Genomic DNA, 72,089 nt, shown 5'->3' with positions numbered 1-72,089 from the left:
AGCCATATCTAACAATTTGCTCATGTCAAAAAACCTAATAGTAATCCTTGATTCATTTTTATTTCACACCCTAATTGAACTTAGTAGGACATCTTAGAGGTTCTGCCTTATAAACATCTTCAGAAGTCGGGGGGGAGGGCGGTGGGGGGGCTGGGGTTTGTGGCTCAGCGATAGAGCACTTGCCTAGCATGCGTGAGACCCTGGGTTCAATCCGCAGCACCACATAAAAATAAATAAATAAAATAAAGGTATTGTGTCTAACCAAAAAAAAAAAAAAAAACATCTTCAGAAGTCTTCCTCTTCTTATTACCATTACCTCCATCCTGGTCCAAGCCATCACCTCTCTTCTGAATATTAGTATATCCTCCTAATTAGTTTCTGGTTCCACCTTTGTCCATTTTCATTTTATCATCCACATTGCAGCCAGTGTGCTCCTTCCAAAGGAAAAGTATAATTGTGTCACATCCTTCTTCAAAGCTCTATAATCACATCCTATTTCCAGACTAAAATCCACGGTCCTTATATAATTCAAAAGGCCCTCTATGAATAGATTCCCTTATTTTCTCTCTGATCTCATCTTCTACCACTGTTCTCACATATTCTGTTCCAGTCACACTAGCTTCCTTGCTAAACTAAAATTACTAGGCATACTTGTACCCCAAGGGCCCTTATACCTCTCCAGATATCTTAAATAATTTTCTTCTTCACTTTCTTTGTGTCAAACATCACACATTTGAGAGACCTATTTCCATGTGAAATAATGCCTTCCTTCATTTGTTTCTCATCATTTACCTTGCTTTATTCTTCATAGTACTCATCACCTAAGATGTTATTTTTCTAAAAGTTTAACTCCTCTAAGGTTGGTTAATTCAGCAGTCCAGAATGGCTCAACAACAAGTCTATGACCCTTTAGCATGTTGATTTCTGTCCTCATGCTTTTCGCTCATGATTGACTGATTCTATTCTAAGGATCTCTTTTCCATATAACATGCAAGTACAAAAGTAATAGGAACTATTTTTATTTTGGACATCATATTTACATTTCAGGCATTTGAAGAAAGATTAAATGACTCTGAATTTTCCCTTTAGTCTCACACAATACTTCTGCTTATATCACATTGACCAGAACTTAGATAGCCATATCTAGCTACATAGAGGCTGGGACACACAGTCTTTGTTCTACACAATAATGTAACCATAATGGAATGTGACATAATCAGAGTTATATTAGAAGATAGGGAGAATGGACAATGGGGAGGCTAACAGAAGACTTCACTACAGTGCTAAAACAAGGTAGTGAAATTATATCACTTTCTCTCTCTCTCTCTCTCTCTCACACACACACACACACACACACACACACACACACACCACTATGGCTCCATTCTTTTCCTATTTCTAAGCCAGAAGTTTATTTTCTCAGCCTCCTTTTTGCATCTAAGACATAGTAGTGTGGCTCTAAGTCAGGTACAATATCCTAAAGACAGATAGGAATGTCTTGTGCCACTATGGGGAAGGGGTGAAACTGGCATCTAGTAGGCAGAGTCAGAGACGCTGCTTTGACCTGGAAGTAAGTAATGTAAAAAAAATGCATGTACCTGTGTGGACCCATTGTTGTGATGGTAGCAACAGGGATAGCAAGTTCCTGAGGCACCAATGGCAGAGATCCATGCTCAGAGTCAGCAGTACAATTTGTAAGGTCTATGTCCTATGCAGTGGTCATGGCATAGCCAGTGGACCATCATGTGGCTTGATTTGGGCAGTTTGCCTTGGGGAGTAGTCTTTTTATTTAATATTTATTTTTTAGTTTTCAGCAGACACAACATCTTTATTTGTATGTGGTGCTGAGGATTGAACCCAGGCCGCATGCATGCCAGGCAAGTGCGTTACCACTTGAGCCACATCCCCAGCCCCCTTGGGGAGTAGTCTTTAAGCCAGTTTTTCTGGCATTTGTATAGAATCAAAATCAATTCATATCTTTTTTTCTTTCTATCTCAACCATTCATTCATGGACAGTTTCTAATGTTTGTGCTTATATGGGTTGGCTAGAGCTACCACAACAAAGCACCACAAACTGGAAGCTTTAAAAAACACAAATTTATTGTCTCATAGTTTTGGAGCTAGAAGTCTAAAATCAAGTTGGCAGGCAGGGTTGGTTCCTCCTGAAGGCTGTGAGGGAAGGATCTGTACCAGACCTCTCTCCTTGGTATGTATGTAGATTAATGACTTCATGTTAATATCATATTCTCCCTCCAGCAGTCTGTGCCCAAATTTCCTCTTCTTATGAAGATATCAGTCTTATTGTGTTAGGGCCTACTCTAATAAACTTCATTTTAATTTGACTACCTCTGTAAAGACCCTATTTCCAAACAAGATCAGTCTGAGGCATTGATGGTTAGGACTTCAACATATAGATTTCTGGGGACATAATTCAATCCTTAACAGCATCTAAGAACACTTTGATGCAGGCATGTCTTGGAACATCAAGTCTGAAGCAAGGTATCCCTGAACTCATAGATAATGCAGAAGACTTCCCCATTCACCCTGCCTTCCAAACATAAGTACAAGACACAAAGATCAATGATAAATGCAGAAAAACTTTAGGATTAAAGAAATGAACAAATAAAATCAATTTATGCCATTTATGTCTGATACAAGTACAGACAGTAATCGGCCATTCCTATTACAACTAAAGAGTTTTGTGCAATGTTACAGAATTAGCAGTTTCTACTGTGAAAGCTTTAGACAACATGTGGAAGTGGTATGCTGTGAGTAGTCAGACATCTGTGTGGATTGTAGATTCTGTAACTCTTTTTGGCTCATTCTTTCTGGGCTCATCCCTGCTGTAGATTCCTAAAAGATCACAAAAGTAAAGAATCTTTTGTTGTATTTGATTGTTTTTGTTTTGTTTGAGACAGGTCTTGTTGTATAGCCCAAGCTGGTCTTGAACTCTTTCACCCTCAGCCTCCCAAGTTGCTAGGATTACAGAGTCACCTTGCCTGACAACCTGTTTTGTTTTACTCTCAGACTTCAGTGGAATATTGGCAACATATACACACACCTGCTGCCTTCCCCATATCTATTTCCCTCTATTGGCTGTTTTTTAAAAATTTTTATTTTTAAATGGCATTTTATTTTGGAGAAGTCTCAACACATACAAATGTACAGAAAATAGTATAATGAATCCTTATGTACTCATTACTCCAATTAGACAATTATCAACTTCTGGTCAACTATATTTCATGTACATTGGGGTACATATTGGGTGACTTTTTCCTCTAGGGACATTTAAGAATGTCTTGTATCACAATGGGGGAGGGAAGCAACTGGCATCTAGTAGACAGAGTCAGGGATACTGCTAAATATTAAAAAAAAAGACATAAGAGCACTTGCAACAAAGAATTATCAAGCCCAAGATGTTGATGTGCTGAGGTTTAAAATTTTAACCTGTACATGTACACACTGCTCTTCCACCTTAGAATTATTTGGAGCAAATCTCAGATATCACATTTCCTCTGTAAATATTTCAGCATGTTATCTCTGAGAAATAAGGATTTAAGCCAAGAATGTTGGAGCATGCTTGAAATCCCATGACTTGGAAGGCTGAGGCAGGAGGATTGCAAGTTTGAGGACAGCCTCAGAAACTTAACAAGACCCTGTTTCAAAATAAAAATTAGAAAGGGATGGAAATGTACCAAGGATCTAAAAAAATCATGCTACAATTACCCTTTTAAAATTAACAATAATTTCTAATATTATTAAATATCTAGTTAATGTTCTAGAGATATCAAGGAAGAATTATGATGGCCTAGTCTTGAGAATCATTCACTGTCATCAGTGTAATATTCCCTGTGCTACAAACAGATCATTAAATCACGTTCACACACAGGGTTCTACTTTTTGAGGTAACATTTGCTATAGAATCTGAGTACGCATTCAAAAACGATTGAAAGTTTTAAGACTCTCTAAATCCATTGGTTCTCTTTTCTTTTCCTTCCCCTACACTTTACAACATATTTGTTAAAAATAAAAACAGATCATTTGTCCAGTAGAGGATCCTATAATCTGTTTTTAAATTTTGTTTTGTTCTTACTGATTGAATCCATGGATTTTTGTACCAAGTATACATATGTCCTGTTAATTGTTGTCAGAACAATCAGGTTCAGGTTTGATTTTGTTCTGTATGTTTGCTTGCTTGTCTAGGCAAGATTGTTTCACAGGCAGTTGTGGTATACCCCTATTTGGAGGCATATAGTATGTAGTCATCTGACTTTTTTATGATGCTAGCCACCATCAATGATCATTGATTGGATCCATTACTTCACTAATATTTTTTTCAGAAAGATAATATTTGCATTCTCAAATTCTTTCATCAGTTCTGTTACCCTGCGATATGCCTGCATATATCTTGTGTGGCTGACCAAGTGGATCTGTTTCAGATGTCCTTCTCCATTCACTTTATCATGGATAATTCCCAGCCTAATAACATTACTTTATCACAGGACTCAGGAAATGGTATGCATATGTATCACATAAGAATATTAATCATGGCCTGGGGATGTGGCTCAAGCGGTAACGCGCTTGCCTGGCACGCGCGGGGCACTTGGTTCAATCCTCAGCACCACATAAAAATAAAAAAATAAAGATGTTGTATCCACCGAAAACTAAAAAAAAAAAAAATTAAAAAATTCTCTCTCTCTTTAAAAAAAGAATATTAATAATTAACTTCCTATATTCTAAGTGTCATAGTAAGCACATGTGAAGTAGGTCTTTTGATTTCTTACATTTTACAAATTAAGAAACTGAAGCAAAGAAAGGCTACTCTTGCTGAAGATAACATGGCAAATAAGTATAAAAAGCAGGATTTGAATTCAGGTAGCCTGAGTCTAGAGCCCACGCAACCATTAGGACATTCTGTGATAACATAATTATTCTCAAAGAGAAGAGAAAACTGTTATGTTGATTAAATGTGCTCAGATGTAAATGCACTGATCTTTAAACTCAAAAGGATGTGGGAGGGATTTTGTCTCAATTATTTACCATGTGACCCTGAGCAAGCTTTTTAACCTTTCTGAATTTTTATCACTGGTAAAAGATAGATAATAAAATCTACCTCATAGTATTTGTTTTATTCAGCTTTTTTTTTTTTTTACTGCTGTGACTAAAAGAACTGACCAGAACAATTGCAGAGGAGGAAAAGTTTATTTGAAGGCTCACAGTTTCAGAGGTCTTAGTCCATGGAAGGTCAGCTCCATTCCTCAGGGCTCCAGGTGAGGCTGAACATCATGGTGTGAAAGTGTTGGGTGGGGAGAGCAACTCACATCATGATTGGAAAGCAGAGAGAGGGACCACTCTTCAGATACAAAATATATAACTCATAGCCACACCCCCAATGAGCCACTTTGTACAGCCACACCCCACCTGCCTCCTGTCACCAGTTAATCACATCAGGGATTAATTAATTCACTGGGTAGACTAAGGCTATAACTTAATCATTTCTTCTCCAAACCTTCTTGCATTGTCTCACATGTGAGCTTTTGGGAGACACCTCACATCCAAACCATAACAGTGTGGTTTTATTATGATGGTTAAATGTAAGAACCTGTTTTGTGTTGGGCAATTGAAATACATATATAGATAGATAGATATATAGACATAGATAGAGCTGGCCATGCTGGCCCATGCCTATAATGCCAGCTTCTCAGGAAGGTGAGTTAGGAGGATTGCAAATTTGAGGCAAGCCTCAGAAACTTAGTGATACCCTGTCTCAAAAATACAATAAAAAGTCTGGGGATGTAGTTCAGTGGTAAAGATTGGGTTAGAAATGATGGTGGAAATGTGATGGATATCATTATCCAAAGTACATGTATCCAAAGACATGAATTGGTGTGAATATACTTTGTATACAACTGGAGATATGAAAAATTGTGCTTTATATATGTAATATGAATTGTAATGTATTCCACTGTCATATATAAATAAAAAAATAATAATAAATAATTCATGGTTAAATTTCCAGTACTGAAAAAAAAAACAGAATAAAATAAATAAATAAATAGCTATAAAAGATGTATTGCTCAGTAATTAAAAGACATGTCATGTCACCCACATTAAAACAAGCAAAAAAATTTGCTTGAGCATTAGTCATTTAATCATTAAGGAAATGCAAGTGAAAAATACAATGAGATAGCCCTTCATTCCTACTAGAATAGCTATAACAAAAAAGACATAATAAGAAGTTTTGGTTACGATGCTTAGAAACTGTAACCCTCAAACACTGTTGGTAGGAATATAAAGTGGTATAGCCACTTTGGAAAACAGTTTGACAGTTTTTCCAAAAATTAAACATAGAATTATAATATGGCTCAGCAATTCTACTCCTAGGTATCCATCCAAAAGAAATAAAAACACACAAAAATTCTTGGATACAAGTGATCAAAGCAGTAACATTCATAATAGCAAAGAAGTGGAAACAATCCAAAGGCCTATGAACAGATAAATGGATGAATAAAATGTGATATATCTACAAAAGGGGATATTATTTATTCACAAGAAGAATAATGTTCTAATGCATGTTACAACATGGATGAGCCCTCCTATAGATTGAATGTATCCCCTAAATTTTATGTATTAGAGACTTTGTCCCCAAAGTCACATGTTGGTAGCATTTGGAGATAGGGCCTTTGGAGGTAATTAGGATTAGATGAGGTCATGTGGGTAGGACTTCTGTGATACCATTAATGACTTTATTAAGAGCGAGGGGGGCACCCCCCAGGCTAGCAAACTTGTCTTACCCCCATGAGACAGTCCCCATGAGCAAGAAGGATCTCACCAGCCCCAATATTAATCTTCCCAAACTTCAGAATTGTAAGTCCTAATGGACATCTTTTCTTTATAAATCACCCACTCTCTGGTATTCTGTTACAGCAACATAAAAAGGACTAAGACAAATCCTGAGAAATTTAGGCTAAGTGATATTATCCAAGTCACAAGATATCACATATTGTATGATTCTATTTATATGGAAATGTCCAGAATAAGCAAATCTTTGGAGACAGAAAGTATACTGGTGATTGCCTAGTACTGGGGAAATTGGGGACAAATGGAGAATGATAGTTAATGGGTATGGGCTTTTTTTCTGAGAGGAAGTGTGAAAACACTCTTAAATAAATTATGGTAATGTTTTTACATCCCCGTGAATATACTTTTAAAAAATATTGAATTGTATACCTCAAATGTATGCCATGGGAATTTGTATCTCAACAAAGTAATTTTAAAAAGAAAAAAAGTTTAAATGTGCATTAAAAAGTTTCATGTCAGGATTATGTATGTGTTTGAAAGGTTATCTGAATATGAGTCACTACTTTAAAATGAAGGATATATAAAATTTCAACATGATTTTGGGAAGTTAAATATGGGCACAAATAACATGAGCATGAATAACATGAGTGATAGTGTTGCATCAGACAAACAGATACTTAGCAGTGACACTAAGGTCAGGTGCACACCTGTAATCCCAGTGGTCTGGGAGGCTGAGACAGGAGGATCTTGAGTTCAAAGCCAGCCTCAGCAAAAGGTAGGTACTAAGCAACTCAGGAAACCCTGTCTCTAAATAAAATACAAAATAGAGCTGGGGATGTGGCTCAGTGCCAAGTGCCCCTGAGTTCAATTCCCCTGTGCCCCTCCCCACAAAAAAGAGATTTTTAGCTTTGGACCTGAATTTGATTCTTAGTTGTGGAAGGAAACCCCCTGTCTCTCAAACACAAATGTACAAGTTTTTTTATTTTATTATTTATTATTTTTAATTACAAGGTGGAGAGAAAGAGAGAGAAAATGTTCCACTCATAAATCACCACTAAGATCTCTCTTGTCCTTTTGTCACATAGTCATCCTCCTTTCCCAGAATTTGTGATTGGAGAACACAGCTTTTCCACCACAGCTAAAGCAGGAATTGGGGATTCTGGATTCTGTGGTCAATAGGGATCCCCAAGTGAGTTTGGGAGCCTGACCCTGAGCAGGAATTTATTATAGAAGTTACTAGATATTATCCCTTTCCCAAATCTTCACGTCACCTTCCTTTTCCTCTTTTCCCCTTGCCCTTATGCATGTTAATTAAAAAAAAAATCTCACAAATAAATTTTGATTGGAAATATATTCTTAGCATACCAAATCCAAAATGATACCAAAAAGGATATAAGAAGTCTCCCTCCTACTCTCTGCTCAGACACCCAGAGTCTCCCATTTGTCCAAAGAATTCATGTTTTTATTTCATTTAAACAAACTAGAAAACCAATGAGGAAATTTTGGAAGTATCTGCTCTCTCCTACTTTCTTTCATTCAGTGTTCACCTGTTCTTTCTGGCTTTTAAGCTCCTCAGGAGCTTAAAAAAAAAAAAAAAAGGCTGTCACTGATATCTGCTTAGACAACTGTTTCAGCCTTAGTTTCATGTTAATTTTTCAACCTTTAAAAAGAGAATGTGTCACTTCAGCCCAGAGACCCAGTTCTGGGTGGAGATTTACAGGCACACTATATATCTACATGCCCAACCTGAATGTCTATAAATACTTATCATTATGATTGTGTTCCACATAATGTGCATATCACACACATACACACATCAGGAAATATTTTCATTGATTTCCATTAGTGTAAAGTTATTTTTTAACATACAGCAGATAATAAACGTTTCTTATGCAACTTCCCTCCCCTATTTCAAGTAACAAGTTGTGTTATTATTTTAATAAAGGGTATATTCTTTGGGGGTGAGGGAGGGAGCAAAGAAATAAAGCCCAGATTTTCAAGGGAAAGGAAAAAGGAAAGGGGGGGGGGGAAGGTCTGGGAATCTCAAGAACATCTTTATTTCGCCTTTTAACTCCCCGCCTTTCTGATTAAAGAGTTCAGACCTGCTCCCCCGCCCGCGTTCAATTATCCCCAGCATCTTTTCTCAGAAGCTGTCACCTCCACTTGCTGAACCATAGCCCCATCGGGAGCCATTAGCCCGGTTCTTTCCGTTTCACTTTTCTTTCCTCAGTTTCTCCCTGCAATCTTTATAAATCTCTCTTGGAGGAGGAGTGTCCAAGCGGGTGGAAGTCTGAACACAATGCAACCTGAGAATTTCTGTCACTCTCTGCATATGCTCCTAAGTGCTTTAATCCCAATTAGGGGCGGCTGACACACGGTCCTATTCATTCCCATCAGCTCTTGAATACATTTGCCTAGAAATGAACTTCACAAATAGAGGCGCTCCTAAATGTGCCCAACAGCAAGGAAAATCGAATTGAGTGCGGGCTCATTCGGCAGAGGCCGGCAGAGAAGCGCTGAATGTGGAGGTGCCCCGAGACATTGCAATTCAGCAACATGCTCGCTGACTTTTCTTTGCACCATGTCAACCGAAAGAACCAAGAAATAAGTTGGGGAACTCCGGTTAAAAGGCAACTTGAGAGGGACTCTGAATACTTTTATTGAGCCGTTTCCAATGGAGGACTTTAAAAAAACAACAAAAAAGGCACCACAAAACCCACCAGTGGTGTCCCGGCTGCGTCCTTGGCTGCGAGTTTGGAGCCTCCCGACCGCCGCACATCCACCGGCCACGCAATTAAGGGGGAAAATAGCCCGGTCGCCGGCGTGTCATCTGGTGGCGTTCCCAGAGTCCGTCGCCACCGCCCTATTCAGACCCAGCCTTAATGTCCCACCCGCGCCTCGGGGGCCGCGCAGCTGGTCTGCACTGACCTGCGGCCCGGCCGCTGCTGACACCCTCGGGGGGCGCGTCCCAGGCCACCTCAACCCCCAACTCTGCTACTGAACTCCAGGTCTCCAAGCCCCTGTCTCCCCTTAGGCCTTGACTACAGTAGCTGATTCTGAGCCTCCTCCTCTATCCCGGATTCTGGACTTAAGGCCCCCGCGATGTGGGCGGAGTGTTGTTTGGTGACTCCCCAACAACCCCGTCCCCAAGGCCCAGAGCTCTAATGGGGGACAGCCACCTTCCCCTCCGGGAACCCGAAGCCCAAGGCCTTCGCGCTGCGGAGACCTGCAGCTCCCACAGAATGCTGTTCTGAAAGGAATGGCTCATCTCAGCCCCGAACTCCCTGGGAGGCTCTTTTCTCTAGGCGGAGCCCAGTCTGGTCACACGTGCTCGGCGCCTCAGCATTCTAACTCCGTCTTGGGATGCGACTACTCTCAGGCGGGGACTGCTCCCTAACACAGCAGGTTCTGAAAGCAGCTTGGTGGTTGGATTTAGCTCCCCGCAGTCTGCACCTCCAGCCAGCGACTGCTCCACAGCATCCACAGCTCATTAGGGGCAACCTGTTACTGGGGGCCCGAAGCCGTGCTCGCGCGGTTCTGCAGTGGGCTGAGCCAGCAGGACCGCCCCAAAACCAGACTCCCCCGCACCTCGGTGTAGGAGGGATTTCGCTTTAACAGGGCCTCTGGATGCCCATTTAAAAAGTCGATAAAAAAGCCGAGTGGAATGTTTTGATTGAGTCTCAACATTGTCTTTGAATAAGACTGAGACCATGTAATTAATGTGTCTTTTTAATAAGGGACAATACGGCCGTTCAAGCTATTTAATTTCATTTAATTTTCCATCCCATTTGCTGCACAGCCCGCTTTTACTTTTAACACCCAGCCTTTCACGGCCCATCTTGCTCCACTGGGCACATTAGATTGGTTTCACCCTTGCTTTTTAGGGGAGGAAAAATAAAAGAAAATGTGTTCCTTTCCTCCTTTGTGGACAATTTATTTCACTTGGGGAACTTCAACTCTGAGCCACAGGACAGAATAAAACTCGGCGAGCTGGTGTGAATGCCTCTGGCGCAGTCTCTTTCTTCTCGTGGAGCTGGGAACCAGTCACAATTGGCTATATTAATAAATAACTTTCCTCACAGTCGGCCTTTACATGGTCCTATTGATAAAATTGTTCGCGTGTCGTTCACGCTTTTTCACTCATTAAGGAGGGCTAGGGAGGCGCACCGAACCCAGGCTCCGCGCTCGCCCCTTCCCGCTCGCAGTGCTGGTAATTTAAACTGGGTGTCATCCCGGAGTCGCCAGGCCAGAGGTTAGAGGGACATGTTCATGGCTTAAATTTATTGCCCTCGACACTTGGAGAGGCTTCCTCTCCGCCTCCCCTCCCCCAGCTTTTGCCATTCATAGGCCGCCAGATCAAAGGCTCCCTCTTCTCTCTCCAGGGTATCCTTCTCCTGTAGAGGGGCCATTGGAGAGTTAAGAGGAAAACTTAGTGGCACTGAGCAAGGTGTGGTTGTGTGGTCAGAAGGGCAATAGCAGTGTGGCCACTCAGACCAGGGAAGCTGCTCTTCCCTCTCTCAGCAGCAATTCTACCTAGATCCTGGAGTTAACTCTGTGTCTCTCCGTGTGTTTGTCTGGAGATGCTTAAATTTGACCAGGTCTGGATTCTCTCATCAATGCAAACTATGACTTTTGGGTTTTTCAGTAACATAATTACTGGCTGCCACAAACGGAGGTGAACAGCATAGAAGAAGCCAAGGATCTGTTTGCATCCAACATTCCCATTTTACAGATCAGGAGAGTGAGGCTATAAAGCAATTCACTGCAGGTTTCCGGAAGTCTTGAGTGACAGAGGACAGAATGATTCTGAGTCTCCTCACCTTGCCAGTATGGAAACACAGGTTTCCAACCAGGAGAGCTGCATTGAACTTCCTCTGACAAACTGCATAGTTACAGGTGGCTTGCCACGCTGTGTCTTGCCCTCCTTGTTAACCAATTAGTCCTGCTTGCTCGCGGTCAGAGAATTGCACTTTCCTTGGTCAAATCCATGTGAAGACACTAGTGTGGGTGCTACTCAGTGTGGGTACTCCTCTGCCCCTTTATTCAGTAATTAGTCTTCCGATATCCTGCGGGAAATCCAGTATTACTCGCGGCTCTCCCGGAATTGCGTGGGGTCAACTGCTGCCTGCGTAGCATTTGGGGGAAGACTCCTGGGACTAGTAGTGAGCAGCAGATGCCAGGAGAATTGTCAAAAATATCTGATGAACAATGTACACGCACAAACAGATAGATATCTTCCCTAAAAGAAAAGGGGGAGCATTTGGGTTTAACTCGGAAGTACATGTCTTGTTAGTTGACAAACCGTGCATAAGCAGGTTTGGTCCATAAGCCCGAACCTCGGTCCTTTAAAAGGCTATGATGTTCTTTTTGTTTTCTCTTATTTTTAAAAAGTAATATCCAGTTTGTTGATTCTAGGGATGCTAGTCCAAGGACTTTGTTCCAGTTTTAAACTTAAAAGCAAAAACAGTGTTTGAATTTATAGGAGTTGGCATGTGGGGGTGATGTGTTTAATACTCTGGCCCGCATCTTCAATCCTGGAGCTCTGTCCACCGTAGGGGATCATAAGGCTTGACTCAAAAGGCTTGCCGTTCTGCAGAGAAAGTGCGGGCCCCAAGTACGCCCAAGAACAGTGCTGCACAGATGACCTGGCCTTCTCAAATTGGACTGGAGGTTTCATATTTCGGGGTGTAACGGGGCAGAGGGAACAATTAAAGCTGTTCTAAATAGATGACTGGCTTGAACCCAATCCCCTGAAATGGTAATATGGTCGTTATTTAAAAAGTGTAGGTATTTTCTGGTGTTTTCCCATCAAGTACCTGCCTAATTTCTGTATGGCACACGCCAGAAATCAATAGAAGTTAACAAGTCCTCCAAACAGTCCCCATCTCTTTGTTTAATCTCCTTTACAATAAAGCCAAAGGGAGAGAATTAAAAATCTTTGAAGTAGACCAAGGCTCAAAGGAATCAGCCAAGTAGACTTAAAGTAGTCACTTATTTCCCAAAACTGGTTTGTCGGTGAACAATAAAAGGAAGTAAAATTTATGGAGAAATTATACAGTGGATTTGTCACTTAAAATATCGTAACTGTCTCTGGGACAATACCCCATGCTGAGGATTAATGGTCCCGCCGGACCTTTGATTCACCAGCGCCTTTTCTTCGCCCTTGACAAATTGGATTTTTAGGAATGGGAAGGTCGCCTGGACCATTGTGTGCTAGCCATTCAGAGGCCTCGATTATGCAGGGGGCTGAGGGAACCACTCCATGTGACCCTCTCGGGTGGGACTCTGCAGCTGCTTCGCAGCGCAACTCTCTCACCAAACTCCGCGCCCTTGCGCTCACGGTGCCAAAAGGCGCCCGCCCGGATTGAAAAGGCGCAGTGCATGCCCGGCCGCGTCACTCCGCAGGCGGAGGACGCACGTCGGGGCGCGGCTCCCTGGCTAGCACGCGGCTCTGGCTCTGTCACTTGCGCCCTGAAGAGGACCCGGCGCGCCCCAGCGCCTGCCTGGCGGCGGTGGCAACAATGCATGGAACCGTTCGCGCCCCGGCCACCAGCGTGAGTGCAGACTGCTGCATCCCCGCCGGCTTGCGCCTCGGGCCGGTCCCCGGCACCTTCAAGCTGGGCAAGTACCTGTCAGATCGCAGGGAACCCGGGCCCAAGAAAAAGGTATTGGCCATTCCGACCTTTGCCCCCTGTCACTCGCCCTACCTTTGCCCTGACTCAGAAAAGGGGTAGGGAAGGGAAGTGGCCGAACGGGGATTGATTTTTTTACCTACTAATTTTGCCAAGTGGAAGGAGATTACGATTATTACTAGCAAGTCTCCCTGAGAGCTGGACGCGGGCCGGGCTGAGGGGAGAGGGCATGCCTGAGAGGGTGCAATCCCGGGTACGGTGCACCAGGATGTACGTGGTGGGATCACTAGGTTTGGGTTCCCCAAAGCTCTGGAGTGTCTTCAGTTAGGTTTTGGACCGCCACCACCATAACCCGACTCGGATCCTTCCCTCTTTCTGCTAATGTACACTTCCTCTGTCTAGGACTTTTCTTCCCTTCTGTATGATAATTTGAGACTTACATTTGTCTTAATTTAATTCCATTTCCTCTGAAAAAAATCACTGGGAGGCTCTCAATCCCTGGAAACTTCCCAGATTTTTCTTTTCTCCGATTTACTTGTGGGTTTGAGGAAATGGAGAGAGGGTGAGCCAGGTGGTGGTTCTGACGCAGGCTCTGAAAGATGGGGCTCCTACCCGCATCGGACTCCTTGTCTCCTTGCCTACTGCCCGGCTCTGAGAGTACAAGGTCCCAACCCAGAGGCGCCAGGGCCAAACCGCTAGCTCTGACTCCCAAACAGTGTCATGATCCCTGACCAGAGAGGAAATTTAAAGGCTCTCGCCTACCCTGGGGGGCTTCCTAGCGGCCAAAGGTTGGCAAAACAGCGTTCAGGAAATGAAAGCCTTAGTCTGGCGGAGAAGGAAGGACCTTGACTTTAGCCGCTGCCTAGAGTTTTCATATAAGAAGTATCTCCGGTGTCCAGCTAACCCGACCGCATCTTGCTCCTGGCACAATCAACCGTCTTGCCCTCAACTCAGTCTAAACCCGAGTTTGACGCATACCACACCTTCCTCTTTAAACGCAATTTAATTGCTTTTAAATGACCGGCTAGCTACAGGCAAGATTTTTCTGCTTGTGCTTTGTTCCTAGAATTTCACTGCAGTTCTTGCTTGCACCTAGGTTGCTGTCAGCGAAAACTGGGAGGCGTGAGAGATGGGGAAGAGAGTAGGGAATGCTCTGCATCCTGGGATAGTCTTATGAACGGTGCCACTCTAGTGTTAGGGATGCTCTCTGAACAGCAAGTGGGAGAGATGGAGCATGTCTTGGTGCAAGATGAACCCAGGCGCTCAGGAAGAATGTCCTTATCCCACCCTGTGTTGCCAAGATGTGTGTATGTGTGTGTGTGTGGGGGGGGGGGGTGGCGTTGGGGGTTTTTACTAGCCAGCCTTTCTCCATCCTTCAGTCTAGAACCCTTAGGAATTAACCTCCTCCCAGCAGCCCATGTCTCTTCTGACCAGAGAACACATCTTCCTGAATCGGGTGGGGTGGAGCATAAACTTTTCTTCTGGGTTGTGGGTCTGTCCGTGGCGCGTGGGAGAATGACCACTGCTTGTGTTGCAGGTGCGCATGGTGAGAGGGGAGCTGGTGGACGAGTCGGGGGGCTCCCCTCTGGAGTGGATAGGGTTAATCCGGGCAGCCAGGAATTCCCAGGAACAGACTCTGGAAGCTATTGCAGACTTACCCGGAGGACAGGTACTACTACGGGGGCTCCCCTCACCCCTGCCAAATTCTATTTATCTAATTGTTCCTATGATAGTCAACAATATAAAGAGCAAAGCACTGTAGCTGTAGGTCTTGTTAAGGTGGCCATCTCCATAAAGTCAATATTATCGTATTGTTTTTCCATTTGAAGGATGAAGGAAGTGAGGTTCAGAGAGATTCAGTAGCTTCTCCAGGGTTTCACAGCGTCAGAGTTAGGATTTGAACCTTTCTTCTCAGTTGCATTTTACCTTCTTATCCAGGAAATGACCGAACTTTCCTATTCCTTGCATCCCAGATCTTCTACCGAGCACTTCGAGATGTCCAGCCAGGGGAAGAGCTGACCGTGTGGTATTCCAACTCCTTGGCTCAGTGGTTCGACATCCCTACAACAGCGACTCCAACACACGACGAGAAAGGTATGACCTCTAAGAAGGCCTCCAGGGCCCATGGGGGTGGGCCAGACTCCAGCCCTCTTTAGTTCCCCATACTTGAAGGGCTTTTCTTTCTGTGTAAACTGAGTTTACACTCCCTGCCCTTGCTTAGGCAGAGAGGAGACCTCATCATTACCTTCTTAAAATCAACAGTAAAAGGTAACAACAAGGACATAATCTGGCTCATCATGGCAAGGAAAATACTCAGTGAACTTTATAGAGTCATCCTTTCCCACTACATATCCAAAGCCACAATTTATTTACTCAATTAAGATTCAATGAAGAGGTCTTAAAATATTGTTACAGTAATTATGTCATGAGTTCCAGAGAGCATAGCTCAAACCTGAAAACCTGGAGTGCTTTTTACAAGGTGGAAGGGCATCTTTTCACTGGTTTTCCAGGAGAGCAATATATTCTTACAGCAATTTAGAAGCTTTACGGTATTCACAACTGGTCAGTTGGCAGGTACTAAGGCCGTTCAGTTTAAATCGTTTTTATTCATTTCCCCCTCCCTTCTTAAACTGAATCTGGGATGTATCCCAGTTTCTTCTCAGATTTATTTGATCTCTTCCAAAGCCAAGAGCGGATTTATGCAAATTAAGGTGCAGTAACTAAAGAGAAAAACATTCTCAAACCTTCCGTAGAACCAACTGAAGAATACTTCCTGGGGAAAGAAGACTGGGAGGTGCTAAAACATTTGAGGTCTTGAGATTCCCTTTTCATACATAAATCTTCCAAGCTTGCTTCCCCCCCACCTCCTCCCTCTTGTCAGTTATTTTAGTCTATCTGTAATTTCTCCTAAAGATCTATTTTTTATTTAGGGTCAATATAATGACTGCTGTGAAATATTTTAACATAATCCCCTGAGATTCTGCTCAATCTCATTCCTTTAGAAGTACATGCAAATAAATTAATAAAAATGTGAGAAATACTTTATGAATAAGACAGAATGAAGTTTATTTCACTTCAAAGCATCTCTGTCCTCTGTAAATTAATTCCATTTATTTTGTGAATAGATTTACATGAAATATATTCATAAAAATTATCCTAATGTAATTTGTTCCTTGCACCACATTATCAAATTCTTTTGTCAACTTCTTTCAGCAAAAGAGAAACATAAGAGCCCTACAGTACAGAACTCTCAAATTTGCCACTATAGAACAATTAGGAGGGTTACTGGCTTTTATACACAGAACACTCTTCTTTAGGCTCTTCCAAATAGTACAAAAGCAACTTGTTTGAATAGTGGCCTTCATGTTTTATTTCAGCCAATGGAGTTTATAAACATCAGATAACATAAAAAACGACACAATTTTTCTTTTGGGGAAGGTGTGGTCATTATGAACTTAACATTCCCAGCTTGGAGCTTCACCTCTTTAGAGTTACTTATGAATTCTGTGTTTATTTATGAGGTGTGTTTGATACACTGGTCATGAGTTGGATGTTAGAGTCTGTATAAGATGTCAATTAGGATAAGCTGAAAAGGAGTATTGAATCAAAAAAGACATTTTCCTTAAAATTTGGAAAGAGGAAGAAATACTTAGGGATGACTTCTATTTTTCCAATGCTGGCCAATTTCAGCAGGTTTCAAGTTCATAGTAAGATTAAGAATATTATAGCCCCTTTGTTTTAAGAGCAAAGCTTACTTGGCTTTGCATTGGCCAAGTCATTCTGGGGTGAACTCTGAAAACTCTCTTTAAAAAGAGGCATGAGAAAGAGGTTTTGAACTTTGGAGATTGATATTAAATCAATATACTTGCCAAGAAAATCCAGGAGATTATCCACCTCGCAAGATTTATTTTACATAGATGCCTAATACAAGGTAAATGGAATATTGAAATGGTTTTATCTAAGTCTTCTAAAAACAATTAGGATAGGGTCTCATCTTCCTCACCCCTTTTTTTCTTCCTGCTTTCCCTTAGCCTATGTTAGAATAAACTACTTCTCATTTGAACTTCCATCTTATCTAGGGGGACTAATTTTTATTTTATGCAAAGATAAAAGTTAATATACATAAAGAAAAAGGAGATCTAGATTTTTTAAAAAATTTTAAGTTGTTGATAGACCTTTATTTTTTATTTATTTATATGTGGGGCTGAGAATAGAACCCAGTGCCTCACACATGCCAGGAAAGTGCGATACCGCTGAGCCATAACCCCAACCCCTAGAAATTTTTTATTGTTATTTCTGTAGTAATGTTTTAAAAGTTTGAGCTGCTTGTATATAAAGAGGGAGAATTTAATTTTTCTATTAGATTTCGAGAGACTGACGTATACTTTGGATACTTCCTTGTGACTCAACTTCTTTCTCACAGACAACCTACCCTTCAGTATTATCAATCAACAATACTTTAAACTTAATTGCAAATCACTTTTATGTGTACAGAAATAACATGACCTTCTTGAGTGGAAATTAACTTCTATCTGATAAGAATCTGTTTCATACATGTATCTCTTGATTGTGGTCACAGGCCCTGCCAAAATTAAAAAATAATACTAATAATATAAAATAAAAAAATTGACAGCAGGTATGTACACAGTGCCTGGCAGAGAATTTTGCACTCATTAAAAGCTGAGTAAAAGCACAATATGTGCATGAATAGAAATGTCACTGTGAAACCCATTAATTTGTATGGTTTATTAATTCAGTCAATTAATATGACTGAATAATTATAATAAAAAGCTAAATATAACTATTTCACTCGTATTTATGTAACAAAACATAAATATATTCTTCAGGGACTTTACTAAGCTTGTATTTGAATTTCAGTTACTTAGGAATTAATTACCAGGTGGGACAACTGACAATGCAACATCATCCTTCTTAGAATATGATCATCCTTTCTAGAATATCAGGACGTAGAATTTTTTTCTCCCATCAAATTAAATGGGGTTAAAGAAGAAATTAAGATACAAATAATTTTGAAGAATGGCAAATCATAGTCCCCATGTGGTCCTTCAGTTGGTCACGCTCCAGGAAAACCTCAGGCAAAGTGTTTAAGGCTGGGAGGGGGTAAAAAGGGTGGGTAGTGGACACAAAAGACATTGTTCTATGAAAAGGAATGATTACATATGGCCCATACATACAGGATATTGTCTCGCCTGGTAATGAGGCGCTCACGACTATTAGATTGGCCTTTGTTCAGTGTATCCAAACTCCTTGACATACGCCACCTATTCTGCAAACGCCAACAGATGGGCCCAGGCACAGCACAGCCTCTACACTTGATTTAAAGCAACAGCTGCTCTCTGCTCTTCCCCTGCCAGCCTGCCTGAGCACTGCCCTTCCAAGGAAGATTTGCTAGGAAGGCCTGGAGGAAATCTTCGTTGGAAAGGCTCAGGTCACCTCTGTTAGTTATCCTCTGAGGTGTTCTAGATGATGGAGAAGGTGACAAAGGTTGACCATTTGGGTTTTTTTTTTTTTTTTTTTTTTCCGGGGCCCTTGATATAATGTGGCTACCAACTCATTCACCAAACCCCAAGAATACTACTACTCCTCCCACACAGCTGGTCAAAACCTGGGCTTTGCCTGGAATGCCTTGGCGCTTTCCTTCTTTCTCTCTGGTTTGTTCCCCTCTCATAAGGTCGCTTTTCCCTTCTTTTTTGCCCAGGGGAGGAACGCTACATTTGCTGGTACTGCTGGAGGACGTTTAGATACCCTAACAGCCTTAAGGCACACCTGCGTTTCCACTGCGTGCTCAGTGGCGCTGGGGCCCGCGCCTTCCTCCACCAGGAGAACGCAGCTCGCCAAGGCGCTGCCCCGGCGGCGGATGGCCTCGACCTCTCCCCGAAACCCAGTGCGGCTGACTTCGCCGTGCCGGCTCAGGCAGGCACTTTGCGGTCCCAATCACAGGCCGCGCAGACTCCCCAGGCCTGTGGGGCGCGGGAAAGCATCAAGCGCGAGGCCTCCTCTGTGCTTTCAGCCACTTCGCCACCCCCGGGCAAGTGGGGACTTCCCAAGAAGGGCAAAGAGCAGTCGGACCGTGCCCTGGACATGAGCGCGACAGCCCGAGCACACGGTCACTTCCTAGGCATTGTGGGGGGTTCCCCACCTGGTAGCGGCGGCCTGGCTTTCTACCCAGGTGTGCGTTCGGCTTTCAAACCCGCTGGTTTGGCCAGGGCGGCCGCTGCCTCGCATGGCGACCCCTACCGGGAGGAGGGAGGCGGCAAGCAGGGGGCTGGCCTAGCTTTGGGGAGGCTCCTGGGAGGAGGCCGGGCAGGCGGGCGCCCGGGGAGTGGGGAGAACCCGGCAGCGGGAGGAGCGGGCCACCACCATCACCACCACGCACACCACCACCATCCCAAGTGCCTGCTCGCAGGAGACCCGCCTCCGCCGCCTCCTCCAGGCCTGCCCTGCTCGGGTCCCCTGCGTGGCTTCCCTCTGCTCCCGGGCCACCCGGAAGAAGCTTCTGCCTTCAAGCACGTGGAACGTGCCCCGCCCGCTACCGCTGCGCTGCCGGGAGCGCGTTTCGCTCAACTGCCCCCAGCGCCCGGGCTACCCCTGGAGCGCTGTGCTCTACCACCCCTCGACGCGGGCGGGCTCAAACCCTATCCCGGTGGCGAGTGCAGCCACCTGTCCACCGTCATGCCGGCCTTTACCGTCTACAATGGGGAATTGCTCTACGGCTCACCGGCCGCTGCAGCTTATTATCCGCTCAAACTGCATTTCGGTGGGCTGCTCAAATATCCTGAGTCCATCTCCTACTTAAGCGGGCCTGCAGCGGCTGCGGCTGCAGCGGCAGCAGCCGCAGCTGCCCTGAGCCCCGCGGAGTTGGGTTCCCTGGCCAGCATTGACAGAGAGATCGCCATGCACACGCAGCAACTGTCCGAGATGGCGGCCGGGAAGGGTCGCGGCCGCTTGGATTCAGGAACGCTGCCGCCGGCCGTCGTGACGGCGGGAGGCGGTGGCAGCGGTGGCAGCAGTGGCGGTGGCACGGGTAAACCCAAGACGGGCCACCTGTGCCTCTACTGCGGCAAGCTGTACTCGCGCAAATACGGGCTCAAGATTCACATGCGGACGCACACGGGCTACAAGCCACTCAAGTGCAAAGTATGCCTGCGGCCTTTTGGCGACCCCAGCAATCTCAACAAGCACATCCGACTGCACGCCGAGGGCAACACGCCCTACCGCTGCGAGTTCTGCGGCAAGGTGCTCGTGCGACGACGGGACCTGGAGCGACACGTCAAGTCCCGCCACCCCGGCCAGACTCTGCTCGCCAAGGCAGCCGATGGCCCGGGCGCCGAGCCGGGCTATCCCCTGGAGCCTGGGGATCCCAAGAGCGACGACAGTGATGTGGACGTATGCTTCACTGACGACCAGAGCGACCCCGAAGCCGGGGGCGGCTTGGAGCGCGACTCATAATAAGCCTTCCCAGGAAGGGGCGGGGGGCGTGGACAGAGTAGGACTTGGAGCGGAGGTTCTGTTCTAGGAGGAGGGGAAACCCTGTTGGTCGGAAGAGGGACCTGACTGAGGAAGCCCTTATTTGGGGAGGGTGACAGACTGGAATGTGGAGAGGTCCCAGTTCGCGAGCAGAAACTCAACAAAAGTTCAGAGATGGCTTAAAGAAATTCAGCCGCCTGGCCAGTCCGCGGATAGTGGGTCTCTCTGTCCCCAGGCTTCTGGATTCCTTGGATAGCCCCACCCTTCCCCGCTTCACAAAACTGTCCTGCGGTCAGCTTTGGGGTTTAGGGACACATTAATACCAACCTTACAGCGTCCTCAAGGGCGCTGATTTTAACTGCCACGTATTTTTAAATTGTACTGTTCTGTGGAGAAATTGTGCCTTTTGAAACGACGCTTGTGTGAATTTTACATTAGCATTTCACTGCCTAGACAAGGCAGTAATCACAATTCAGTAGTTGTGGCATCTATATGCTTGTTTCCGTTTCATTTGTTCTCACTTTGCCGCAGTGAATATACAGTAGTAGCAGGTGTACAAATTGGTCAAGTTACAATTATTTATGAGAGAATAATGATAAATGTAAAATAGCTAAAGCATGAATCTAAAAGCACGCAATATATAAATTTAAAGAAAATATCCTACTTGTTAGAGTACAAATGTATATGCTGTTTTATAATGAATGATGTACAGTGAATACAGAATTTTGGTCTTGTTTCCAGTTTGTGCAATCTTTAAGAAAAATAAAGATACAAATGAAATTTTGTTCACATAGCAGTTTTAGAAGTAGATTAATTTGAAAACAGTTTTCCAGGAGTCTTCACAATAAAATAAGTTGTAGGACACGTGAGTATCTTGACTGTTCATAGAGTAAATGTTAATGTTGTAATAGGGAAATATACCATTTTATATATGCGTACTTCACAGGTTCCCAGGTAGCAGGCAGATAATTGGTTTCTGAAACCATTGTTAATCATGCTAAATGTTTTCATGCTTACTGAAAGAAGTTAAGGATCTTCAAGGAAACAACAACAAAAAACAAAACAAAACAAAACAAAACCCCAAATAAACAAAAATCACAACCAACCGCACAACCCTTTGTCAAAAAGAATTGTGGAACTGTAGGATCACTCTTTATTTCTTGTGTGTTTCATCTTGACAGAGTTTTCCTTGGGAGGCAAAAAAGGAAACTTGCTTAGTGCTTTTTATGATCCATACATTTTTGTATTCATTCAACAGATAGTAAGGGAGGAGCTATTTTGTTGGAGGGGCTGATATACTTGATTTACTTACCTACTCCCTAACCCCATGTGCTTCTTCCAATAGTCTTGTGTTGTCAGCATTTGATTCCATTTTACAGAAGAGAAAACATTCTTCGATGTCACTGGGAGGCCCATAACTAGAACAGCAAAGTTGGAAACAATGACTGCATTTGCTATTTTTAAACAATTAATGCTAGTTAATAGAAGGATATAAATTATATAATTTTGTGGAATAAAATTGGAAAGCAGAATCTCTCCTGCGTAGATATACTCTGGAGAAGATTACACTCTTAAAAGTGGAGGATCAGGCCCTCAATTAAGTTGATCCAGGTTGGTATCAATTTTCTCAGAGGCTGCTTCAAAGATTCTGGTAGGTCACCAAAGGATCTGGATATGATCCTGATGATTTAACTCATTTAAGAATATATGCATTTTCTTTGTTGAATCTTCCTGTTAAGAACAAACACTTTTCAGTCCATGGGTGGTTCCCTGGAACTTTTTCTGAAGCGTCACAGCAGGAGGCATCAGTGTGTGTGTGTGGGGGGGGGGCACGATTTTTATTGATGGTGATCGGCAAACAGATTTCTTGTAGAGAAAATTTATGCTGGGAATTATAGGTTTTTAGTGTCAGCTTACCAGAAAATGTTCGGAGTTGTAAAAGAAAGCCTGAATGGGGGAAATATGTGGATTATAAGCATAAACAATTAGGTGATAAAGACACTATCATTTATTGAGGACCTACTCTGCCAGATTCTTATGCTACTTGCAGTTTTATTCAAAGGAGGAGTTTTATTAAAAGTTTTATGCAAAGCATGAGTATGGGCTTAACCCATACTCATGAGTCCAGGGATGATTTTGCCATATAGGACTGGGAATAAACCCAAGCATTTGCTTGCTAAATGCGACAAGAGTTCTGATCTTCTCATCACCTGCGTAATATCATGGTCCTGTCCTTTGAAACAATTATTGCTTGAAACCAAATCCACCCTAATAGTGGAATATTGGAAAACTTTTGAAATCAGATCATGTAATTCCTCAGGGAAAGTCTGCCCAGATTTGAAACATCTATCAGCTCTAAAAGTATTAATCCCCACCAATCCATTTCCTAGCTTAGTACTAAGTCTTATCATTTTGTGTGAAAATAGCCCATAAAGAAAGAAAGTAAAAATAACTTGGTCAAAGGAAATATACTGAGAATTGATAACTGTTTAATAAACCCACCAGCCTTCTGTTTCCTCCTTTGTAACTTGTTATCTGATAGAAATTCTTAGCATAAATTCCAAAATAAAAATGAAAAATTGAATGTTGATTTAAAAAACTCTTAATTGCAGGTGGCCTTTGATAGCTCCTATATTTGTTCATGTAGATATATACTGTCATATGTAGTTAATACCATTATTCAATGGCCAAGTCAAATCAGCGATACATAGGAATATAATATTATTTATTTTAAGTGGCTCAGTTGAATTATGTTTCTCAGATTACTTCTTTCAGTTTCCTATCCCCTTCTCTCTCCATCCAATTGTTCTTATTTTGAAGGTAACATCAACTGAAGTTTCTGGGAATCTAACAATATTTTGTACCAAAAGATTTAAATAATAATAATAATAATAATAATAATAATAATAATAATAATGTCTTTTATAAGCAAAAGACACTAGATTGTCTGGACCTAGTTAATTTGGGCATTAAAATGTTTTATTAACCTAAATAAATCAGATACATCTGGGTTTTAGTCTTGCCTCTGCAACACTTACTGGTTTGGAATTTGGGGCTAGTCTCTATTGCCGCATTTTCATTTGTTAACGGCAAAATAAGCAATAGGGTAGTTTTGAACATTAGGCGGGTTGATGCAAGCAATTTGCTTAGAATCGCGCCTACAGGTATTAAGCTCTCAATATAAAATAACTCTAGCAATCCTTTGTGCTTTCAAGAACATCAACCTAAGGAGGCAAGGACTGGCGTATTTTTATATAATCATTAACACCTTTTTGCAGGGCACTAGTTCTTCTCTTGGTTCGCTGAGAACTCCCATTCACTTCGGTAAATAAATATAGGCCTTCGAAACTTCTTCAGATCCCTTTTCAGGATTATCTTTCCATTTCAAGCTCAGACGCCGGTTCGAAAATAGTTTGAAACGGTTAATTGCCTGGGAAGAATACTTCTCCCGTTTGTTTTCGCTAACTTTTGAAGTGCTTGGCTGGGCGGTGCGGGTTGAGCTGAAGCCAAAGCAGACAGTAGGGGCGAGCACTAATGCACCTCCTTCCCGAGCTGAGCAGAGCTCCAATAATCCGGGAGGAAGCAAGCCTTCATCTTCTCTAGGAAAGATACTGTTTAGATTTGAAGGGAGGATCAGTGGTTAGAACCGGTCCTGGGAACTGGGGGAACCTGAGTGGTGGCGCAAGTCGGGAGGCTCCAGAGCTGGGTGGGCGGTGTTTGTCTAAGTCTTCTTACTCCGAGAGCTCCCATTGGCTCATTTCTCGGAGGGCAGGTTGCTATTGGAGGCGGCCTGCAGCGCGCGAAGGTCTGGGCGACGCTGGGCGTCGCAGTTAGGGCCGCTCTGTCAACTGTTCAGCCTTCGTGAGCTTGCGAGCGGCTGGCTGTCTGTGCAGGTGGCAACCAATAATTTCGTTCTACCCGGAATGGGGGTTTTCGAGTTCTGGGTTGAGGCCAAAGTTTGGGAGTCTTAACGCGTTCAGGAGTACATTCCGGGGGCCCCAGGGGAAAGACAGACCCAGGAAAACCTGCGGCGCCCAGCTGGAGGCTGGGGCACTTCATCGTGAACCTCTCCCGGGTTAAGTGCTGCCCTCTGTGGCTGTGGGCTGCGGCACCAGCGCCGTGACCCCTCGCCATCTGCCACCCCCCCTCCCCGCCCCAAAGAGAAGAGGGCAGAGGCGCTGGCGCGGTCGGGAGGTCACACTTGACCCTTGGCCACCCAGGTGTGAATTTTGAAGGGGAGGACTCAACAGACGGCGCAGCCTGTGTGTGAAGGAGAGTGGCGCTCGTTCTGGGCTGGGTGACCTTCCTACAAAAGATGAAAGGAGAGCTTCTGTCATCTGCGACTATGGTTTAATTCAAATTAGGGGAAAACATGGAAACCATTGGAGGGTCTTTCTAAAAGAGACCAAAGTTGGGTGGAGTATATGCATACATGTAACCCCTTTGAATATATTGATTTTAAAGAGCAGTGTTTTAATTATTTGAATTTTTAACTTTTCATGTAAATAGATAAAAACTAAAGGCAAGTTCTTTAAAGAATATAAAAATTATGGCATAAAAGATTTTTGGTGATTTGAGTTAAACAGATTAAGAGAAATGTTTTCATGTAGACTGAGGAAACTGTTTAAAATATTTTAGACACCTAAAAAACATCCCCACTTTTTTAAAAAAACCATATACATTTTTGCATAATTTGATGTTGTGGGAAATGGTTGCAGTGTATTTCCTATTTTTAAAATGTTGGCAGTACAATAATGTTCCTGGAGGTTACTTTAAGTGGAGAATGATTTAAAATCCAATGTTCCATGGCAAGTTGTATTTGAATAGAAAGCCTTAGGTGGAAATGTCTTAAATGACAGGAGATATAGTGAGGAGAGATGCAATAGCAGATGACTTTACATAAGAACACAGTGAACATCAGAGATTGTTTTAAATATATATATTTTTTAATCCTTAAAAAAAGGAAGAAAGATAAGATAGTGTGTTTGACACTGAGCAGTTGATTCCTGAATTACCACCTTAAGGAAAATGGAAACATGACCAGCTCAGATTCAAGCTCACTTGAGGGCATTGGACCATAGCAGAATGCATCTGTGAGCAACAAAATGCTTTCAGGTATGCTAAAAGTCAATCCAATGAGAAATGAGTCAATGTGGGATGTCGCATTTTATAAGCTTATTTGTGATTTTCAGAAAGCAGGAGAAAGAAATGCCTTAGCAATCAAGAAAATGTAGCGAGAAGAAAATACATTAGGGAGTTTATGGGATAGGCTTTCTGAATTATTTAAAGTGAACATACTGAAATCTGGTTTCAGGGTATTATACATCTATAGGTATTTGTACATATATTCTGCCCTACATTGTTTCAAAAATTAATTTGTGTATTTCACCCTAAACTAGTAGTTTGGGACTTTGTGGTTTTGCATTGGCCAATATTCTCCTCAAAAAATGAGAAAAAAATGACTTTGCCTTAAGATTCTCTTAACAGTACTCATTTCATTAAATCTTCATAATCTCACTTAATCTTTATAGCAATCTATTTTACAGATAATGGAAATGAGGCTTATGTTTTACAGCCAGCTAGAAAAATTCCCCAGATTAATTCCTATTCCTGTTGACTCTACAGCCTCACTCTTAACATACCATATGCCCTCTTTAAAACACTATCATTTGATATAGGAGGTGTCCAGAAACTCAGTCTGAATTCTTTGTAACTGGATCCAATGAATGTTTCACAGGCTGATGATAAGATTAACTGAAAGATCAATGCATTCCCAGGCTTTTTAGCCGGGACCAGAGTTAAATTAAGGACCATCTTTGATTTGTTATATACTTGAAGTCATTTGAATTTTGGTATATTACAACTGAATTCAGTTTGACCTAACCTAGCTTGATCTTATTAAACACAAATATATGTATATAGGGGTGGGTCTAGAATGGGCTACCTGAGATGGTAAAGATCCTATGATATGATATGATATGATATGTTATGTTATGATAGTTTGATTCTGTTGAGAATTTCAGGACTACTGCACACTGCCAGAGAACTACCCAATTCCCAAGTTAGGACCTAAAAGTTTTCCCAATCTACTAGCATACCTTCACCTGGGGTATACAGTTCAGTTGATTTTAAAATTCTTTTCACATATAGCAGACTGGATTACTGGAGTCTGGGCCAGGTAGGTACAGAGTTGGGGCTCATTGGCTTGAAGCTGCTCAGCAGATGGTAGAACTAAGGGTGATCATGACCTGAGAAATGCAGAACTCAAAATAGAATTCCAGGCACCTTATCACTTGCAAGAGCCTGGCTGAGACAGAATCCTTTAGAATACAGTTGGAAGAATGGAACCAAGCTAGAACAAAAATATTGGGGTGGAGTAGATGATATAGAAAAGGAGGCCTTGAATAACTGGAAGCTGGATGTAGACATTGTCTTAAAAGTTAATTTTGCATTTTAAGTAGGTAATATCTCACATATTCAAAGGTCAAAACTAAATATGTATATATTTAGAAGTAAATATTTCTTCAGTTCTGTACATTCTTGGCAATCCATAGGTTCCTATCACAGATAGATGTAAGATGAAGCTCACTGGCAGGAGACCCTCATAAAACCTGTACTTAATTTTGTATTCTAAATTCTAAGATTTTTTTTTTCAAAACTAAAAAGTCTGGATCTGAACTTTATAACAATTGATTTTTACTTCTTATATACTTCTAGACTTTCTTTTTAAAGTGTTAACAATCAAAAATGGATATAATCATGTATGTGTGTGTGTGTGTGTGTTGTGTTGGGGATTGAATCCAGAGCCTTAAGAATGCTACACAAGTCCTCTACCACTAAGCCATGTCCCTAGCCCAGATAGATTTTGCCGCAGTCTGGCTGGGCACAAAATCAGGAGCCACTCACAGCCTTGTAGATTCAAACAGCAATTCTTTATTCCCGAACTCACACCGGCACTCTACAAACACGTTCTGGGGAAATCCACACTCTCCACCGGGCTCTGAATCCCAAATACTCTCTGAATCCCCTGAGAACTCAACGGAACTCAAGGCGCCTGAGGCAGCAGGATACGCCCTATTCCCAGCAGGAATCATCTTAAACCTGGAACCGCCCTAAACCAGGATGCCCTAAACCCCTATCTGCCCTAAACCCTGATCCACCCTAAACCCGGATCCGCCCTGGTCCTTGAGCAAGGTCACCTTTCATGCAAAGTCACTGCAAATGACCTGGGTCCACCATGGAGAGTCCTTCCTCTAAGCAACATGGAGTAGGCTGACAAAGAAATTGCGATGCGTCATTCCTACTTGGCAATGGCTCTCAGAAAGATTTATTTTTTTTTTGGCACCAGGGATTGAACCCAAGGGCACTGACCACTGAGCAACATCCCACCAGCCCTTTTATATATTTTATTTAGAGACAGGGTCTTGCTGAGTTGGTTAGGGCTAAGTTGCTGAGGCTGGTTTCAAACTCACAATCCTTCTGCCTCAGCCTCCTGAGCCTCTGGGATTATAGGCATGCACCACAGTGCCAGCCAGATAGATTCTTATTTTCCTCCCTATCTTAAAAATTTAATTTTGATGTTCTGTGTCTTCCTTCCTTCCTTCCTTTTAAGAAAAATTCTTTCTGGTGACTTTTCCATAACAATTTAAGGAGAGCTTCCTCATATTGTGTAGATGTGCACAAATTATTTAAACTGGTTCTCCTGTTATTTGTTTTCAATAATTCAGTGAATAACTGATTATACTAGGTGATTTTGTTGAAAGGGGTGCAGGCATAATCTAGAAACTGTGATTATTTTGATTGTGGTAGGGAGGGAGCCACTGAGAACACTGAGCTGGGGAGGACAGCATCAGAGCCAGACTAGCTTCTAGCAGGTGAATGATTGGCTGACTCCATAGCTTGGTCTTTCTCTCCATACTTGGAAGAGTCAGAGTCATCTTTAGTTCCCCAATACTCACAGCATTAGTGATTGAAACCCAGGGGGCTTTCCTGCTAAACTACATCCCTAACCCTTTTTCTTTCTTTTTAGTTTTGAGACACTCATTAAATTTCACGATTAGTTGCAAACTTGCAATCCTCCTGTCTTAGTCTCCAAGTCTCTGGGATTATGGGTGTATGCCACCACTCCTAGCCTCTTTTAGATTTCTTTTTTTTTGGGGGGGGGGCGTTGGGAGGTGCCAGGGATTGAACTCAGGGACACTCAACCACTGAGCCACATCCCCCAGCCCTATTATGTATTTTATTTAGAGACAGGGTTTCACTGAGTTGCTTAGTGCCTTGCCATTGCTGAGGCTGGCTTTGAAATTTTGACCCTCCTGTCTCAGCCCCCAAACCACTGGGATTATAGGCGTGCACTACTACGCCTGGCCCACTTTTAGCTTTTGACCATAGTCTGAATACAGTGAGTAGAACCTCCAAGCCATCTTATTCTTCTCTTGAGAATTTGACAAAGAATCTTGGGGAACCTTAGCTATAGCACTGAACTTCTCCAGGCCAAATGACAAAGGAGATTTTAATGTTAGGGTAATATGGAGAAAGAATGTGTTTTCATGCTCTTACATTTGAACTTTAAAGTTCTTTCCTAAGAAAACTATCATCAAATTTTGATTTCCCTATGATGAATACCATTTAAGAACACATTATATAAAACCATCTTTGGAATATGATTCAGATCCACATCTGTAACTAGATAACTGGAATGTGGGTCTATGGTGAGTAGCAGGTATTGAGCACAACCAACCCACACCAGTGGTAGAATATCGAGGTGCACTCCAGTAGGGAAACAAATGAATGCAAATGGGATGTACCCTGGCTACGGAACAAAGATGAAAATAACATTCACTTATAAATAAGTTTTCTGTGTTTGATGTAAACAGAATGACATGTGTTTTGCAGGAAGACCTCTATGACCTTAGGATGGTTATTGAATATATTACATGGGATTGCACATGTTTCTGATATTTTATCATCATCAGTGTATTGCATTAAATCTAAAAATATCAAGATTGTTAATTTTTAACTCATATAGAGGCATTTTAATTAATTTCCATCTTAGATGGTTTGAAAGTTAAGGTGAGAAACTCATACTGAAAGGTTAAATGCCCTGGAATAAAACTTGAATCTGGCACCTTGCTCTTAGATTAAGGAATAGCCACTTTGATAGAGTTCAGGATCAAGAGGAAGAAGACCGGGGCTGGGATTGTGGTTTAGCAGTAGAGTGCTCACTTAGTATGTGTGAGGCAGTGGGTTCAATCCTCAGCACCACATAAAAATAAATAAATAAAACAAAGGTTTTGTGTCCATCTATAGCTAAAAAATATTAAAAAATAAAAGAGGAAGAAGACCAACTTAATTTTGTCATTTATTGCTAACTCTGATCCTCAATCTAAACATTTGCTCAAACATGTGATGATTGATATATGGCTTTGCTTTTGGGGCCTTATTATTTTCAACACTCATTTAACATCTCCCCCCTTGTTTTACACTTCCTTTACTGTCCCAGCCCAAGGTGGTCTTCCCCATGAACTTCCTTAGCATGTAGACTGTGATACTAAATCACTTATTTGTCAAGTGCATGTATTAGGCATAGAATATTTCATTTACTTAAAAAAATACTTTAGACATAGCCATGCTTGATGGCGCATGTCTGTAAGTCTCAGTGACTGGGGAGGCTGAGGAAGGAGGATTGAAAGTTCAAGGACAACCTCAGCAATTTATCAAGGCCCTAAGTAACTTAGCAAGAACCTGTCTCAAAAATCTCAAAATAAAAAATAAAAAGGATTGGGAATGTAGCTCAGTGATAAAGCATCCCTGGGTTCAATCCCCAATACTAACCAAACAAACAAAAAAACCGAAAACAAAACAAAAATAAAACTTTGAGACATAGTGAGTATTCAATAAACTTTTGAGAACTAATTCATACTCCTTAAATTTTCATTCTTTTAAATATTGAAGCACTGATAGCATGTTACCTTCCAGAACTATACTGGCTGCGGATATAAGGATGGTTAAGGTTGTCTCAATCTGCTCATGGTCTAGCAAAGGAGGCAAAACAGGAACAGAAGTCATTAGCACCATGTGGTGGGTATAATGATGGAGATAAGCATAGAGGAAGGTTCTTTCTGTCAGAGAAAAGGGTGAGGGCAGGGAAAGGCTTCCCAGAGGATATGACACTGCAGCTCAGTCTTGAAAGACAGATAATAGCCATCAAGTTCAAGGGTAAAGGAAAATGGTAGGACATTTCTAAGAGATAGAATAGCTTGAGGCAAGTGAATGAGTGGAGAAGCAGCATGGATGTATGTTTTGGGGCAGTGGCAGGCATAGAGTATTCCTGAGAGGTAAGAAGTGTGGTACCGTGACTAGAGAATATATGAGCTTTGGATTTAGGCAGATTCAAGTTTGCATCCTGGCTCTACATCTTACAAGTGTAAGAACTTGTGAAATCATTTAACTTCTGTATGCTTACTCATCTATAAAATGAGAACAATAATAATATATTTTAGATGAGTAAGTAAACTTACTCATCTATAAAATGAGAACAATAATGACATTGTATTTAACCCTCTTATGAGGGTTAATTGAAGTGAGGTTTGCAAATGCTTAGCAAGTTAAACATTCAAAGCATATTGGCTGATTGTTTTCCAAGGTCTGAAGAGTTGTACCCTGGGCCATAGAGAAGGGGCTTCTGGAAAGGTTAAGCTGGCACTGACAGTTTTGTATTAGAAAATGATTATTATGGAGGCAGGGAAATCAGTTAGGAGACAGTTGCATCCTACAATTGAGGAATAGTGGTAATGGGGATGTACAGGAAAACATAAAGTTAAATATTTAGGAGCCAACATTGATAGCATTTTGTGACTCTGGGAGAATGTGAGAAGGAGTAAGGAGTCTAGCATATTGATAGGACAGTTACAACATTTTCAGTAATATCACACTGTGTTGATCACTGTTGGCAAACACCTTTTAGGTCAAGATGATCTTAGACATGTTCTGTTTTGTTGAGAAATACAGCAGGAAGAAGAAAGAAAATTGTCCAGTACATTTGAATGTATAAAAAACAAAAGCTTATGTTATTCCCCCACAAAAATAAAACAAGCAAAAACTAAAATAAAGATTATAATTATAATCTGAGGAAACTATTCATAACAGTAACAGCAATATATCAATAATTCATTAAAATTTGTGAGAAAGCTTTATGATTTCAATAGCAAATGATAAGAGTTAACCAACTTGCTGACAAACATTTTTTCTCATATAAATCAAAGATATGCTCATTAAGACATTCCTACATATAAAAATTAAAGTTGTAGTATGTACCTGTAGTCCCAGATACTTCGGAGGCTGAGGCAGGAGGCATGCTGGAACCCAAGAGTTCAAGGCCAGCCTGGACAACATACTGAGACCTAGCTCAAGAAAAAAAAATTAGATAAAAAATTTAAGAAAATGCTAGTGATGTTCTGAAATTGATACAGGTATGTTTTGGTGATGATCCTAAAATCATTAATCGTTTCTCCAGTGGTGGGAAAATTTTTGCCAGAGACACACACAAACACACACACCCCTGCCAAAAATTTATACACACATGTGTGTATATATACACATATACATATATAACGCTAAGTTCTCGTATTTCTGAGGATTTATTCTAGAGAAAAGTATAAAGCCATATGTACATTGTTTTTCACTGAAGCATTAAATCATAAAGAAAAAAAGGAAAACCAAATAGAAGAGAAGCAACTTAAGTATTCAAAATTAAGCTAGGGTTATTTAGGGAGTAGCAATATTATGGCATATTGTAAAGCAGTGCTAAGAATACTTATTAAGATGTATGGTAGGGGGCTGTGGTTGTGGCTCATCGGTAGAGCACTTGCCTAGCATGTGTGAGACCGTGGGTTTGATCCTTTGCACCACATAAAAATAAATAAAAATAAAAGTGTTGTGTCCAATTACAACTAAAAAATAAATGTTAAAAAAGATGTAATGATAGAATGTCAAACCAGAACAGCTGAATAAAAATGATTGTCTAGTTTGAATGTAGTTATTTAAGGACATGTACTTGTATAAATGAAGACTGGAAAACAACGTGCCAAACACGGGAGTAGTTGTGCTAGGCTTATGCATATTCTCACATGTGCTGCGTTGCCTTTTTTGTTTCTACTTTATCAAGTCTAGTTCTTTATTTAATAGTTGTTAACATTTTCTATTTTTCTTTGCTGATGTATTTTAAAGCATGTTATTATCATGACAAATTATCACTTAATATTTTGTAGTACATCAAGAACATTTTCCTCCTAACCATTATGGCCCTCTGGTGCCATGATGGTGAGTGTACCCAGGCTGATGGGCTGGAATGACAGTCCCTCAGCCCTCCGGGCCTCTCAGCTTGGAGCCCTAGGAGGAGGAGGGGGCAGCTGGCTCAGAGAGTCAGCTCCATCTGCAAGTAGAACTGCTTCTTTTTTCCTGCCCTCTGCTCCTGGGAGCCAGGGGCATAGGCTTTTAGACCCTTGTAGCCAGCTGGCAGTGAGGAGTGGGAAACCAGCCAGCAGGTCTGTGCTTGGGGTGAGGAACTTTGGAACGCTGTCTTTGTCAAGCCAGTTGTGGAAGGTCCCAAGATTTCACACAACCCTCCCTGCATTGCTTGGTGCTGCCAATTCCCAAACACCTCGCTGAGTTGCTGATTTACCTTCTCTTTGGTTTGTGCAAAAAACGGTCTCTTTTTTTGATTAGCTGAATCTTCTATATTCAATCAAGCCTTTAAAAAATATGGAAAGAAGGCTGTGACTACCTAATAAAGTTACTATAAACTTTATAAAAAACACACAAAAAGTAACCAAAAAACATTATTTTCCAAAATTACCCAAATTAGAGAACATAGTAAAATAAACCTCCTAATGTTTACCAAACTTGTTTCATTCTCTTTTGCATAAATATTTTAGAGTAAATTCAAAGCCTTGTATCAGTTCACCTGCTAATACTTTATATCTGACAAAAAGGTATTTCCTAATTTCATCTAATACCCACTCCATGTTGAAATTTCTCCAGTTATCTTAAAAATGTCTTTTTACAGTTGAATTTGGGATCCAAACAAGTTCCACTCATAGCATTCGTTCAAATTTCTAAAGTTTATTTTTATTTTTTTTTATAATTTAAAAATGCTTTTTTTTTTACTTCCTGTTTATTTGTTTAGGAAACCAGGTCATTTGTTCTTTAGACAAATGAATCTGAATCTGCCTTTTCCCCTATGGTATAGTTGAACACATTCTTCTCTCATATTTTCTGTAAACTGGTTGCTACAACTAGAGAACTAATTAGATTTAGTATTCTATTGGGGAAGGACAAGAATATTTCACAGGCTACAAACTTTGTATGTATTACTCAGGAGGCATGTAACTTGTGTGTTTCCTCCCTTTAGAGATGATTACAATTATTAGATTCAGGTGTAGTCATCTTCTCAGCTAATGATTTGGCATTCACCGATGAAACTTTCTTAGATTCATTTTTTTCATTAGGAGTACAAAATAGTGGTTTTCTAATTCTGCCATGACTTTTTATTTGTCTGTATACAAACATATATATGTGTGTATGTGTATACAAAGAAATTATATATATATATATGTAATATATATATATATTATATTATATATATTATATTATATATATAATATTATATATATATTACATATATATATATATATATAATTTCTTTGTATATGTATGTGTATACAAAGAAATTATATATATATATATATGTAATATTAATCCTGGGGATTGAATTTAGAAAGGGTCTGGAGCATGCATGCTAGGCACACTAATATTGAGCTAGTTCCCAGTTATTTGTTATTTCTTCATATTGCCTTTTTAAAGCTCAGGTCTCTAGCAAGTGGCATTACCCAGTTCACACATATTTCCCCTAGGAATGGGTTTTGGCTAAGTTCTTGGCATAGCTGGACCTGGGCTGCTCTAATTCTGACACTGCTTTGAGAAATGGCCTGGAACCAAGTACTCTGAGGAAGGTTTCTCTCTTCCTCAGCTTTAAATTTTTAAGGTAATGACAATTATAGACAGTGCCAGCTTTTTGCCATGGCATAGTTTTGATGTCTGTGTGATATGATTTGAAAAGACCTGAAAGATCAGCCTATTAAAATACTCTCTCTTCTTCAACTATAGTGTCTGACATTTTCAACACTGGTATTCTCCTTTCAGAGCCTAGGGAATACTTGTGAATGGTAATCAGGCCTAGGGAGTACTTATGAATTTATCTGGGAGAAAGGATGAGAGGAGCAAAGAAAAATTCATTAACAAACATATTACCAGCAGTTTGTCAGTCTTATTTTTTGCTATCTCCATTTGTTTCCATGTATAGTTGAGACTGGACTGTGTTGCTGGAATGTGTAGCTGAGAATGGAACATGGAACTGTTCACATGGATGAGGGAAGATGGTTATGACTGGAAAAGATAATCTGCATACTGGGGGCTGAGTTTAGGGTTTTATATGGGAATCTCCAAGAATGACAATTATGGGGAAGGTAAAAGACAAAGAGAGGAAATGATGAAAGCGGTCAGAAAACAGATGGCTTTCTTTATACTTTATCAAAGATGATGCTATTGTTTGGAAAAGTGCCCCAAAATGTCCATATATAAAGGCCAGATATCCAGGGTGGCGCTATTGGGAGGTGCTGTGAACCTTTAGAAGATAAGGCCTTATAGGAGATCCTTAGGCCATCAGGAGTATGTTCCCAAAGGGAATTGTAGGATCCTGGCCTGTCTTCTCTCTCTGCTTCCTGGTTCATGAGGTAGATGTAAGCAGTTTACTTATGTGCTGCCACCATGAAGTGGTACACCCTCAACAGAGGCCAAAGGCAATGGGGCCACCTGATCTTAGTCTGAAACCTCCAGAACCATGAGCCAAAATAAACTCTTCCTTTTTATAATTTCCTTAACTATTTTATTACAGTAATATGAAGCTGACTAATAGGACTCTGCACAAACTCTCAGCCTAGCATAGAAAGAAAAAAGAAATTTCTTTTTGTTCACTAGTAGTTGGTCTAAGAGCATGAAAAAGTTGGATAATGAAATTCTAGGGTAATAAAGAAAAGGAAGTTCAAAGGATGAATTTAATCAAGATAGAGGGCTTATAAGAATGTGAGAAATGGGAGAGATCGCTTTTTTAAAGGTGAAAAATGACAGATTGATCCCTTTTGCCACAGAAAAAAGTTCAGGTTGCTGTTTTAGAGAAAGAGAACATTTTCCCTTTCCATCTACTCAACAACCAGTTCTAATAAGGAAGTTACATTATTTTTATCTTTATGATAATTTCAGAAACAGTAGCCCATTTATTCCTAATAATGTTACTGAAAAATACCAGTAATTATATAATGACTGCAGAAATCACATTTTTAAGTAAATGAAGAGGAAAATGATTTTTTTCTTATTATATGTCCCCAATTTATATGTAATTACCAGCTATAAAAGAACCTTCCTGGTATGCTTAATAACTGCCTTTTGTCCTTGCATGAAAAGTCGAGTTTTTTTCATTCAAGGTTTTGTTCTGCTTAGCTTATTTCTGGCTGGTTGGGGAGATAGAGGCAGCTGCTTTATGACACGTCTCACAAGCCTTCCACAGATCAGGCGATGTATTGCTCTGGAAACCAGCTGGCCATGTTCTTTGCCTGTCAGACCCAATGCAAGTGAGGAGAATTTGGGCAAATCAGTGGAAATCTGCCAGTTCAGGGAGAAGTGGTTCTTGCTCAAAAACTATGATTGCTTTAAGCCAACAATTTTTAATTACCTGAGACTCCTCTGATTGGTAGATAACAGCACATAATATATGAACATGCATTTTTCCCCATAAATTTTTGTCTTTACTGGCAATTTGCTCCTTTATGAAGCATGTTTTGAAAGCAGGGCAGGAAATTAAAGAGAACAAAATAAGACAGAGCTTTCTTTTCCTAATAATGATGGAATCAGGTGGTTATATGTCTGCTGTCTATATATTGCAAGAGCAAGAATAGTAAGTTCCATTTTAACTAAAAAAAACTTTTAGCTTCTTCTCCTTCATAGATTTATTATCTATCTATGGTTAGATAGCTAACATAATTTTTAAATTTATGTGTTCATATATATACCATAGATTCTTTATAAAGTAAAATCTTTTCTAATATTTCAATGAAATAGTATTTGGGCCACATACACAAAGACTCTCTTAGATTATAATGTTTTTGCATTTGTATATATAATATATAAATGCATATACAGAGTGTTTATTGATAATAAAAATGATGTGTACACATTAGAAAGTTTTCATTCATTCATTTGTGGGTTCCTTTGTTCATTTTTTAATTCACTCATTCATGAAACTTATTGAATGCTTGGTTAATGACCCATATTGCACTGGAACTACCAGTATATGGATGGTCAAGAGGTACTGTGGCTGCTGAGTGGAGTGAGGCAAGAGTGGAATCAGAAAACCTATCTGGGAGAGTGTTGAGAAGTACATAATTTGGAGGTAAATGAGAAGTTCAGAAATGCAAAGTCCATGGACATTCAAAACAAGGAGTGAATAATCAGTTTTCAACTCAATGATTATATTGATTTTTTATTAGAGTAAGAAGAGAGAGGTTTTCATTTGTTCTGAGTGGGCAGGATGGCAGGACAGATGGGTCCCAGAGTCCTGCGTATTTGTGCAGATAGTGCCTTGGGAGCCAAGGCAGGCATGCATGCACCTGATTCAGCTTGTGATGTAGGTGAGAGGAAACTTAGCTCTCTCTACTTGGTCTCTTGTGACCTTGCACATCATATCACGGAGCCACAGATATCTAACTGATCACTGGAGTTGGAGCAGGACTAGGTTTACAGATGGAAAGATGAAGGTACAGAGGAATGATGTGTGGACTGCTGTTTGTTCATGCTACTGCCTGTTTAGAATGCTCTTTATTTTTTCAGCGTATAAGAAAGGTCCAGTTCAAATTATTCCCAATGTGTGTGTGTGTGTGTGTGTGTGTGTGTGTGTTTGTGTTTTTCCCCCTTTTGGTAGCAGGGATTAAACCCAGGGGACTTTACCACTGAGCCTTATCCCAGAACTTTTTATTTTGAGACAGGGTCTCACTAAGTTGCTTAGGCCCTTTCTAAGTTGCTGAGGCTAGTCTTGAACTTGCAATCCTCTTGTCTTGGTCTTCTGAAATGCTGGGATTACAGGTGTGAGCCATCATGCCCTGATTCCCACTGTATTTTGTACATATCTATATTATGTGGAAGTTGGTAGATGACAATTATGAGGAGATTTGAAGGATGGTACAGAGGATTGGCATGGCTGTAAAGACTTGTGTGGAAGTGGAGTTGCATGGATAATGGAATAAATGCCCCAGATCCCTTGAAAAGGAAAGAAAAACTTTTTTCAATAGAGGGAGTCCCAGGGGGCTAGGGGACTGGGTCCTGGCAGGAGTTAACCTCTGGAGGTGAAGGAAACACTTTGTCAAAGCTTTAGGATGTATGTAGGGAACTCGCTCATGAAGAAATGTGGGCTTATGGAAAGGACAGAAAAGACTATAAAGAGCCAAGCTGTTTCAGTTTACTTTATTTTTTTTTGACACTGTGATCAAAAGACCCGACAAGAACAATTTTAGAGGAGGAAAGTTTATTTTTCGGCTCACAGTTTTAGGGGTCTCTGTCCATAGACAGCCAGCTCCATTGCTCTAGGCCTGAGATCTGAGGCAGAACATCATGGCAGAAGAGTTTGGTGGAGGAAAGCAGCTCAGGACATAGCACCAGGAAGCAGAGATTAAAAAAAAAAAAACTAAGCTCACAAAATACATACCCCCAAAGCATGACCCCAGTGACCTACCTCCTCCAGCCATACCCCACCTGCCTACAGTTACCACCTGGTTAATCCCTACCAGAGGATTAATGCACTGATTGAGTTAAAGCTCTCCTAACCTAATCATTTTACCTCCAAACTTTCATGCATTGTCTGTCTCACATGTGAGCTTCTGGGTGATACTTCATATGTAAACCATAGCAGAAGCAGAAAACTAGCTATTGGTGAGGGAGGACTATAGGGAGAGGCTCAGAACAATATGTAGAAAGTGTGGACTACCACAGACAACTATAGTTGGAGCAGTAGAGTTTTGTTTCTTCACAGAACTCTAAAACCTTGGGGTAAATTGTTTTAACTTGGTAGAACTAAAATCCTACTTCCATAGCACAAACTACTTACTAAAGCACCTCTTCAATTAATAAGAACCACCACAACCATCATATCCAATTTAACATTACCAGTAATGGGACAAACTGACTTGTATCTCTGATAAGATGTACTCAGATGGACCCAGCAGCAATCATGCAACATTGCTGTCAAAATGTTTAACCTGAATCTAATTATGAGGGACAGACCAATTCAAACTGAAGGGTGATTCTTCAAGAAAAATTGGTCTAGATTCTTCCCAAATGCCAATATTATGAAAGACTAAAAAGGATAAAAAACAACAAAAAATTCCCTAAATCTAATTATGAAGATCATAGTTGGGATGATTAGGAAAATCTGAACATGTACTATCTATAGTACTATAGAATTGGATCAGTATTCAAATACCCCAATGTGATAATTGCATTAAGGTAGTAAAGGAGAATGCATTCTTCTTACTAAAGGCATGGTAAAATATTTTGGGTGAAGTGTTATAATGTATGCAAGTGAATCACATGGTTGAGCAATATCTGTATACTACCTATCTCTTTGTGTCTCTATACAACATTTTGATATCTATCTTTCCCTATATTTAGGAGAGAATGAAAAGGTATGATTTTTAAGATGTGGTTAAAGTGAAAGATATCTCAATAATTAAGCAAAAGAATTATTAAACTATCAAATAATTTAAGAATTATTAAAATATTATTGAGTATAATAATTTTGATATTTATATTAAAATCAATCACAGAGTAATACCAATCTCTGAGGACCAGTATAGTATATTATCAGGTCAATAATCAAACATCATGACCTACTAAGTAATGTAATGTTCCTTATTTAATATCCTGAAAGTCACCCAAGTGGGCCTGTGTTGGGCAGTTAGAGAAGCAAATATATTATTTAGGCAAATCAGTGCTAATTGCTCATGTAAACATACTTCCTTCATGGAGGAGGAAAAAGAGAACTTCTTCAGATGAATCTTTGTCATTCGTTCCATGCATCTCTGCTCTTTGTGGTACTTCAGTGGTGGAATCCACATGCAGTGTGATGAAGTCAAGGCTATAGGATGCACTACCCTGGGTCCTTACTTCCTACTGTCTTGCAAAGTGGGACATTTGGAATTCACAAAGCTATGCTGTGTTCCTGTTCTTAACAGGAAGAGAGAGTTTCCAGGGACAGCCAGTGTAACCTCTAGCAAAGGGGATAGTGAAGGTGGGGATGGTATAAAACATGTCTCAAAACCTGTCTCTCTCTGGACATTGTGTTCTTGGGACAGGGACCCACCCTGTATAATGAGTACTATTTGGAATACTACACAATCATTTATTGTTCAGGGAGACCAGATACAGTTTTATTAATTTTAATTTCCCCTTATTTATTAAAAAGGTGCACCTGCAGGGTGTGGTAGTACATCCTGTAATCCCAGTGATGTGGTAGGCTGAGGCAGGAGGATTGCAAATTCCAGGCAATCTCAGCAATTTAGTGAGGCTGTAAGTACTCAGTGAGACCCTGTCTCAAAATAAAACATACAAAATTAAAGAAAGGGTTGGGAATGTGGCTCAGTATTTATGTGACCCTGGGTTGAATCCCTTTACCAAGACAAAAAAATAAAATGAACAACAAACAAACAAACAAAATGTGTCTTTGAGATAGACTATTAAGAAAGTAAGACTTTATTTTCTTTATATAAAGGTAGGGTAATTTAGGACATGTTATGGTGTCCAGTTTGGGTTCAAATGTCTGGATTAATAAATTACAAAAAAAAAAAAAAAAAAAAAAACACCCAAAAGTGATAATTATAAAAAAAGCCAGTTGAAGGCTGGGGATATAGCTCAATTGGTAGAGTGCTTGCCTCACATGCACAAAGCCAAAAATAATAATAATTAAAAAAGCCAGTTGTAAAAAATGTCAGTTGATTATGATATCAAGCAACAAAAGGCAATGATGAGACAGATATTTTCATACTCTTAAAGTTTTTATGTTTTCTTATGATTGTCAGAATATCTTTAAAGCAAATTATTTAGTGACATGTATATCTTCAAAAAAATGAGTTTTAAAATTTTTTCTGGTTCAGCTTTATGACTAAAGAGCTGCTTTTTCATCTCTTTTGTTCTTTAATTCAATATAATCCAGTTTAACAAGTCTTTAAAGCCACATTAAAAAACATTCCCTTAATCCACAGAGAACAATTATTATAGAAAAATCAGAAAGTTCAAACAAGCAAAGACAATATAAAAACACCACTTACCTGGTGAAAACAATGTTTTGCTCTATAACTTCTCAGACTCTTCTCTACCTTGATATAAACATGTGGATTTTATATAAATTGCCGCAGTCTGGCTGGGCACACAATCACGAGCCACCACACAGCTTGTAGATTCAAACAGCAACTCTTTATTCCCGAACTCACACCAGCCGTCTACAATCACGTTCTGGGGAAATCTACGTTCTCTGCCCAAATCCACCTCCACTGGGCTTCTGTCTCCCAAAAAAATACTGTCTGAATCCCCTGAGAACTCAAGGGGAACTCAGGCAGCAGGATACGCCCTATTCCCAGCAGGAATAATCTTAAACCTGGAACGCCCTAAACCCGATTATCCTAAACCGGAACTCGGATCCGCCTTGGTCCTTGAGCAAGGTCACCTACATGCAATGTCACTGCAAAATGTCCTATTTCCACGAGTCCTTCCACTAAGCAACATGGGGTACGCTGGCAAGGAAATTGTCATACCTACTTGGCTAATGGCTCCCAGCAATAAATGAAGGTTTAGTGTATATAATTTTGTAATCTATTAATTTTTGTAGTGCTTGGGATTGAATCCAAGGCCTTATACATGCTAGGTGAGTGCTCTACCAGTGAACTACAACCCTGGCCCTAATTATTTTTAACTTTAACAATATATTCTTAACATTTTTCAGCCCTAGCAGTTCTTTTAGAAGAATCTGAGATTTCTTTGCTAAGTAGAGGTAAAACGGTCTTGTAATTGAAATAGTTGAGCATTTTAAATTAAGCTGTGATTGAATTCATTCACAGAAAGCTTGTCTTTAGTGGTGTTTAATCTTTCCAACTTCAAATGCTTCTCATAAGAATTAGAGGTCTTGGTGGTCCTATAGGGACCCTGTGTGTCCCTTATTTCTTTTCTGCATTACAAGCAGAAAAGTTTGCTAATTTGACTCTGCTGTGGAAATTCCTGAGAAATCATAGCAGTTTTACTGCTCCACACCATCCCTATATCTCATAAGATCATGCTACACAATCTCATTGGAAAAAAATGTGATGGGGCAAGACCAAAAAGGCCAGGCTAACAGAAAAAACATTAAATAGCTTTACAAAAATGCCAGTTCAGCACATGCTTAGGAGCGTTAGGCAATGGAAGTGACATTCCAAACAACATATCTTTTTTTCTCCCTTCACACTAAAAATGCTTGTATTAATTGACAGTGATAGAAGGTGAAAGAATACAATACATACTAACTCATGTTAAAGCTTACAGGTAAAAGATTGAATTCTTGTGTGAAATAAATGGCTTTCCACTTAATAAACTGGAGTTGTTCCAAGGACATCTTTTCATTAATGGAGCAGGTGCAGATGAAGTTTTGAGAAACTTGTACAGTATTTTAAAAAATAAAACATTTAATTAACAAGCTTGAAAACAGTGGAGCACTTGAAGTGGAAATAAAACAATTGTTTTATATCAAACAGTGCAAATCCAATTTGTGAATGCAACTGTACTGAAAAGCTTTAAAATATTAATAAATTGCTGTGGGCTTTAAGAAAGAAGTTTTAATTTTCTTTCAAGGTTTTCCCTTGAGGCAAGTTCTAAACCAGAAAAGATGTTCAAATGAATGCAAAAAAGTATATTCTTTTTGAAGGTCCAAAATCTTATCTACAAGAAACAAAGATAAAAAAGAATAAGAATATTTATAAGTACTACAGAGTAAATCAAATGCAAACACATCTCTATATGTGGATTTTTTTTTTTTTTCGGTTAGGGTTGTTCAGAATTGTAGCTTCTATCACTACTCTTAATAACTTGTTCTTAGGATTTAAACATAACAGATTTGGAAAAATAACATTAAAGATATATATTGTTTCCCAAGCCATTAAAAAAACCATAAAGGGATCTATAAAAGGTTATGTAATAAAAAGAATATTGAGAATAATACCATTTCAAGATTAGAAAACTTTAGTTAGAGGCTTAAAATTGCATTACATTTTCCATTAAGTAATTAGCTTTTTTTAAAAAATCAAAGGGTCTGATAACAGTATATACTGTTGGTCATATCAGACCTGGCTCCAGGCTACAACATTTGCAGTGTTCTCAGGTCATTGCTTCTTTATTGAGTCTGGTCAGGAACCTTGAGCTACATCACAGGGCTAGCTGCTCTGCAAAGTAAGCTGGATAAATCCTTGTGATGACAGCCAGAACTTTTGCCAGAGTATTCAGAATTGACAGGCCACCAGTGCTCCTTTACTTTGTATCTTCTCTTTGGAAAAATGAAGTAAATAAAAGTCAACTAAAGGGCTTCTGGAAAAATCAGCCTTCGAGGTGGAGGATTAATGAGATTAAAGAGAAACTTTCTTCCTCTTCACAAGGGTTCATTCCCAGAACTAATCCTGAAGCCACCAGAAGAAAATTAAATGTACATAGGAATGATGAATCAAGTACTAACAGAAAAAGAGCAGCCCTCATAATCTATAGAATGCTGGTTATTGCATAGTCCACCAATACTAATAGCAGCTACTCCTCACTCTCACATTATCGAATAGGTTAAATTCTGGATGAATAAGAGGTGATACTCAATCTTCCATTTATGAAAACTAAGGAATCTTAATTCCATATGCTTAATATTTCATGTCTTGGAAGTTAGAATACCTGGAGTCTGAGTCTATTAATTTGCCCTTTTTAGAAAAAGAAAACTAGCATCAAAAGAAACAAAACAAAACAAAACAGGGAAATGAATAGAAAATAGGAAAAAAAACCAGTACAACACAAAGTATATTGAGCTTTCTGTGCTCTTAAATTATATTGGCTAATTCTCATAGTTAAAAACTGTCCTATTTTCTCAATGTGTTGGCTGTCACTCCCCTAAACAAATTCCTCACTAAGCTGCTCTGTGTCACATCCCCTGTGTTTCACGTGGGATTTAAATCTTTTGGTCATTGTATATCATTTTGTCTATGAGCCCTTGGTTCTCTTCTTTCCACCTGTTTGCTTAATTGTTTACCCTTCTTAATTCTCAGCTTCTTCCACATTCTCACTCAAACTTTAATCTTCTGACTTAATTCTTACCTCTGAAACTTTTTTTTTTAATTGAATGAAGCCACAGAAATTCTGAATAATTTTGGCTTAATTAAAAAATCACAATATTTATCTTTCTTTTTCATATATTGTCATGGGTAATGCAACAAAAATATTACTATGTTTAGAATTTCATGTATTATTGTTAAGTTCTTACCAGAACATTATTAACTGTGCAGAAGAACCTCAGGGAATTTTTGAAATTATAGCAACTCATTCAGAAATTAAGAGACTTTATAAACAAAGCTTAGCATGGACTCCCCATCAGCAGGACTTTAATTACTACTGTTTGAGAATATGATGGAGGTTTGCTCAAGATACTTGGTAGAACTTTTATCCCAGGGTTGATTTGACTAAACCACTTCTGGCTAAAGTCTCCATTGATAAGAGCAATATTCAAAGATATAGAAAGAAGCACTTCAGTCACATACATGTGTGGATACTAGAAAAAAATTGACAAGGATATTAGATTAGTTCTGGGAATGAACCCCTGAAAAATTACTTAACTTCCCTTAAGCCCAAGTTTCCTTACCTATGAAATGGGAAAGTAGAGATGGTATCTATCTTGCAAGGTTGCAAGGGAATTAAATGAACTGTTAAACCTTAATGAAATATTTAGACGAGCAGAACTTATTAAAACTGTGATAAGATTTACCATCATATTGTGCTTGGTGCTTGAATTATAATTCATATATATATGTATACAATTTCAAAAGAAGACATACAAATGGCCAACAGATACATGAAAGAGTGAAAAAAGTCACTGATATCAGAGTAATGCAAATTAAGCACAACAGCTAAACCTGTTAGAATGGCTATTATAAAAAAAAGATGAAAGAAAACAAGTGCTGGAAAGAGTGTGGAAAAAAGGGAACCCATACATGGTTTTTGGGAATGTAAGTAGGGGAAAACAGTATGAAGGTTCCACAAAAAATTAAAATTAGAACTACCAAATGATCCAGCTTTCTCACTATTGGGTACATATATCTAAAGGAAATGTGCGGTATGTCAAAGAGATATCAGCACTCCCATGTTCATTGCAGCATTTGCACAATAGCCAAGAAATGGAAACAAACTAAGTGTCCATCAACAGATGAATAGATGAATAAAATGTGGTGCAGATATACAAAGGAGTGCTATTCAGCCTTAAGAAGCAGGAAATATTGTCATTTGAAACAACTGAATTAACCTGAAGAATATTAAGTGAAATAAACCAGGGTGTTTTAGTCAGCTTTTTTTGTCACTGTGACGAACAGTTTTAATGAGAACAATTTTAGAGAAAGAAAAGTTTATTTGGTTCATGATTTCAGATACCTCCATCCATAAACTCCCAACTCCATAGCTCTGGGCCCAAGGTAAGGCAGAGCATCATGGAGGAAGGGCATGGCAGGGGAAAGCAGCTCAGAACATGGCAACAGGAAGCAGAGAAAGTCTGCTCACCAGGGACAAAACATGAATCCTGAAGTCATGCCCCCAGTGACCTATGTCTTACTGCCACACCCCACCTGCCTACAGTTATTGCCCAATTAATCTCTATCAGTGGATTAATCCACTGATTAGACCATACATCTCATAATCTAATCATTTCACCATTGAAAATTCTTGCATTGTCTCACACATGAGCTTTTGGGGACACCTCTGTATTAAGGTTCTCGACAGGAACAGAATCAACAGGAAGTATAATTATAAAAGGGGACTTATTAGGTTGCTTTACACAACCAGAGGCTGGATAGTCCACAATGGCTGTCTGCAGGCTGTAGAACTGGAAGAACCAGTAGCTGTGCAGTCCAAGATACAGAAGCTCCAGAAGAAGAGAGATCAATGGTGTTACCCTAGTCCGAGACCAAAGGCTTCTGGAGAATTACTGGCAGAGTCCTTTCTGGAAGAGTGAAGAAGTGAGAGTCCAATATACTCAGATGGCTGCAATCACAGCTGCAATCAAGAACCTGTTCAAGAAGAATTGAGCTTGCATCTGTTTCTGCTTCTTTGTTCCTCCAACTTTTATTCCATCAAAGCCATCATCCTATTGGACAGTGCTGCCCATGCTTAGGGAGGGTCTCCATTTCATTTGGTTATCCCATATGCCAATCATTCCTAGACACCTTCATCCACACACCCATAAGCCTCTTAATCCTTGGTATCTCTTAATCCAATCAAGTTGACAATTCAAATTAACTATTACAATCTCATATCTAAACCATAACATCAGGCAAATCCTGCATGGTCCCACTTATATGTGAAATCTAAAAAAGTTGACTTAATAGAAATAGAGAGTAGAATCATGATTACCAGAGGTTGATGATGAGGACTGGGGAGATATTATTCAATATGCAAAATTTCAAATAGGAGAAATAAGCTCAAGAGATCTATCGTACAACATGCTGATTTTAGTTAATAACAGTGTATTGTATTCTCAATAATTGTTAAAAAGAACACTTAAAGATTAAATTTTAAGTGCTCTTGTCATAAAAATTATGTCTATGATGTAAACATGTGCTAATTAGCTCAACTTAGCCATTCACAATGTATACACACTTTCAGACAATATGCTATATATAATAAGTATATATTTTAAGAGTTATGTAATACACAAATAACTGTGATGCTCTCAGGCTCCTCTGAAGTAGGTAGAAGTACACACTCATACTTTAAATGACTCCAGACAATTGCACTTTGTTGATTTTCTTTTTCTTCCCCTATTGATGTCATTTTTGGCTGCTGTCAGTCAGTGTTCTCTTGCTACTTCTGATATGCTGCTGTATATTGGAAATTGTTCCTTCAGTCTATAGACCAGCACTATCTGATAGCCAAATATGCAAATATATCATTTAAAATTTTCTAGTAATCACATTTCACATTAAACAAACTAAAGAGAAACAGATAAAAATTATCTTTTTTTTAAAAAATTAGTACAGAGGATTGAACTCTGAATTGTTTAACCACTGAGTTACATCTCCCAGTCCTTTTTATGTTTTGAGACAGGGTCTTGGAAAGTTGCTTAAGGCCTCACTAATTTGCTGAGGCCAGTCTGGAACTTGCAATACTCCTGCCTCACCCTCCCAAGCTGTTGGGATTATGGATGTGTGCCACTTCACCAGGCCCCACCCTTTTTAAAAAAAAATGTTTTATTTTGAGAAAGGGTCTCAGTAAGTCCTTAGGGCCTCACTAAGTTACTGAGGTTGGTCTCAAACTTGCAGTTCTCCTGCCTCAGCCTCCGTAGTCTCTGGATTACAGGTGTGCACCACTGCGCCTGGCAAAATTATCCTTAATGATTTTTTTTTTTTTAGTTATAGGCAGACACAATATCTTTATTTTATTTTTATGTGGTGCTGAGGATTGAACCCAGTGCCTCATGCATGCTAGGCGAGCACTCTACCTCTGAGTCACAACCCCAGCCCCCTTAATGATTCTTTTTATTTAACCAAACATGTCAAAAATGTTATTACTTCTATACATACTCAATATACAAGTATTAATTACTTATTTTACATTTTATTTTTGTGCTGTCTTTGAGGTCTGGTGTATATTTTATATTTGTTAGCACATCTGAATTTAAATGCTCAGGGTTTTAATTAGATATCTTTTTTTCTTTGTTTATGTTTCATGAAATTTGCAGTTGAAGAAGTAGGTTCATATATCCAAGTTGTTCCAAACATGTTAAAAAGTTTTCCAATAAGTGCATTATTGCTTTTTAAATTAAATTAAAAATTTAGTTCCTCAGTCTCACTAGCTACATTCAAGTGCTTGGTATCTACATGTGGTTGTGGTTACTACAATGATCAACATTGCTATAGATACTTACAGAACACTTACCATGTGTAAAAGGCATCAGGCTAGGGACAGGTTAAAGAAATAGTACCTGTCCTGTTTCAAGAGTAGGGGAGTTAAGAGGAATACAAAATAGCAAAGGTCTGGGAATAGCTCTTTGTTTTTTTTTATATAGTAAAGTGACTTTATGGCTAGAGGGACTTTTTTTGGTGATTGCTTTTGAGTTAGTGTCAATGATCAAGATGACTGAGGTTGCTGACAATCTGACTTCTCCCTCTATGAGGCATTATTTTATATTTGTATTTGTCACATATACAGGGTTGTGTATGATTGTTGTAATTGTGGATGCTTTTATGATCAAATAAAGCACCTTCCATTTAAATTGTGGCTTTGATCAAATAGCCTTGTATTTTCCAATGCACAATCAGATTTTGTAATGTCAAAATGTATACATTTGTCAGTTATTTGCGCTCTGTATCCATATTGTTGTTAGCTTCAAATTTGTCTCATTTCATCTTTTTGAATCAACTAGGTTTTTCCTCATTATTTTCTGCTATTGAGCCCAATGTTGCACAGAAAAGTTGATTTGTTAATTAGTTTAATCGCCTCTTCTCATAATGGCAGGGTAAGATTGGCGGAGGAAGCTTGTTATCAATCTGTGCTACTGGTAAGCAGTAATTATGGATAATGATGCTTTTGTCTTGCGGCATTCTGAAGATTGTCTTGAACTCCTTGCTGAATTAGCAAATGGACTGTCATGTTGAATTCTCCCCTGGTTTCTTCCCCAACTCATCCTCTACTCTCCCCCCAATGAAATAAAATTACAGCTTGTTAGATGGAAACTCATTTGAAGTCTCAATTTTCTTGAGTATTCAGCTCTCATGGGGGAGTGCCAGGTGCTCCGTAGTAGCCACAGCACTTGCCTTTGGCTGAAGGTTCCTACTCAACTGGCATCCTACAAGTCTTTGATTTTTCCTTTCGCTTGAAGAGGCATCGGTTGTCTTGACAGCAGAACTAAAGCTCTGTCCTTGTACTTTGATGCACATTGTGGTACAATCTAATAATCAAAGTCATTTGTCAAGAAACAGGGTGTTCACACTTTCCTCTGCAGAGATTGGAATAAACAGCAGATTTTATGTGGAAGTAAGCCAATACAGTAGCCACCACCCTTTTAAAAATGTGCCTGGAATGCAGAGCCCAGAGCAGGTTTTAACTAAGACTGTATCTTTACATCAGTGGTTTTCAACCTGGAACAATTTTAATTCCCAGGGGACATTACACAATGTCTGCAACATTTTCAGTTTCATGACTGAAGAGGGAAGGTACACTGGCATCTGGTAGGTACAGGTCAGTGATAATATGATGACAACATGCTACAATGCATAGGACAGTCCTTCACAATAAAGAGTTATCTGGCCCAAAATGTATATAGTGCCAAGACTGACCAATCCTGCTGCATATAACATAAAGGCAACACAGTGGCATATTTGATCCCTGCCCACAATAGTCAATAATTTGTATGGTTTTGGGGACTAACTGATTTAGTAGGAAACTTGGAATTCACTGGAGAGATGATGGATTTTCCATGCCCTGTTATGGGGACTGCTTATGCACAAAAGGAAAAAAAATGTACCTGTGTAATTATGGTAGTAATGTTTATATTTTAATGTTGTATGAAGCATAATGGAAACAATATGCTAAATGCCAACATGCTTCAGAGTCACTAGCAAGTTCCCTTAGAAGAGCCACATTCTTTCACCTGCAGGGAGAAATTACATGGCCCATAAATGCTATAATCAGATATTTTTTGGCTAAAGCCTGCTTGCATCTTTCATGTCTTTTTATTTTTATTTTATTTTATTTTTTAAAATTTTTTATTGTTGGTTGTTCAAAACATTACATAGTTCTTGATATATCATATTTCACACTTTGATTCAAGTGGGTTATGAACTCCCATTTTTACCCCATATACAGATTGCAGAATCCACATCAGTTACACATCCATTGATTTACATATTGCCATACTACTGTCTGTTGTATTCTGCTGCCTTTCCTATCCTCTACTATCCCCCCTCCCCTCCCCTCCCCTCCCCTCTTCTCTCTCTACCCCCTCTACTGTCATTCTCATGTCTTTTTTTAAAAAAAATATTTATTTTTAGTTGTAGTTGGACACAATACCTTTATTTTTTAAATTTATTTTTATGTGGTGCTGAAGATCGAACACAGGGCCTCACATGTGCTAAGTAAGTGCTCTACCACTGAGCCACAACCCCAGCCCACATCTTTCACTTCTTGAGACTAGGTTCCATTCTGGGAAAACATTAATGTTGCCATCTTTTAGAATCCTTAGATAATCTTTATATTCTCCCTATGGATGGGATAATGAGTGAATAAGAGTAACTTTACAAATAAGACATTTTAACAATTAAAATTCTCTCTTGAAAGACAGTGAATTTTCATTCTCACTGAAAATTTGCTGGCAGGGGCTGTCTGACCACATGTGGAATTATTGCATCAAGTTGAAAATTGTGTTAGAAGAATTCTGAAGTCTTTTAAAACCCTGAGGTTCTCTGATTTTTTGTTTATCCTTAAGAACTTGCAATTTTGCTGCACCAGAGTTCCTAACTCTCCATGGTTCCCTGTACAGTTCTCCCTATTTTGTTTTTTTCCCATTGTCCTTTCCCTAACTCCCTTCAAATAACCATGGCTTATATCTCCTTTGTCCCTTGCATGTGCTATCTTCTTTAGTCTCCCACTCCTGGAAAGCCCTCTGGTTTTCCTTCAATGCTTAGTTCAAACTCAACATTTCCTGAAGCTAATTTTTATTGCTGTAGCCTAAACTGATTGTTTCCTTCCCTTATTTATCCCACAGTTGTCATTTGGGTTATAGAATATAGAGAAAATATTAATGTTTTCATAAAGCTAGATGTACTAGCTTATGATAAATGGATTTCTATTGTAATTACACAGTTGATGATAAGATAATTTAGCACTTGATTATATGTTGTTTTTCATACATTCTTGCCTCTTCAATAAGACTCTAAATTTTCTGGAATCATATACTTGCTTTGGTTCTCCTATGGTGCCTTTTACAGTGCTGAGGTTACAGTAAGCAGGAAATAAATGATTATTTAGTTACATGAAGGATGGTAGAACAGGGTACCTGATAAGCAAGATATGCTAGTAATTCCACAGAATAGGGTTTTCTGTTAGAATAGTATATGCCAGATTGTTTTTGAGACAGTCCATTCTCTTGTAGGAATAATTCTTGTAGAGTTTATGTTTTAGTTCTCCTTTTCAATGTCTTTAAAGAAAGGAATGGTAAAATAGGGATGGAGATGGGATGACTTTGAAAGGAAAGAAGAAAAGAACAGAGTTGCCAGTCTTTCAACAGGGTCACTAAATCATAGCAATTTCCCCCCTTTTCTTTCTAAGAAATAGATAGCTATTTCAAAATGTTAGCCTGTGCTTCATTTTCCCTTATAGAGTTAGAACTACAGAAGCCTCTACTGAGCCTGGGGTCCAAAGACAAGGAATGTATATCAACAATGTTGGCTTGACCATCTTGTCAGCTTAGAATTAAGCTACTTTCCTCAGTGGCTGTTCTGCTGATCTTTATTACTATGTCTGGAATCTTGATATTCCAAGCATAACATCTGAGTGCCAATGCTGCCACTTCGATGAAGTTCTCTTTTAGCTGGTTTTGATCATGTTTTCTGATGAGTATCATGGTTTCCCTTATAGAAACATTGTTCAGCCCTAAACTTTAGTCTGGTGGCAGAAACCACGTTTTTCTTCACCTTTTCCTATTGATTCCACTTGTTCTTTAGGCTTGGAGGCTTCCTTTGAATCCTGACCTAATTCATATATATATATATATATATATAAATTCCATATGTTCATATATAAATATATGGTTGTGAACACACATCATGAAGGGTAATTTTTATGTTATAATTGCAAAAATTATACATAATGTCTCTAACTTCTATCTTTTAGATACTTCTTTGCTGTCTGTCTAGCCACTATTTAGTCGAGCTCTCATAATTTTTATTCTGGACTGATGATGATTAAGTCTAGAAATATAATGTCAAGCATTAGGACTATAGTTAATAATCTACTAACATATACTGAAAACTTACTGTGAGTGGATTTTTAGCTGCTTTGAAAGCCCCCCCCACACAAACAGAGTCAACATGGAAGGTGATGAATATATAAATTTGATGAAAGTAATCAATTTTGCTATATGTATCAAAACATCATGTTGCTTACCTTAAATATACACAATAGAATAAACTCTCAATTATTTTATTTTAAACCTGACTTTGCTCAAATCTATCCTTTAAATTATCATCAGAGTGATCTTTCTAAGATGCAAATCTCATCATTTGTTATTGGCAGGGTCCCTCAGTGTCTCACCAGTGCCTGAAGCAAAAAGCTGAAACTTACCTTCTTGTGATTTTTTTTTCCAACTTTATTTCTAGTCACTGGCTCCAGTGTTCTCTGCTCCAGCCGTACATAGCTCCTTACAGTCATGCTTCTCTGCCTTTGCACACACTGTCCCTTTGACTGGGTTCCCTTTGCCCATCCTCATGGTTGGCTTCTGATCTACCCTCCAGGTTTCAGTTCAAAGTACATCTTCTGGAGATTCCTCCCCCACCTGCCTCCTCCAGGAGGAGCTGGGTGATGTTGCACTTAACCTGTCACATGCTGTCACATGGTATGATAACATTGTGCTAATGGGAATAACAATAATAACCACAGTATGTACTTCATAAGGTGGTTCTGTACCCATATTTGTAAATCTGTCTATAAATTTTAGCCATTGCTATTAAGAATCAGAGCTATTTTCAGGCAAGAGAAATGATACCAGAATCCTATCCAGAAGCCCCTTTCCTGGGTTCATGACAATGGGAGTAGCATTCTGGAATGTTTTTTTTTTTTCCTTTTTTAATCAGACATCCTTTGCCAGCATAGAGAAACATGTACTATATACCAATGGAATTTGATGTTATACTGAAATAATAAAAATATGTTTTACTTCTATTTTTTATAGTTTCTATAACAATAATAGACTATTTTCCTTCAATTTTTTCTTTTTCTCAAAAATGTCTCTCTCTCTCTCTCTCTCTATATATATATATATATATAACTCTGTTGCAATTTTCTGAGTCTGATATAAATCTAGTCCATACTGATGTCAGGAGAGGAAAAACAGAAATGATACAGGGAAGCAGCAGGTTTTGTAGATAATACTAATTTTGTGATATTGTGTGGCTAAGTGGTAACTCTATTACTGTTTCTCCTGAACTCTCCCTTGGGTCCAAGGAGAGTTGTTGTTTCAGGAAGCTGCTCGATTGACCATTTCTTAGTCTTTTCTTTTGATACTCAGGTAGATGCTTTCAGCACAATAGGAATAACGGAAATTAATTATAATGAAAACAGATATGAACACTTTTCAATATTTTTAATGAAAAAATAGAGCAATGCATCAAGTATCTAAGTTGAGTATAAATTTTGAATCATTACTGATAGATAACAAATATTGTTATTTATTAAGGTCTTAATAAATAACAATAAAGTTTTTCTTAAAATTTAAATATTAATAATACAACCCCTGGCACATGAACTTGAAAACATTAAGTTTAATGTTAATGAATAGGAAACTTGTCAAAGAAACTACATTTCAATCTTCTCCCAGCTTTTTATTTTGAATGAAAACAGTGCCAGTTTTCAGTGTCTGTTTATGTATGTCTCATTGTCAAATGCAGAACAAGGATTGTATCCTATGGATTTCTGTATACTTGGTTCATTGTGCTCTGCAGGGCACAATATATCTATTGTAGTAATGACTGCAAATAATAACATTTTTCATTTTTTCCAATTTTTTGATAAGATTTCTAATGACTTTTATTTTTTTTTTATTTATTTATTTTTTTTAAATATTTATTTATTTATTTTTAGTTCTCGGCGGACACAACATCTTTGTTGGTATGTGGTGCTGAGTATCGAACCCGGGCCGCACGCATGCCAGGCGAGCGCGCCACCGCTTGAGCCACATCCCCAGCCCCTCTAATGACTTTTAAAAATCCTTTTTTTTCTTAGCAGAGCAAAAGATGTTCTCTCTTCAATTGACTGACATAAATAGAACTGCTTGAAAAAATATTTTTAGGCTTTTAAACGAATCTCTTGAATATTACTACTGGAAACCTGCAAAAAAGATCACTTAGGCTATACTCACATCGTGTATGTGCAGTAGAGTTAGGCCGGCAACATGAAAAGTAGGAGGCTTTTCTTTTTGAATATAAACATATGCTGAGAACAGATTGGAATTGTACTGAATATGTTTGGTATCTATCAGTCTGCATTAGAGGACACTGGAGAACAGGGACAGTTTCTTGGAAATATTTGGTTTCGGATGCAGCTTCTCAGTGGATGAGAATGGAGTGATTTTTAGTGTCTTTCATGTTATAAAATTTGACTTAAGATCATATCCCTAGAAAACTAGAATTTTATAAAAATGCCCTGAATTCCTTTAAAAAACGTCTCTGAAAGGGTAAATTAATTATATTATTCCTACTTAGATGTTTGCAAGCAACTTTTTTTATGGGAAGAATTGTATTTGGGAAAAGGTTTTTATTTTATTCAAGTTATTTTCTTAAAGTATGATATCATTTATACTATTTATAGAATATTTGTTTGAAAAATGGAAAACTTATACAAATATAAAGTAACCAAAAACTTTGTTATATAAAATTTTAAACATATGAAAAAGTGGTCAAATTGTATAGCCATTCATTCATGTACTGCCTTCAACAATGATAAGCAAATCTTGTTTTATCTATGTAAATCATTTTTGGAAAAATACTTCTTTTTTGGCTATCCATTTATTCTTTGTTCAATTGTTTAATGATCATAAAATCTATTTATGATAATAAATAACTATTAGTGATTTTAAAACAGTGTCCTTGCTGAGGTAGTGATACAGAATGTTTAGGAAAATTATTTACCCTTTCTATTCTCACTTATGTGGAGTGACAGGTCTGTTCTGTCTAGTGAAGATTCAGTGCAACTGGATGGGTGTCACTGAAACCATTCTGCAGCTTCTTTGGGTTGCTTTTGCCTTGGCGATATCCAGTGGCTGACATACAGTTGTTTTTCCAAAGAACCAGAGTTGAGTATTTAGGTGGTTCTGAGCTAAGACAATTGCTTTAAAAATAAAAGCCTTGGCTGTCCTTTCCCTGGCTTCCTGTCTTTGCAATGAGTGTGAAGACTGGTACCTAGGAAGTTTGACCCACAGTAACAAATGTACTGATTTTCAAGAAGGACACATGGAAGCATTTTCTTTCAATCCTTTCCCCACTTTTTGATGAAAATAATGAATGGTAGAGGAGGGCTTTGCTTTTAAGGAGACACTTCCTTCCTAAGCACCGGCTCTTTGTGTTTGTACTGTCTCCGTTGTGTGTGTACAATGGAGAGAATAGCTCAGGAGACCCTTTGGCCAAGTCTATTATGCTGCTATTCCATCTGTCTGTGGCAAACCAGAAAAAATCTGTGTTAGGTTTTGCCTTATGGCAAATTCTGATCTGCAGTTGCTATTTTCCCACACTTACTTAAGCTTCTTTGCACATCTACTGGCACAAAGACCTGAGGGCCTCCTTCTGAGTGTGAGATACTTTTATACATCCAGACCCTCTGGCCTTGCCTCTGGCAGATGCAAACAAATAAACAAAGGCTGCTGGGAGCTGACTTCCAGCAGTGGAAACTGGTTTATGGCCAGACTGGGAGAAGGCATATTAGAATGGCAAGTGTGTACTGTCATTTATCTGACACATTTTGTAATTTGGGGGTTGTATGTCTATTTTTATGAAATTTTTTGAAATGAATTAGTAATAAGGAAAAACATCATTGGGGGAAGTAATTGATTTTCTAGGTTCATAGCGCTCTGCAGGGCACAATATATCTATTGTAGTAATGACTACAAATAATAATATTAGGAAGATCTGTTTAAAAATGTAATGTGTTTTGAAAATAGATGAATAGTTTACCCATAAATTTGGAGGAAATACTAAAAAGGTGATATTGATACCTATAGAATATATAAAAATATAGATTAGTATCTTATGAATGTGTTTTTTTTTTAAAAGTTGTACTGAAACTAATTTTGGCTTTCTCTGGTAAGTTTTGTAAGTATCTCACCTCATATATAATCAAAGTTGAGCCTAGAACACTACTTCCTGGACAACTGAAGATTTAGGAAAAGTAAAGCATACATATGGCTCTGAGTTATCCATGGCTTCTATTTCTTTTGGCTACCCATCTTTCACTCAAACATAGGATGATCAAAGAGCTTTCTGTTTTGCAGTTTGATAAAGAATAGCAGAAGACTAAAATCAATGGTCGGATCTGAAACTTTTGAGACATTGAGTTTGAAAAATTTATGTTTTTAGAATAAAATAGAATTTTAGAATTTAGAATTTTAGAATTCAGAATATGAAAATAAAAAATCATATCATGCAAGAATGTTTTTCTTCTGCATAAATAAATTATTAAATGTGTCTAAATCCACAAAAATCCACTTTAAAAATACCAGCCCTAAATTTGGGAGAAAGAGAAAACTGGAAATTTTGCCAGATAAAGTAGCATTAATCAAATATTACTAGCAGTTTGAATAGAAGAATGGATGAGATTGGCCACCACTAGGATTTGAAGAGAAATAGAATTATTAGGTAAATTCTCTTTATATACATCTACCCCTATATCCTTTCAGTTCATGTACTGTGTCTCAAAGTCAGAGTTGTTTCCATCAGAATATGGGACTCCAAGTCCCAGAAAGTGGGATTTGTTCCTGGAAGGACACAAAGTAAGGAGAAGTAAGCTTTCCCATCTGACCTCTCTTCTCTGTATCTGGCCCAAAGATGGCCACCTTTGGGTTAAGGCACTATCCCCAGTCCATTTAGCTGTGGTGGGTGTGGCAGCATCACTTAATCTATGGTGTAAAGCAACATCTATGCCCTCAGGTGCCAGGGGCTGCCTATTTACAAGGGTCCCTGTGTGTGGCAGGACTTGGAAAGTCAGAGTTGCTTGTGATTTGTCTCACAGTTTGTCTCCAGGTCCTGTCTGCTGGCATTCCAGTCTGTAAAACATCCATTTACTGTTGTTCCCCCCGCCCCACACTATCAGTTTTCCTTGTTTCTCCCTTTCTTCCAGATTAATTTATTTGTCCATAATTTTCAAAAGGTTTTCCTGAGGGTGCTTTTGTTCCCAAGCTAATTCAGTTTGGAATAAAACTGGTTGAACTATTAAAAATTCTGGCATAGTCTTGCTTTCCTTTTGATATTTCAATCTAGTCAAAGATGGGTGACCAGAAAATGGGTGTTAAGATTTCCTTGGGAATTTTTGACATGTCAGTGTGTTTGACTTGTGCTAATTAATTTCTTATTTCTCTTGCCCAAGGATGCAAGTTATTTGATTGCAGCTGGTTCATCTTGGCATCTGCTACTTCCATGTTGGGTATCTGGGGAGCTGGGAGGATACTATGACTGGATTACTGTGTTTTGTAGGGCATGGGTAGCTGAAAAATAAGCCTATGGTTTTAGAGACTAGTGTTTGCCTCCTCTATGATGAACTCTAGCTACTGAGTTGCCATTCAGAAGATTAAGCCTCTCAAAGTATATGCTATAAAAAAGAGCTTTCAGTTAAATGTGCTGGTAAAATGTGCACAGGATACTTAACCTCTTAGAGATTTATAATGCATATTAACATAATAAGGCTCTGAAAAGTCCTGTAAAGAAGAATTAAAGAAGCCTTCCTGTCTGTATTTAATCAACACTTACAAAATGTAGTCAACCCTGGAAGCCTACAAGTTATCCTTATTTATTAACACCTTCTGGAATTTGTAAAAGAATATTTTTTTATTTTGGAATCCTGAATTAGCCTGTTTCTTTTCATGACATTTAAAAATGACTTAATTTAAAATGCATTTTGCAAAGCAAATTTTCTCTGGTTTATGATGAACCTCACATAGGGGATATTAGTCAGCAAAAAAGTTCATAGTCATAGAGTTTTATGAGAAATATAAATTGTGTGTTATTTCTGATTTAGATTGTTTAATGAAGATTTTGATTCACAACTTTATGCTGATGCTCTTGAAGGGGGGGTGGTAGATAGCCAAAAATGAGATATTCTTGATCTCTCTTGATCTTTCAGATGGAAAAATCATTCAGTTGGAAACAAGGTTCAGATTGCACAATTTTATTGTGGTCTATCTGGTCCAAAGGTCTTTCATAGCAAAAAATATGTATTCTTTTTGACAAGTTAATCATATTATCTGAGTGACCATTTTGTCTTATCTGAACATCTTGTTAACTCCTATTTTTCATGAATTTCTCTGAACTGGTTAGTTTGTTTAATTTCTGCTGCATTAAATCACACCTTCAATTGGATGAAAGGGTCAGGATTTCATCGCTTCTGTGCCCTCTGTCTGTGTGGCCTTCAGAACCCTTTTGGACCTTCTCTGCTTCCCATCCTCTGACCATTACTCTTGTCTTGCTGCTTCTCAGGTGACTGTACTGCCCATGGTGAACCCTGTCTTGCCATCTCACAAGGGCTATTGGTTCTAACCAGTTCATCACACATTTATTAGCACCCAGTCTTTTTTTAAAGAGAGAGAGAGAGAGAGAGAGAGAGAGAGAGAGAGAGAGAGAGAATTTTTTAATATTTATTTTTTAGTATTCGGCGGACACAACATCTTTGTTTGTATGTGGTGCTGAGGATCGAACCCGGGCTGCACGCATGCCAGGTGAGCGCACTACCACTTGAGCCACATCTCCAGCCCAGCACCCAGTCTTTGCCCAGAATTGGGTTGAGAGATAAGGAAATTAAGAGAATGATGTGATCCCTGAACTTTCAAAGCTAATACTCTAGTGGGAGATGGGTGACTAAATGGGCCATTTAAATATAATGTGATGTGTGATGATGGTAGTACCACAGTGTTCTATGGGAGGTGTAGGGAGCAGCAATGGGCAGTCGGGAGAAGATGACCTCAACTGAGACTTGAAGGACAAGTAAGAAATAACCAAATAAAGAGATATTGAGGGTGAATTTGTTTTTTTTTTTTGGGGGGGGGGTGCGGGTAGAAGAATAATTATGGACAGGCACGGAAGTGTAAGCTACAGGTTCTTTGGTGTTGCTGAAGTATAGATTCCTGTAGGAAATGCATCCTGGTATCTGGTTTGCAGAGAGGCTCAGTGCAGACTGAACAATTCCTGAAGGAAGACATCTTTTATCTTTGTCAGGTCTTTCCTCCATTTGCAAGGAAGAAAATGATTTGTCATCTAAAAAAATCACCTTATTTGGGAAACTGAGAAGGTACAGAAGAGATTTCTCATTTCCTTGGGATTTTTCCTAGTTTTCCCTTTGTACTTGAATAAGGCAGATTCTTGATTACAACTGGTTTTACTAGGCTCTAAACTAAGGAACACCTGGAAAACACTGTATCATACCAAAAGTTGAACATAGATATCCTGATGATAGCACCAAAGTTGAAGTTTAGATTCCATTTACACAATTTAACTATTTACTTGATAGACTTGTTTTATAAGTGCAGACACTATCTTAGGTGCTGTGCATGTGTTGATGAGCAAAGCGGAGAAGATTCTTTTCCCCTGTCTCCTTGAAACTTCATACCCAATAGAGAAGAAAAGAAATTGAAAAAGTCATTATAATGGCAATATGTACAAGGAGGGAATTCTAACCAGTAAGTGAATAAAATTATTTTAAATTATGTTATTTTCAAATATTAGTGGCAGTTTGAGCACTTATATAAAGAAGGTATCTGACTCTTACTGCTGGGATAAAAACTCACAATTCTGCAGTTATGTTCATTAGTGTTGGAATTGCCTAGTAAAATGGGCATATAGAGAAAAGTTGCTGAGTGAAGTCTATCTCAGAAATCACCATTTTATGGTTTAAAGCAGTTTGCTAATATAAAAACTAAAAAAATAAGCTTCATAGAATAATAAACTCTTCATGCAAAGTCTAGGAATATTTTAACCAAGGGCTCCATCTGTCAGTAGGGAAGCTGCAGTGTGACATCTCGGAGGTTAGGTAATTTCGCTAGAAGCTCACCAACTGAAGCTTGTGACAAATGAGTGACCCCTAAGGCCACCAACCCTGGCTGCCTGGTGCTCTGCTTGGCCCCTGCCTAGTAGCTTCTATTCTCTCACCTCCTACTGGACCACTCCTCTAGCCCAAGGCATGTATTTTCATTATGATCCATAATAAAGTTGAATAGACTTTGTAATTGAACAAGCATCATACACCGGAGACTTGATGGGCTCAGCTCATCAGGATTTGAAGGAGGCTGTGTGAGGGAGAGGGGTGATGGGGGACTGGGCGCACTTATTCACTTTTGCAGTTGTTTGCTGAAATAAATCAAGCAAAGATCTGTTTTCAGAATTTTCAGTTCATTATAGCATAGATTGTAAAGACAAATTTGTGTCTTTAGTAACAATAATGAATGAAAACAAAATATTCCTGATTGAGAAGATCAGCTTCCTATACACACTAGCTATATAGGTAAACTGTCCTTGCCTCAGGGGTCTTCCTCATGGTGTGTCACCCAGACACCAAAGACCTATCTCGGGTGAAGGCAGTCTCTGCCTTGGTAGGGAATATGTGGTGTGAACAGGTTGGGGTGAAGTTACATGTCCCTGCCCTTTCCCCTCAGGCTAATTATTGCTCATATTTTCTGTTATCAAATTCTTATTCTATTCACCAATGAATGATGAGACTGTTACTTACAGTGAGAGTGTTACTTACAATATGTGAACCATGAATCAGGCTTAATGAGCTGTTTAGTTGGAGGGAAAGAAAGAGAAAGGGAGGGTGAGCAAATATGTGTATGTTAGGTGAGGTGAAAGAATTTGTTATTTGGGTCAATGTAATTATTTTCTCTCAGCAGATGCTGTAATATGGATCATGCCAAATGGAGGAAGAGACTTTAAAATTGTATCTGATTTAGGATGTGAGTAGTAATTCATATCTTAGTGATGCACATCTGGTTGGAATGAATAATTCATTTAGTGCCCTCAATACATCTTTCTTAAATTACTTAAGGACCAGCAGAAAGTTAAATTCCTATCTACCTTCTAGTTGGAGTACCAAAGTATATGTGCAACTGTTAGAAAACAGTTGCCTGGGAGAGGGTAGGACTAAAAATTTATGTGATTGGTTCAGGTCTGATGTGAGAAGCAGGGCTGACATACCACCCACAAGTAGAGGGTGGTTTGAGGAAGGAGTACTTGCCAGAAAGTGGTTACCATGTTAGTTATTTTTTTGTTGCTGCAACTAGAGGTAATCACCTTAAAAGGAGGAAGGGCATAATTTGGCTCACAGTTTCACAGCTTTCAATCCAGAGTCACATAGGTCTGTTGCTTTGGGCCTGTGGTGGTACACTCCGTTATGGTAGGCCTGTGTAGCAGAGGAGGCTACTCAAGGTGACTAAGAAGCAAAAGAGGGACAGAAGGAGAAGGGACCAGGGTCACAATATCTTTTTCAAGGGCATACCTTTGATGAAGTAACTTCCATCAGCTAGTCCCCATCTTCTAAGTTTTCCACTACTGCCCCGTAGTACCACAGACTGGTGACTAAACCTTTAGCATATGAGTCTTTGGGAAAATTTCAAATCTGAACTATAGCCGTTTATAGAAGGGGAAACTCCAGGACAGGAGGTAGAAGGTTTCAACATTAAATCCTCAGGGAAAGGAAACACCACAGGCCTTCTTTGGTCAAAGAGTGACACAGTAGAGCACATGGAGCATGAGGTAATCGAGAACTGAACAGCATTGACAAGAGGGAGATAGGCCAGGCAGGTGGTAGACTGTGGACTCAACCCTGACTCAGGGCTGAGCTGGTGGGGCTGATTCATTTCAAATGAAAGATTAGACAAAGTCAGAATGAAATGTGGGGAGGATGGGAAAAATAAGTCAGAAATATCCTCAAATTAGGCCAGGTGCAATAGTGCATATCTGTAATCCTAGAGACTCGGGAGGCTGAGTCAGAAGGATTGCAAGTTTCAAGTCAGCCTCAGCAACTTAGCAAGACCTTGTGTTAAAATAAAATAAAAGTAGCTGGGGATGTATCTCAGTGGTAGAGCATTTGCTTGGCATGTGTAGGGTCCTGGGTTCAATCCCCAGTACCATAAAACCAAACCAAACCAAACCAAACCAAAAACCACCTTCAAGTTATAAATTATGGAGTTATAATTATGGTCGAAACCAAAACGTTTCAACAGAGTAACAAAGCCTTGCACTTAGTATCTGTGTCAGAAAATGCCCAGGTCTAAAATAAATGGTTCAGATGAATATAAGAGAATGAGCAACCCATGACCTGTGACATTTGATTTCATATCTTAACTTTCTTTACTTTGGATTTGCAATGGGTGTAAGGAAGGAGTGCCCTCCTTTCATTTAAAAGAACACATACAGAATAACTACGACTATGTGCATACTTTTTCTTTATGATTGAAGAATTGTCCTATGTGCAGTGATGAATGTATCAATGAACTTGATTGTGGTAATCATTTCACAATGTGTGTATAAAAAATCACCACATTGGGCTGGGGCTGTAGCTCAGTGATAGAGAGCTTGCCTACCATGCGTGAGGCATGGGGTTTGATCCTCAGCACCACATAAAATAAATAAATAAATGAATAAATAAATAAAATTAAGGCATTCTGTCCATCTCCAACTACAAAAAATATTTTAAAAGTCACAACATTCTACATTTTGAATATATAAAATTTTTGTTATTTAGTTATAACTCAAATAAATCTGAAAAAATAATGATTTCTCAAGAGATATAGAATTATAGAAACACACTTCTGAGATTGCTTACAGTAGCTCTAGGAAATGATTAGTGGAAAATTTTGATATTTAACCAAATAGAATTCTTGATACCCCCTTGGATTGTTTTTCCTTGGGAATCACTGGTTGAACCATCTTGCTAGTAGACCTGCTACTGAGAGAATGCTTGATATCAGAAATGAACTGTACAGAGTACAGAAAGTATATATGTATCTATGAAAACCTATTTAGGATCAGTCTCTAAAATGTAGGTCAGTCTTGGTCTTATCACAAGAGATTTGAGCTGTTTCTTGTGATTTACAGGATTTGTTAGATTATTAGTTTATTGTTGGATAGCTAGGAAGTAATTTCATCATGCATAAATTCCATTAATTTTGAACTGCTCTACAAAACAAATCGTGATTTCACTGTCAGTGGTCTGGGGTTGCAGACAGTGTACAGCATAATTATACAAATAGCTACAACACACACTGTATGCATTTTAGTACAGTTGTTCCAGAATGGACAGAAAAGCAGGTGGTGATTTTCTTATACAAAATTTACTAGCCAATTTTTGTACCTATTCTTACCAAAATGTCGACAGACATAGGACTCTTCTGATTCTCATTGCAATGTAAATTCATATATTGTAATATTTGTTTTGAAAATTTATATACTGGCTCACCATATGAACATGTTCTCATTGCCTACTCGGCCTTTGAGCAATTTGCAGTCTTTTGTTAGCAAATAAAGGCCCTCAGAGCCTCCTATTTTGAGTCCCAAGTCTACCAGCTGCTATCCACCACTGGGCCTCATTAGGGGCCTGCGGCTCTGCTGGGAACCACACCACATGCTGCACCCTCTCTTGTCTACATATTAGCCTGTTGCTGCTCCTTAAATTACCTGGTACAAAAGCTTGCTCTATTTCTCCATAGAGAGCTACCACTGCTGTCCAGTTTGAAGAGGCTCTATATCATGATCTCTCAAACTAATTAAGCTTCGTGGGCAGGCCACAGGTTGCTACAGAGGAACCTTCCTGAAGGCTGATATACATGAGTGGGTCTTTTTTCCCCCCCAGAAGATTACTGCTGCTGTAGCTTATGTACAAAATCTGTTTAAAAAATGTTTTCTTGTGTTGATCTGGGGGGATGCAATTAATTGTATATTTCAGCTGTTATTTGCTGAGGAAAGTAAAGCCTGATATTAGCTAAAAACATTTCAAATGAAAAATATAAACTATTTTCAAGGGAGTGGGACTGAAGATATACTGGAAAAGTATTTTCATGAAGATTTATTGGAAATCATAGGTTGGACTCAGTATCTATGTTAATTGGACATTGTTTATATTTTTTAACAAATTGTACATCTTTCTAGCTTTTAAGAGAGTGTGTTTGCAATTTAATGATTTAAGAAATGAATTACACAGTATCACTTCCTTATGCCAAATAAACAAAATAAAATTTCAATAAATTTAAGGATTTCTGGGAAGAGAATTTTGATATTTGAATTGTAAGTTCAGAGAAAAGAATCTTCTACTGCCAGCATTCTCTATTTTCAGCAAAATGGATCAATGAAATCCTATGTCAGCACAAAAGATAAGTTGCTGTGTGTGATGCTTCATGGGGCAGACTCCTTTCATCCATTAACATACAATTCCAGTAGACTACAAATTCTGCTCATATTTTGATTGTATGAGGCAGGAAGTTTCAAATTAGGTGAAAGAGTCTGGCTTGTCAATCTCCTATACCCAATTGATATGTCTTCTGAACTGTTTCTCTGACTATACATTTTGTTGATCATGGAGTATTGTTTCTTCCTCTACTTCCCTCTCATTTCTTCTGTCCTTTGTCCTTCTATATTTTATGAAAATAAAAATGTATTCCTGAAATATAGCTTTCATATTTCTTCATCTGCTAAGTTTTGAGTGAGATTTCATGATTGTCTTATTTAACCTCCTCCTGGATCTCTCCTCATGCTACTATTTCTTTTTTGGTGAGACCTTCTCTGTCAGGCAGGCTGATCTTTCTCGACATCTTCTTAGCTACCATAGTAGGAAGAAATGAAAATTCCCTTCTCTACTCAACTATGAATAGTCTAGGTAATGTTTTGAATGACCCATATGTACTTAATTTGTGGGTATATGCCCCATGTATATTTCTCTATGAAAATTTAATAGTAAGGATACCAGCAGCAAGCATTGTCATACATTGGGAGGATTTTTGATTATTGTGTCTATAACTAGCTTACAAAAGAAAGAGTTCCTGAGTCTAATTTAATTTATTTACATTTGTAAATGAACAGGGGATGGTCAGTATATCTCTCTTTGTCATCCTTAGAGCTTCAGAGAAATAATAAATGTTTTTGGATGAGCAGGAAGATATTTAGATTAATCAAATCACACCATGCAAACATTTCTGTGGGTGCAAATAAACACTTTTAAAAAGAACTGCTGGGCAGGCACAAGGATTGAGGCAGCTTGAACTGTGACTCTCCTGTACATAGCACCATAGCAAATGTTGATTGGAAAGGAATTCTCATGTGTACGTTTATGGGGTCTATTGTGTCTGGGAACATGACTGAGTAGCTGAGAAGAAGAGATAGAGCATTTTCCTCTTGGAAATTGGTCATAATAGAATAATTAAAATATCTGTTAAGGACTTACTATGTATCAGGCATTGTATTAAGTGCTGGCAGAATAACAGCAAAAGGACAGACATGATCTCTGTCCTCCTGAAGCTCATGGGGTGGTAGGGGATAGAGACAAACAGAAAATTGTTCTCTCTGTGTTAATTGGAGCTATAATGGCAGAAAGCAAAGTGTGCTGAGAGGACAGATTGGTCCTGCAGGTAGAAATCATCCATGCATACACTAGACTGGAGAAACAGGCCTGGGGACACTGGCCTTCATTTTCTATTGGGGATTTTGGGCTTGGAAGCTTTAACCTTCATCTGCAGTTCTTCCAGAAACAACCATTGCTGTAGCTATCTCAGGCTGCCACTTAGGGACTCCTCTTTTTAGTTTACCAAAGCCCTAAAGCAATTTTTTCTGTTTACAGTGTGTGTGTGTGTGTGTGTGTGTGTGTGTTTGTGTGCACAGAACATGTTTTGCTATACTATTTGAAATTACCATTGTAGGTATCATTAAACTTTATTATGTATCTCCTAAGAATAAGGTTTATTTCTACCTGAATAATAACATCATTGTCTCTAAAAACACTAACCATAAGTGGTTGGAACTGTTTAGTATCCAGTTCATATTAAAATATCCCCAGTTGTTCCAAGAATGTCTCTTATGGCTATTTTTTCCCCTTCAACAAGGGTCTAATTAAAGTTTATGCATTAAAATTAATCATATTTTTTCTATCCCCTTTACCCCAGAGCCCCAGAAATAACCATTAACCTACTTTTTTTTTACCTGTATGGCCCACATTTTTATACTTTTCCTATATATTATGTATCTAAAAGAATGTATAATATCTTTTTTAATTTTTATTTTTTTAATTGTAAGTGGACACAATATCTTTGTTTTATTTATATATTTTTGTATGTGGTGCTGAGGATCGAACCCAGTGCCTCACGCATGTGAGGCAAGCGCTCAGCCATTGAGCTACAGCCCCAGCCCCTCTTTTTGTTTTTAAAATTTTATTTTTGATTCCTAGCACTGCTAAAAATTTGCCTGAGAGCTTTTGTTACACAACAATGTTTCCAAGACCTTAGCCCCATTAATATATGTTGATATAATTAATTCATTTTTAACTATTATATAACACTCGTTGTATGAAAATATCAACATTTATTTATCCATTTCCCTATTGAAAGGCATTTAAATGACTTCTATTTTTCATTAGCTAAATTCTTTTGTCTTTCCTTTTAGCATTGCAAAGAACTTAAAAGAGGGTCTGTTATTAAATTAGAAAGGTAATTTTATAGATTGATTAACTTTTCAGCAAATCTCTCCTTTTGCTCAGATTCTTCTGAGTCTTCTGCTATGAAATAAGACCTATGAACTGGAACATGGGCTGGGTTCCATTCTTAAAATGTTTCCTTGGCATCCCCCACAGGTTCAAGGAAATTAAGTAATTTGTCTAAAGCTATGAAGGTAGCAAGTAGGGGAGTCTGATTAGAAGCCATGCTTGTCTGACTCCAAAATGCATGCTGTTCCCATGTTTCTGCTACATTCAGGAGGAGGGGTTGATAAGGGTTTTCCACAGTTTCCTTTGCTCTGACAGGTACCCTAATCAGGGTCCAGGAGATTTCCAAGACTTGTGTCTCTAAGTCTGGGCAGCACGGGACAAGTACTCTATAGTAGAGTATGGTTAGGGATGGATGGGGATAAGGACACCTGCTGCCTGGGAACCTCTGTAGAGAGTCCCCAGGCTTGACATCCCCAGTGCTCTGCACAAACCCAGCTCTGTTACCACTCTTGATGTCATTGGAACCGTACCTCTCTCTACTACTGTAATCTTCAGGTGTTTTATTCTTTCCTATGGCTTTTTCTATAAGACCCTCTGTTCTAGTATCTTTCCACTGATCTTGCATATAGGTTTTTCCAAGGTATTATTTGGTGGGATTGTTTTGGACTGGGAATTTGGCAGAATTTAGGAATATAGAATAATAGAGGATGTGGCTACAGAAATCCTAGTGGTTATACAAGGATAAAATGTAATTTATATAACTTGTTATATCATTCTGATGAATTGAGGACCAATGATCCTTTCATATCAATAACTGATAATAAGGAGAAATCTGGAATCAGTATGGGGGTTGTTCTGTACTAGCAATACCTACATTCCTTATGTAAATATACAAACACATGCAGAGTTGTATTGGAAAATAATTTTCTACGTTTTAGCTGATGTGAAAAGGTAAAGCACAATGCAGGTAGATCTAACAGGCTTCGGTGGTCTGGTTTTGAGCCCACAGTGTGTCAACATAGAGAAATGCATTTGATTAAAAGACCTGGGAGTGAAGTAAGCTTTCATAATTGGGGGGTATGCAGAAGTGCCTGGAAATACAACCTAATTTAAGGTAGAAAAATAATGTTCAATAAAACAACCACAATTTTGTATCTTATTGGCAGACTGACTGGAGAGGAAAGAGTGAGAGAGGAAAGAGTGCTGTGATTTGTTTAGGTGCCTAGAAAATTTGGATCAGGGCAAACCAAACCACCTGTGAACAGAATGCCCTGCGTGCTCTGGCTGAACCCTTGAGTAAGAAATTGGCAGGGGATCCAGGTAGAGAGCACATGTGTGGAGGCCATTTGGGGGATGCTTGGACGTTGGAGGGCAGACTCAGCTGATGCTCGTGGCAGGAAGCTTTCCGTGTCTCTCCCTGTTAATGCAGATGGTACGCAGAGGGGTTGTGTTGACTCTTTGCCGTCTGTATGCAGGCGAAGACATGTTTTTGATGCACACATCCATTCTCTGCATGAGATAAGGTGCCTCAAGCAAAGTCAGAAAAACATTGATTATCCAAGCTATGACAGGTTCATTGGGGTTGGATGGGAAACTGCACACCCCAATCCATTTTCACACAAAATTCTTGTCTTATAGGCAAAATATCTGACCTGGTTTAATTTTTTTGGGAGGCTTAGAATCTGTTGGGAATAAATTGAAGTGAAGTGCCCCTACCAAACTTTACCCGATTCCTGGCTTTTTTTTGTTGTTGTTGTTTGTAGAGGAAGATTAACTAGTCAGACAAATTCCCAGCATGTTAGGTCATAATGTGAGACTGTGAAGTATGGCAGCTGTTCTGGTTGAATTGTGTCCCTCTCTTACTTCATTCCTGTATTAAAGCCCTAACCACCCCACCCCCATACCTTAGTCTGTGAATATGTTTGGACCTAAGACCTTTAAAAAGGTGATAAAATGAAAATAAGGCCTAACCCAATCTGACTGGTATTCTCATAAGAAGAGAAAATGTGTACTTAAAGAGAGACACCAGGGATGCATGCACAAAAGAAAAAGGCCTGTGAGGACTCAGTGAGAGGGCAGCCATCTGCAGGACAAGGAGATAGGCCTATGGAAAAGCCCAACATGTTGACATGTTGATCTTGGATTTCTAGTCTGCAGAACAAGAAGGAATAACACATTTTTGTGTTTAAGTCATCCAGACTAGGCTACCTAGCAAACCAATGGAGCAGCTTATGTTGGTTTTTATCCATCTTCGAAAAGGAGTCCTTTCCTTTTAGCCTGCTGGCCATATTCTACTTAACACCTTGTCTTGTCCAACCTTGACTCATTTCTATTATCTTAGTGTGATATACACACACACACACACACACATTTTTTTTTGGTTTACTAATTTTTTAACTAGGAAAGCATTTTAAAAATGTTTTATTGTAGAAAATAATAAAGACATACAAAGGTTAATAGAACATTATAATGAATCTTCCTATACCCACCATCCAGCCCAATGATACACAAATCACAGTGAATCTGCTCTGTTTATTCTAGCATCCTTCCTGAAATCACCCTAAAGCAAATCCTAAACATGCTACTTAATCTGCAGATAGAGCAGTATGTTTCTCCAAGACAGGAACACTTAAATATCTAAATATCATTATCAACATCTAACAATTTTATTTTAAACAACAATAATTTCTTAATACAATAAAGCATCTAGCCACTATTTTAAACTATATTTGGTTTTATAAAAATGTCATGATTTTTTTTTTTTTTTTTTGCAGTTATCCCTCATTTAATTTACCCTTCAAAAAATGCTGGAAAAAAATTTTAGGAAGTATTAACATATATATGTTAGACCAATAAATATCTACCATTCAAATGCTATAATGCCATCATGCCATTTTAAAAAGTTTTTTAAAATTTATTTTAATTAGTTATACATGACAGTAGAATGCATTTATGCACTTTGATATATCATATCATGCCAGTTTTAACTGCTATATTTAACACCTTAATCATCTGTCATATTTGAGAGCAGGAATATTAATAAATTATGGATGGAACTTATAAAAATGTCATGATTTTAAAAAAGTTTCTTTGAAATCATGGTAGAATGTTTGCTTGCCTAACATGTGTGAAGCCCTGGGTTCCATCCCCAGCATAGCTGGAAAAAAAAAGTATTTTAAAAGTCAGGATTTGGAAAGAGTACAGATTTTATATTTCCTATTAAAAAAAATCAGGATCCAAATGAGCCCTTTGCATTGCAATTAGTGACTGTGTGTTAAGTATTTATAACATAGGTTTCTCCCTCTATTATTTTTTTCTTCCTGAAATTCATTGGTTGAAGAATTGGTCTTGCTTGTCCTATAGAGTTTCCCCATAGTCTATATTATGCTGATTATGTTTCCAGAGGCCTGATCAGGTACAAGTTCAATTTCTTTTTTTATATATATCAACTTTAAATTTTTTTTCTGATTAGGTTATACATGACAGCAGAATGCATTTTGTTTCATTGTACACAAATGGAGCACAACTTTTCAATTCTCTGGTTGTTCTGATGTAGAGTTGCACCATTTGTGCAATATACATGTAACTAGGGTAATAATGTCCTTCTAATTCCACCATCTTTCCAATCCCCATGCTCCCTTCCCAATCCCTCCCCTTAGCCAAATCCAAAGTTCCTCCATTTTTCCAATGCCCCTCCCCACATTATGGATCAGCATCCACTTATCAGAGAGAACATTCAGCCTTTGTTTTTTTTGGATTGGCTTACTTTACCTAACATCATATTCTCCAACTGCATTCATTTACCTGCAAAAGCCATGATTTCATTCTCTTTTAATGCTGAGTAATATTCTATTGTGTATATGAATCACATTTTGTTTATCCATTCATCTGTTGAAGGGCATCTAAGTTGGTTCCATAGTTTAGCTATTGTGAATTTAGCTACTATAAACATTGATGTGGCTGTGTCACTATAGTATGCTGATTTTTAAGTCCTTTGGGTATAGATCAAGGAGTGGGATAGCTGGGTCAAATGGTAGTTCTATTCCCAATTTTCTGAGGAATCTCTACACTGCTTTCCAGAGTGGTTGCACCAATTTGCAGTGCCACCAGTAATGTATGAGTGTACCTTTTCCACCACATCCCCGCCAACACTTATTGTTGTCTGTATTCTTGATAACTGCCATTCTGACTAGAGTGAGATGAAATCTTAGAGTATTTTTGATTTGCAGTTCTCTAATTACTGGAGATGTTGAACATTTTTTCATATATTTGTTAATTGATTGTATATCTTATTCTGAGAAGTTTCTGTTCATTTCCTTAGCCCATTTATTGATTGGGTTATTTATTTATTTATTTGGTGTTAAGTTTTTGAGTTCTCTATAAATCCTGGAAATTAGTGCTCTATCTGATGTACATGCAGTAAAGATGTTCTCCCACTCTGTGGGCTCTTTCTTCACATTATTGATTATTTCCTTTGCTGAGAAGAAGCTTTTTAGTTTGAATCCATCCCATTTATAGATTCTTGATTTTATTTCTTGTGCTTTAGGAGTCTGGTTAAGGAAGTCAGGACCTAATCCAACATGATGAAGATTTGGGTCTACTTTTTCTTCTATTAGGTGTATGATATCTGGTCTAATTCCTAGGTCCTTGATTCATATTGAGTTAAGTTTTATGCCTGGTGAGAGATAGTGATTTAATTTCATTTTGCTACATATGGACTTCCAGTTTTCCCAGCACCATTTGTCGTATAGACTATCTTTTCTCCTCTGTATGTTTTCGATGCCTTTGTCTAGTATGAGACAACTGTATTTATGTGGGTTTGTCTCTGTGTCTTCTATTCCATACCATTGGTCTACCAGTCTATTTCGGTGCCGTACCATGGTATTTTTGTTACTATAGCTCTGTAATATATTTAAGGTTTGGCATTGTGATGCTTCCTCCTTCACTCTTCTTGCTAAGGTTTGCTTTGGTTATTCTGGATCTCTTATTTTTTCCAAATGAATTTCATGATTTCTTTTTCTATTTCTATGAGGAAGGTTTTTGGGATTTTAATTGGAATTGCATTAAATCTGTATAATGCTTTTGGTAGTATGACCATTTTGACAATATTAATTCTTCCTATCCAAGAACATAGGAGGTCTTTCCATATTTTAAGGT

The 72,089-nt window shown here is 38.9% G+C and overlaps 1 protein-coding gene across 1 annotated transcript; it reads left to right on the top strand.

Moving 5' to 3' along the window:
- The first annotated feature begins 13,182 nt into the window (after positions 1–13,182).
- On the top strand, positions 13,183–20,903 carry Prdm13 (PR/SET domain 13). The gene is made up of 4 exons (XM_027928087.2): positions 13,183–13,466; positions 14,971–15,102; positions 15,407–15,527; positions 19,153–20,903. Exons 1-4 carry the CDS (start codon positions 13,323–13,325, stop codon positions 20,901–20,903), a joined length of 2,148 nt encoding a protein of 715 aa, XP_027783888.2. The 5' UTR covers positions 13,183–13,322.
- The last annotated feature ends 51,186 nt before the right edge of the window (positions 20,904–72,089 follow it).

This window comes from Marmota flaviventris, chromosome 6 (assembly GCF_047511675.1).
Source record: "Marmota flaviventris isolate mMarFla1 chromosome 6, mMarFla1.hap1, whole genome shotgun sequence".
In the NCBI taxonomy this organism is placed as follows: Eukaryota; Metazoa; Chordata; class Mammalia; order Rodentia; family Sciuridae; genus Marmota; species Marmota flaviventris.
The sequence above is the reverse complement of the archived record's forward strand: the minus strand, read 5'-3'. Positions and strand labels throughout refer to the sequence as shown.

What these genes read in the sequence shown, in the direction of transcription:
- Prdm13 (XM_027928087.2), top strand. Translation starts at nt 13,323, where the DNA reads ATGCATGGAACCGTTCGCGCCCCGGCCACCAGCGTGAGTGCAGACTGC. An exon ending in AACCCGGGCCCAAGAAAAAG is followed by an intron (nt 13,467 to 14,970) that starts GTATTGGCCATT and finishes CTTGTGTTGCAG; the next exon opens with GTGCGCATGGTGAGAGGGGA. An exon ending in TCCAACACACGACGAGAAAG is followed by an intron (nt 15,528 to 19,152) that starts GTATGACCTCTA and finishes TTTTTTGCCCAG; the next exon opens with GGGAGGAACGCTACATTTGC.